This window comes from Zingiber officinale, chromosome 2A, assembly GCF_018446385.1.
Source record: "Zingiber officinale cultivar Zhangliang chromosome 2A, Zo_v1.1, whole genome shotgun sequence".
Lineage (NCBI taxonomy): Eukaryota > Viridiplantae > Streptophyta > Magnoliopsida > Zingiberales > Zingiberaceae > Zingiber > Zingiber officinale.
In genome coordinates this window covers 17555215-17627303 of record NC_055988.1, presented here as the reverse complement: position 1 = coordinate 17627303, position 72089 = coordinate 17555215, and the positions used below count along the sequence as shown (strand labels likewise).

The window sequence follows — 72089 nt, the reverse complement described above, 5'->3', positions numbered from 1 at the left end:
AAAATATATTGCTCATTGAGTCACAACATCATAATGTGTCTAAAATACATCATAAACGTGCAATTTACTATTAATTATCAAATATTTTTAAAACATGAACACAACTAGTCAAATATTATCCAAAAGAACATAAGTAGTGAAATGCGCATTACATAATGTTGCAAAATAAAAAACTACATAGTTGATGATGGAGGTGGGGGAGGTGGTGGAGGAGGTTGAATTGAAGAGCATGTTGGTGGAGGCTAGAATGAGAAGCCAGGAATGACCTGTTGAAGTTGGTGCAATAATGCATCAAATTTTTGATGCTGCTCACGTATAGTCAGATTCTGTTCATTGATTGTTTTTTGCATAGTTCTAAATTTTCCATAATCATCATGATGTTTTGAACTGACGTTTGTGGCTCTAGAACCACCCACTACAGATAGTTTAGGTAATGGACCTAAACCCTTCACGTAACGAGATCGTGAGCCTAAGACTTGCGTCAAGATATTGACATCCTTTGGCTGCTGCACATTATCAACAGTAGAGGTGAACACTTCACTTTTTGATTGAGTCAATCGAAGATCTACCATTTCAGCTTAAAAAAAATATTAGAATAAAAAATTATAGATTAATGAATTTAAATTTTACGAATAAATACATCAACAATATGTAAAAAAATTATAAACAAATGAATCACAAAATATACAAATAAATAACCAAATGCTATTTCATTTTACATTAATTCGATGAAGCGGAAGGAATTATGTGAAGTACGTATCAATTATATATGCAGACAACACAATCAAAATACAATTGGATCAAGTAGCAACTATGTGTACAGATATTCATTAAACATTATTCTTAAAACAAAAATATTAAGAAACATGCAACTATTATGTCACTCAACATCCTGCCATCTCATATTTTTTGTCGTATGCCTAGAACTATACAAAAGCTTTAATCTAGGAGTTAGGGGAAAGTATCGCATCACCTTTTTTGGTACCTTTTTCCGTTTTGTATATTTGTCAACCCATCTACTTGAGCCACATATAGAACAATTCTCAAACCCAACATTTTCTATCTAGAAAAGAGCACAATCATGTTCACAGACATGGATTGACTCATACCCTATTCACGGAGCTTTCTCTTTACCTCATAGTGTCAGTCGGGTAATATTGCTTGAGGATATGCTTGCTTCATTAACTTAAGTAACATATCAAAAGACTTGTTACTCCACTTGTTGAGTACTTTCAGATGCATTAATTTTACCAAGAAATTAAGTGCCGAGAAATTTACACATCCTGAATATAGTTCTTTTTCAATTTCCTCCAACATATCATCGAAATTCTCAGTTTGGAAACCTTCTTGTTGAATAGGCTCACTTGATTCTCCAATCTCTACTGGTCCCGTCAAATCAGCTAGAACATTTGTCATTTCATCTGGGGCATCAATATCAGAAAAAACTTCATGCTCTATTGGTGGATGTTCATATTGCTCACCATGGTAATCCCACACTTTGTATGACTGTTGTATGCCATATCGTACTAGGTGTATCTCTACTAAGTCCGGTGGATGTAGCCGATGATTCAAACAATTATTACATGGACATCTTATTTTCCCCTCTTCATTGGTGTACTCGACAGCACGTGCTGCAAACATCCAAACACCATTTTTATATTGACGAGAGATTCGATTCGTCAAACTCATCCAACTTTTGTCAATCACCATTTTGTGAAACTGGAGCCAATTCAAAATATATAAAACAATTGAAAAATGTTAAGATGCAGGTAACATCTAATCTGTACACAAACGGAAGAGCATTCAATACAAATTTTAGTAGAAAAATCAATATGCGCGACTAAGCAAGGCGGGTAATTGTAGAGAACACCATAAATATCATCCAACTTAAAATACAAATTGCCAAGAGAAAAGAGAGAGTGACACAATTTTAGTATGATGACATGACATAGATTTAGTTAACTAATTTTAAATTACTTTCTTAGTTGTTTCATAAATATCTACTTAAGTATATCACTAATTTGTCAAACATGGATCAAATGATAAAGTATGACTTATGTTACACGAACAATCGCATTGCATAAAATGCATTCATAGTTCTATTTTTGTAAATTAATTTAGTAGAAAAACCAATATATGAGATTAAGCAAGGCTGGTAATTGTAGCAACCGCAGGTACTATTTAAGCAAATGGTTGTTCATACTAAACCGTAATGGTTTGATTGGTTCAATTTGAATCATTAAGCCATAAGTTGGTGGCATCCTATTTAATAATTAGAATTGAGCTCGGGGAGGGCTACTATGCCCGCATACATTGCTAAAGAAAGAATTGAAAAATTGCTAGAACATTTGTTTTCAATACTTTTTCAAATTTTTAAAACTTGTTTTGACTGTATAAGAGCTAAGCTAACAAATCCCAAGTCCAAAGGTGCATAATTTATGACCTCCTAGAAATTAACTTTACTATGCCGTCACTTGCCACATGTGAAAATCACTATCTTGTTGCATTCTTGATGTTTTCTTGATTCAAATAGAAGAAGAAATTTTCATTAAAGAATTTTAATGTTTTCAAAACAAAGGTAGAGAGATAATTAAGGAAAGTCATTTTGATTGTATGAGTTAATCTTAGTTGTAATTATTATGCAAAACATGATGTAGTTAGGCAACAAATTATTTTTTTTTTGTAAGTTCTTTCAAAATTGTGGCAATGTTCCTCACGGTGGCAAAAGCTTACGGTGGCAGCAGCTGTGGTCAAAGAGGCGGTAGCAAGTCGCTGCGATTTGGTCGCACACCGCCAAAGAGACCACAGGTCGCTCGCCGCTAAAGAGGCCAATGGTCGCGCGCATCTACGGCCAAGGAGGCGGCAACAGGTCGTTGCGATTTGATCGTGTGCCGCCAAAGATGCTATTGGTCGTGTGCATCTACGACCGACAACAAGGGCATGCAACAATACAGTATAAGGATAAACCAAGGATTACCTGTTGAGAGAGAGCAGGAGATGCTCGGCGAGCAAGATGCACAGGAGAGAAGAAATTAGCAATGGTGAGAGTGTTAGAACGAAGAAATGGAAATTCAATTCATAAGCGCCCTATTAGCTCCAAATTTACTTTTTTTCCTAACAATGATTTGGAGGCAACGGCGAGAAGGCTTTTTAGTGAAAACGGGATTGTGTGAACGAACAAGAGAATAGGGTTGGGTTTTAATATATTAAAATAAAATAAAATAAGAATTATTTAATAATTGTTTGATTTGTTTTAAAATGATATTTAATTTGATTTGTAATTTTATTAAAAGAGAATACGAGTAGTTAATAAATTAAAATATTAATTATTTAATAATTTATTTAATTTGTTTTTAAATGATATTTATTTTGATTTATAATTTTGTTAAAAGAGAATACGAGCAGTTAATTTATTAAAATAAATTAAAATATTAATTATTTAATAAATTTCTTTCTAATACGTTTTCAAATGATATTTATTTTAATTTATAATTTATAAAAAAATTTAAAAATTTTTAATCTTGAATTTAATTTTATCGACGCTTAATGTATCTACGTCGCCAAATGACCACAATTTGAGTACGGAAAAATTTCCACTACTATTAGTGACGTTGAGTGCAGAATGCGTCGCAATAGTGTCACATTTGGCGACGCGTTATCTATGTCGTGTCGCCAAATGATCCAAGAAAAATTTGCTGCCTTTTAGCGACGTGGAGTGATGTGCGTTTCGCCAAAGGCCTTCATTTGACAACGTGTATTGTTTAATGCGTCGCTAAATGATACAAAATAAATGTGGGAAAATTCTCTCCTAATGTTTTCCTAATGTTCTATCTTTTAGCGACGCGAAACATTCCACGCATCGCCAAAAAGTCATATTTTGTGACGTTGACCGTGTTATGCGTTGCTAAAGTCAGAATTCTTGGATTCCTCCACTTCCAATTTCACCGCCAAGGAGGCGGAGCCGAGTGCTGGGTGGAATCAGCTCGACGCTTGCCGGAATCCGAAGACCAGACCATTCTGCCCACTGTATTTTGTTGGAGTAGGCAGTAAAGGGAATTGCCCCTCGAGATGATGGATTGTTTATTAGAAGCAGCAGAAGATTGAGAATCATTGTCAAAGAATTGTGGTATAAAGTCCGTTATCTCTTTGTCGAATAGAGCGTCACAAGACAATGATGTGTTTCCTGAAGCCAGCTCCTCAACTGAGCATGGTGAAGGAGTGTCTTGTGAATCAAAATCTAGTGTCCTCCCGAAAGAATCTTGTGTTTCCGTCTTATTGGAGATTGATGATGTTGCATAAGGGGGCCAGGTTCATAAAAGCCGGAGAAAGTGGTTCTAGAATCATCCATAATAACATCATTAATATGACTTTTAGAATCACGTTGATCTTCCAAAATTGAGTACTGAGGATTAAACCAAGGCGATTCTAATATAATATCGGGTTACTGACTAAGCAGCTTCAAATGAGAATCATAGTCGATCAATTTCTCAAAATTCTTGCTCAACAAGGTCTGGGGGCATTGAAGTAGATGCCTCTCGTGTATACATGCTTGGCCGTAGGTAAAATCTCGAGTTGCTTGTCATGGTGTATGCTTCCTTGGTTGGGGATCAGTAGCTCGGAAGAAAAGTGATGGTCTTACCAACACAATATCCAAAATCTCATGGGCACCTTCAAAAAATACTTCCTTAATTGAAATAATGAATAGTGAAACTCAATCTTGCACTTCAACCCACCTTCGAGAACTTCCCATACAAGTTTATGTTTGGCGAAGTAACATTTTGCCACTAAATCACCTTCATATCTAGACACACACTTCCGTGTCCCAATCCTCAATATTGAGGTAGGAAAATTTGAAGCTTTGATCTTGCTCAATAAGCTCGAAGAAGCTGAGAAGTTGGATTGTTCGCCAACTTCCGAGTCCTTCGAGCTAGTGAAACATAAAGTTTTACCTGCATTTGCCTGAGAAAGCATCATCTGACTCATATCAGCTAAAGACCGACTCTTCCTGGGGCGAAGACCCAACAGTCTAGGTTCCCCAAGCACATTGTTGTACAGAGCCTGCTCACACGAAGTGCTCGCATCCCTGATCCTCTTGTGGAGACGTACGTGCTTCTCGTCCAAGGGTTCCTCCACTTCCAACTTCACCACCGGAGGTGGCGATGTCGAGTGCTGGGTGGAATCAGCTCGGCGCTTGCCAGAATCCAAAGACCAAACCATTCCGCCCACTGTATTTTGCTGGAGTAGGCAGCAAAGGGAATTGCCCCTCGAGATAATGGATTGTTCATCAGAAGCAGCAGAAGACTGAGAATCATTGTCAAAGAATTGCGGTATAAAGTTCGTTATCTCTTTGTCGAATAGAGCGTCGCAAGACAATGATGGGTTTCCTGAAGCCAGCTCCTCAACTGAGCATGGTGAAGGAGTGTCTTGTGAATAAAAATCAAGTGTCCTGCCGAAAGAATCCCGTGTTTCCATCTTATTGGAGATTGATGATGTTGCACAAGGGTGACCAGGTTCATAAAAGCCGGAGAAAGTGGTTCTAGAATCATCCTTAATAAAATCATTAATATGACTTTTAGAATCACTTTGTTCCTCTAAAACTGAGTACTGAGGATTAAAGTAAGGCGATTCTAATATAATATCAGGTTGTTGACTAAGTAGCATCAACTGAGGATCACAGTCGATCAATTTCTCAAAATTTTTGCTCAACAAGGTCTGGGGCATTGAAGTAGATGCCTCTTGTGCATGTATGCTTGGCCGTTGGTAAAATCTCGAGTTGCTTGTCACGATGTATGCTTCCTTGGTTGAGGATCAGTCGCTCGGAAGAAAAGAGGTGGTGTTGCCAACACAATATCCAAAGTCCCATGGCCACCTTCAAAAAATACTGCCTTAATTACAGTAATGATCAGTGAAACTCAATCTTGCTCTCCTAGCCGCTTTCGAGAACTTCCCATACAAGTTTAAGTTTGGTGAAGTAACATTTTGCGACTAAATCATCTTCATATCTAGACACACACTCCCATGTCCCAATCCTCAATAATGAGGGAGGAAAATTTGAAGCTTTGATCTTGCTCAATGAGCTCGAAGAAGTTGAGAAGTCTGATTGTTCACCAACTTCCGAGCCCTTCGAGCTAGTGAAGCATAAAATATTACCTGCCTTTGCCTGAGAAAACATCATCTGACTCATATCAGCTAGAGACCGACTCTTCCTGGGGCGAAGACCCAATGGTCCAGGTTCCCCAAGCACATTGTTGTACAGAGCCTGCAAACACGAAGTGCTCACGTCCCTGGCCCTCTTGTGGAGACGTACGCGCTTCTCGTCCAAGGGTATGCCACTACATGAATTCAAACTTTTAACGATGCATTTTAGCGTCGCCATATATACGTAAAATGCGTCGCAGAACATTTTGCGACGCAAACACGCATCGCCGGCATGCGTCGCAACTGGTTCGTATGCAAATGTCAATATGATCTTTGGCGACGCATTAAGGTACGCGTTGCTGAAGGTTAAAACATTTTGCGACGTAAGTATTGGCGACACCTTCTTTTATTACGTCGCCAAATGACGTCGCCAAAGGTGATGTCATTTCGCAACACTAATATTGGCGACACCTTCTTTTATGTGTCGCGAAAAGGTTCTATCATGTCACGACGCATGAAATGCGTCGCGAAATGTATTTTTTCTATATTTTTTCTTTAATTATTTGCCACGCAGTCTATGCATTATAAAATATATTGCTCATTCAGTTACAACATCATAATGTGTCTAAAATACATCATAAAAGTGCTATTTACTATTAATTAGTCAAATATTTTTAAAATATGAACACAACTAGTCAAATATTATCCAAAAGAACATAAGTAGTGAATTGCGCATTACATAATATTGCAAAATAAAAAACTACATAGTCGATGATGGAGGCGGGGGAGGTGGTGGAGGAGGTTGAATTGAAGAGCATGTTGGTGGAGGCTAGAATGAGAAGCCAGGAATGACTTGTTGAAGTTGGTGCAATAATGCTTCAAACTTTTGATGCTGCTCACGTATAGTCAGATTCTGTTCATCGATTATTTTTTGCATAGTTGCAAATTTTTCATAATCATCATGATGTTTTAAACTGATGTTTGTGGCTCTAGAACCACCCACTATAGATAGTTTAGGTAATCGACCTAAACCCTTCACGTAACGAGACCGTGAGCCTAAGACTTGCGTCAAGATATTGACATCCTTTGGCTGCTGCACATTATCAAAAGTAGAGGTGAACACTTCACTTTTTGATTGAGTCAATCAAAGATCTACCATTTCAGCTTTAAAAAAATATTAGACTGAAAAAGAATAGATTAATGAAATTAAATTTTACGAATAAATACATCAATAATTTGTAAAAAAAATTATAAACAAATTAATCTCCAAATATACAAATATATAACCAAATACTATTTTATTTTACATTAATTCGATGAAGTGGAAGGAATTATGTGAAGTACGTGTCAATTATATATACAGACAACACAATCAAAATACAATTGGATTAAGTAGCAACTATATGTATAGATATTCATTAAACAGAATTCTTAAAACAAAATATTAAGAAACATGCAACTATTATGTCAGTCAACATCATGCCATCTCATATCTTTTGTGGTATGCCTAGAACTATACAAACACTTTAATCTAGGAGTTACGGGAAAGTATCGCATCACCTTTTTGGGTAACTTTTTTCTGTTTTGTATTTTTATCAACCCATCTACTTGAGCCACATATAGAACAATTCTCAAACCCAACATTTTCTTTCTAGAAAAGAGCACAATCATGTTCATACACATGGATTAACTCGTACCCTATTCACGGAGCTTTCTCTTTGCCTCATAGTGTGAGTCGGGTAATATTGCTTGAGGATATGCTTGCTTCATTAACTTAAGTAACATATCAAAAGACTTGTTACTCCACTTGTTGAGTACTTTCAGATGCATTAATTTTACCAAGAAATTAAGTGCCGAGAAATTTACACATTCCGGATATAGTTCTTTTTCAGTTTCCACCAACATATCATCGAAATTCTCAATTTGGAAACCTTCTTGTTGAATAGGCTCACTAGATTCTCCAATCTCTACTGGTCCCGTCAAATCAACTAGAACATTTGTCATTTCATCTAGGGCATTAGTATCAGATAAAACTTCATGCTCTATTGGTGGATGTTCATATTGCTTACCATGGTAATCCCACACTTTGTATGACTATTGTATATCATATCGTACTAGGTGTATCTATACTAAGCCCGGTGGATGTAGCCGATGATTTAAATAATTATTACATGGACATCTTATTTTCCCCTCTTCATTGGTGTACTCGACAGCACGTGCTACATGTTAGAGTGTATACTAAAAGCCTAGCTTTTGGTATAAACATTTATCTAGAAATAAGAATCACATTGGTAAAATGTCTACATTTATGATAAATGTAGTTGTTCAATTAATTTATATTGTAGATAACATGGTGTGTGGTGTCACACACAGAAGATTATGTTATCGGTTTCCTTATAAATTATAAATAGTAGCTCACGACTAAGATGGAAAGGAACAAACCATTGGAAAGTCGTAGTGTAATTAGGTATTAGTTTATCTTAACTATATAATTACACTAATACACTTAGAGTGTATTGAGTAGGACCATCTGAGGTCGTTTCTTTTATACAGACTTTATAAAGAAACAAAGACCTCGGTTATTATGGAAGTGTGTGCTCTTAATCCTGATATAATAATAAGCATATATATTTGATATTTATTTCTTTAATTTATCAATGGGTGAGATTTAGTTCGATGAATCAATAAGCCCGATAAGTTGGGAAATGGTATCACTTATAGTGTGTGTTGTTGATTATAAAAGGAAACTGTGTCCTAGAGATACTAGGTTGATAATGTCCTCAAGAGGAGCTCATAAGGATTGTCATGTTAAACCCTGCAGGTGGACTTAGTCCGACATGATAATAAGGTTGAGTGGTACTACTCTTGGACTAAGATATTAATTAAATGAGTTGTCAGTAACTCACTTAATTAGTGGACATTCGATATCTTAAACACAGGGAGACTAACACACTCATAATAAGAAGGAGCCCAAAAATGTAATTTGGGATTGGTGCGGTAGTTCAATAATAGTTCTCTAGTGGAATGAATTATTATTGATAAAATTAAGTTGTGTGTTAGGGGCGAGCACGGAATGCTTAATTTTATCGGGAGACCAAAACCAATTCCTCCTCTCGGTCCCTATCGTAGCCTCTTAATTATAGAGTACTATACCCACCTATACCCACCTTCTTACCCATCCTATAGGGACCGGCCAAGCTAGCTTGGAGACCAAGCTAGGGCCGGCCATGGGTATGTTCATGGGTGAATTCATGTGGCCGACCCTATTAAATAAAAAGGAATTTTAATTTTAAAATTTTTCTTATGTGGATAATATAATTTAAAAGAGAGTTTAAAAATTTAAATCCTTCCTTTTATAAGATTCTACAAAAGATTAAGAGTAGAGTTAAAATCTCTTTCCTTATTTGTAGATTAAAAGGTTGATTTTAATTTTGGTAAAAACTTTCCTTTTAATTATATTCATGATTTAAAAGAAAGTTTAAAAATTAAAAATTCTCTTTTATTAGTTTCTACGAAAGATTAAGAAAAGATTTAATATCTTTCCTTATTTGTAGATTGAAAGGAGATTTTAATTTTTAGAGATAACTTTCCTTTTTGGAAATTATCCACATGTTTAAAAGAAAGATTTTAATTTATAAAATTTCTTTTTATTAACCAATCATGAAGGGATTAAAATTATTGGAGAAATTTTTATAAATTTCTATAAACAAATTAGGAAGTTTTAATTTTTGTTTTAATTAAAACTCTCCTTGTTTTGTGGAGAAGAGTGGCCGACCATTATAATTTGAAAAGAGAAAATTATTTTAATTAAATAAATTTTCCTTTTCAATGGAAAAAGAATTAAGGAAGTTTTTATTAAATTTTCCTTATTTACCAAGACCAAGGATTATAAAAGAGGGGGTAGAGAAGGCTTCAAGGCTAACGACTCTATTCTATTTTTCCTCTCTTTTCTCCTTGAGGTGTGGCCGGCCCTTTCTTTCCTCTCCTCTCCTTTGTGTGGCCGAAACCTTCTCATGGTGGAGATAGCTTTGGTGGCCGGATCTAAGAAGGAGAAGAAAGAGAGAAAAGAAGCCTCTTTTCTAGCATCCCTTGGAGCATGGTGGTGGTGGCCGAACCTCTTCATCCTAGGAGAAGTTTTGATGGCCGAAACTTGTAAGGAAGAAGCAGGTGCTTGGTGGTTCTCATCTCGGAAGATCGTTGCCCACACAACGTCCGAGGTTAGAAGAGGAATACGGTAGAAGATTAAGAGGTCTTTCTAAAAGGTATAACTAGTAATTTTTGTTTCCGCATCATACTAGTTATTTTTGGAAATAATACTAAATACAAGAGGCTTACGATTCTAGTATTTCGAATATGTTTTTTGATGTTGTGTTCTTTTGTTTTTTCTTTTCCTTGTGATTTGATTGTTCTTTTCGGTTAACCTAAAGTTATTTTAGGAAATTAAATATTATCTTTCCATAAAAGGTTTTGTCTAGTCGGTGGTGGTTGCTCCCATATCAAAGAAGGCCGTGTGCCTCGCCACGTCAGTACTGGGAACCAATTATGGAAATTAATATTTAATGGAATTAATAACTTAAGGTGATTTGGGTCGAACGTGTTAAGTTCCGCAGGAGACCCAAGTCAAAACCTAAAAGAACAAATAGATTAAGTTTTGGATCAAACGTGTAAAGTTCCGCAGGCGATCCAAAATTTAATTTAAAAGAACACATGGTAGCTAGGAAAAGGTTCAGACCTTTGTACAAAATTTTTGTACAGTGGAACCTCTAGGCTTTCCGAGTAGCAACCAACACTACAAACATCCGAACACCATTTTTATATTCACGAGAGATTTGATTCGTCAAACTCATCCAACTTTTGTCAATCATCATTTTGTGAAACTGGAGCCAATTCAAAATATATAAAACAATTGAAAAATGTTAAGATGCAGGTAACATCTAATCTATACACAAACGGAAGAGCATTCAATACAAATTTTAGTAGAAAAATCAATATGCGCGACTAAGCAAGGCGGGTAATTGTAGAGAACACCATAAATATCATCCAACTTAAAATACAAATTGCCAAGAGAAAAGAGAGAGTGACACAATTTCAGTATGATGACATGACATAGATTTAGTTAACTAATATTAAACTACTTTCTTAGTTGTTTCATAAATACCTACTTAAGTATATCACTAATTTGTCAAACATGGATCAAATGATAAAGTATGACTTATGTTACACGAACAATCGCATTGCACAAAATGCATTCATATTTCTATTTTTGTAAATTAATTTAGTAGAAAAACCAATATGTGAGATTAAGCAAGACTGGTAATTGTAGCAACCGCAGGTACTATTTAAGTAAATGGTTGTTCATACTAAACCATAATGGTTTGATTGGTTCAATTTGAATCATTAAGCCATAAGTTGGTGGCATCCTATTTAATAATTAGAATTGAGCTCGGGGAGGGCTACTATGCCCGCATACATTGCTAAAGAAAGAATTGAAAAATTGCTAGAACATTTGTTTTCAATAATTTTTCAAATTTTTAAAACTTGTTTTGACTGTATAAGAGCTAAGCTAACAAATCCCAAGTCCAAAGGTGCATAATTTATGACCTCCTAGAAATTAACTTTACTATGCCGTCACTTGCCTCATGTGAAAATCACTATCTTGTTGCATTCTTGATGTTTTCTTGATTCAAATAGAAGAAGAAATTTTCATTAAAGAATTTTAAAGTTTTCAAAACAAAGGTAGAGAGATAATTAAGGAAAGTCATTGAGATTGTATGGGTTAATCTTAGTTGTAATTATTATGCAAAACATGATGTAGTTAGGCAACAAATTATTTTTTTTGTAAGTTCTTTCAAAATTGTGGCAATGTTCCTCACGGTGGCAAAAGCTAACGGTGGTAGCAGCTGTGGCCAAAGAGACGGTAGCAAGTCGCTGCAATTTCGTCGCACGCCGCCAAAGAGACCACAGGTCTCTCGCCGCTAAAGAGGCCAATGGTCGCGCGCATCTACGGCCAAGGAGGCGGCAACAGGTCGTTGCGATTTGGTCATGTGCCACCAAAGATGCTATTGGTCGCACGCATCTACGACCCACAACAAGGGCATGCAACAATATAGTATAAGGATAAACCAAGGATTACTTGTTGAGAAAGAGCAGGAGATCCTCGTCGAAACATTCCACACATAGCCAAAAAGTCATATTTTGCGACGTTAACCGTGCTATGCGTCGCTAAAAGTCAGAATTCTTGTATTCCTCCACTTCCAACTTCACCGCCGAGGAGACGGAGCCGTGTGCTGGAGTCAGCTCGGTGCTTGCCGAAATTCGAAGACCAAACCATTCTTCCCACTGTATTTTGACGTTAACCGTGAGCAGGAGATCCTCGGCGAAACATTCCACACATCGCCAAAAAGTCATTTTTTGTGATGTTAACCGTGCTATGCGTCGCTAAAAGTCAGAATTCTTGTATTCCTCCACTTCCAACTTCACCGCCGAGGAGGCGGAGCCGTGTGCTGGGTGGAATCAGCTCGGTGCTTGCCGAAATTTGAAGACCAAACCATTCTGCCCACTGTATTTTGTTAGAGTTGGCAACAAAGTGAATTGCCCCTCGAGATGATGGATTGTTCATCAGAAGCAGCAGAAGATTTAGAATCATTGTCAAAGAATTGTGGTATAAAGTTCGTTATGTCTTTGTCGAATAGAGCGTTGCAAGACAATGATGTGTTTCTTGAAGCCAGCTCCTCAACTGAGCATGGTGAAGGAGTGTCTTGTGAATCAAAATCAAGTGTCCTCCCTAAAGAATCTTGTGTTTCCGTCTTATTGGAGATTGATGATGTTGCACAAGGGGGCCATGTTCACAAAAGCCGGAGAAAGTGGTTCTAGAATCATCCATAGTAACATCATTAATATGACTTTTAGAATCACATTGATCTTCCAAAACTGAGTACTGAGGATTAAAGCAATGCGATTCTAATATAATATCAGATTACTGACTAAGCAGCTTCAAATGAGAATCACAGTCGATCAATTTCTCAAAATTCTTGCTCAACAAGGTCTGGGGACATTGAAGTAGATGCCTCTTGTGTATACATGCTTGGCCATTGGTAAAATCTCGAATTGCTTGTCACGGTGTATGCTTCCTTGGTTGGGGATCAGTCGCTCGGAAGAAAAGTGGTGGTCTTGCCAACACAATATCCAAAATCTCATGGGCACCTTCAAAAAATACTTCCTTAATTGCAATAATGAACAGTGAAACTCAATCTTGCACTTCAACCCACCTTCGAGAACTTCCCATACAAGTTTATGTTTGGCGAAGTAACATTTTGCCACTAAATCACCTTCATATCTAGACACACACTTCCGTGTCCCAATCCTCAATAATGAGGTAGGAAAATTCGAAGCTTTGATCTTGCTCAATGAGCTCGAAGAAGCTGAGAAGTCGGATTGTTCACCAACTTCCGAGCCCTTCGAGCTAGCGAAACATAAAGTTTTACCTGCATTTGCCTGAGAAAGCATCATCTGACTCATATCAGCTAAAGACCGACTCTTCCTGGGGTGAAGACCCAACAGTCTAGGTTCCCCAAGCACATTGTTGTACAGAGCCTGCTCACACGAAGTGATTGCATCCCTGATCCTCTTGTGGAGACGTACGCGCTTCTCGTCCAAGGGTTCCTCCACTTCCAACTTCACCGCCGGAGGTGGCGGTGTCGAGTGCTGGGTGGAATCAGCTCGGCGCTTGCCGGAATCCGAAGACCAAACCATTCCGCCCCCTGTATTTTGCTAGAGTAGGCAGCAAAGGGAATTGCCCCTCGAGATAATGGATTGTTCATCAGAAGCAGCAAAAGACTGAGAATCATTGTCAAAGAATTGCGGTATAAAATCCGTTATCTCTTTGTCGAATAGAGCGTCACAAGACAATGATGTGTTTCCTGAAGCCAGCTCCTCAACTGAGCATGGTGAAGGAGTGTCTTGTGAATCAAAATCAAGTGTCCTCTCGAAAGAATCCCGTGTTTCCGTCTTATTGGAGATTGATGATGTTGCACAAGGGGGACCAGGTTCATAAAAGCCGGAGATAGTGGTTCTAGAATCATCCTTAATAAAATCATTTATATGGCTTTTAAAATCACTTTGATCTTTCAAAACTGAGTACTGCAGATTAAAGTATGGCGATTCTAATATAATATCAGGTTGCTGACTTAGTTGCTTCAAATGAGAATCATAGTCGATCAATTTCTCAAAATTCTTGCTCAACAAGGTCTGGGGACATTGAAGTAGATGCCTCTTGTGTATGTATGCTTGGCCGTTGATAAAATCTCGAGTTTCTTGTCACGGTGTATGCTTCCTTGGTTGAGGATCAGCCGCTCGGAAGAAAAGAGATGGTCTTGCCAACACAATATCCAAAGTCCCATGGCCACCTTCAAAAAATACTGCCTTAATTACTGTAATGACCAGTGAAACTCAATCTTGCTCTCCAAGCTACCTTCGAGAACTTCCCATATTAGTTTATGTTTGGCGAAGTAACATTTTGCCACTAAATCACCTTCATATCTAGACACATGCTCCCATATCCCAATCCTCAATAATGAGGCAGGAAAATTCGAAGCTTTGATCTTGCTCAATGAGCTCGAAGAAGTCGAGAAGTCTGATTGTTCACCAACTTCCGAGCCATTCGAGCTAGTGAAGCATAAAGTTTTACCTGCCTATGCCTGAGAAAGCATCATCTGAATCATATCAGCTATAGACCGACTCTTCCTGGGGCGAAGACCTAATGGTCCAGGTTTCCCAAGCACATTGTTGTATAGAGTCTGCTCACACGAAGTGCTCGCGTCCCTGGCCCTCTTGTGGAGATGTACGCGCTTCTCGTCTAAGGGTTCCTCCACTTCCAACTTCACCGCCGGAGGAGGCGGAGCCAAGTGCTGGGTGGAATCAGCTCGGCGCTTGTCGGAATTCGAAGACCAATCCATTCCGCCCACTGTATTTTGTTGGAGTAGGCAGTAAAGGGAATTGCCCCTCGGGATGATGGATTGTTCATCAGAAGCAGCAAAAGACTGGGAATCATTGTCAAAGAATTGTGGTATAAAGTCTATTATCTCTTTGTCGAATAGAGCGTCGCAAGACAATGATGTGTTTCTTGAAGCCAGCTCCTCAACTGAGCATGGTGAAGGAGTGTCTTGTGAATCAAAATCAAGTGTCCTCCTGAAAGAATCCCGTGTTTCCGTCTTATTGGAGATTGATGATATTGCACAAGGGGGACCAGGTTCAAAAAAGCCGGAGAAAGTGGTTCAAGAATTATCCTTAATAAAATCATTAATATGTCTTTTAGAATCACTTTGATCTTTCAAAACTAAGTACTGCGGATTAAAGTAAGGTGATTCTAATATAATATCATGTTGCTGACTAAGTAGCTTCAAATGAGGATCACGGTCGATTAATTTCTCAAAATTCTTGCTCAACAAGGTCTGGGGACATTGAAGTAGATGCCTCTTGTGTATGTATGCTTGGCCGTTGGTAAAATCTCAAGTTTCTTGTCACGGTGTATGCTTCCTTGGTTGAGGATTAGCCGCTCGGAAGAAAAGAGGTGGTCTTGCCAACACAATATCCAAAGTCCCATGGCCACCTTCAAAAAATACTGCCTTAATTGCAATAATGACTAGTGAAACTCAATCTTGCTCTTCAAGCCACCTTCGAGAACTTCCCATACTAGTTTATGTTTGGCGAAGTAACATCATGCCACTAAATCACCTTCATATCTAGACACACACTCCCATGCCCCAATTCTCTATAATGTGGCAGGAAAATTTGAAGCTTTGATCTTACTCAATGAGCTCGAAGAAGCTGAGACGTCTGATTGTTCACCAACTTCCGAGCCCTTTGAGCTAGTGAAGCATAAAGTTTTACCTGTCGTTGCCCTAGAAAACATCATCTAAATCATTTCAGCTAGAGACTGACTCTTCCTGGGGCGAAGATCCAATGGTCCAGTTTCCCCAAGCATATTATTGTACAGATCCTGCTCCAACGAAGTGCTCGCATCCCTGGCCCTCTTGTGGAGACATACGCGCTTCTCGTCGAAGGGTTCCTCCACTTCCAACTTCATCACCGGAGGAGGCGAAGCCGAGTGCTGGGTGGAATCAGCTCGGCGCTTGCCAGAATCCGAAGACCAAACCATTCCGCCGGAAGATATCCAAAGTAGGAACCCTAGAACGCCCAGTTCCGCTGCTTCTCCATAGCTTTTACGCTTTGATCGTGTAGAAGTATTTCACAAAAACAAAGGTGAAGGGATCTGTTCGTGAGGAAGGTGGACAATAGTTTAAACTCAAGGAGAATGACAGTTTCGGTGGTGGTTGGCGGTAGGAGTAGAGTCAACTGGCGATGATGATGTGTTAGTAGAATGGAAAGGATAATGACTAGGAGCCACTAAATGTTGAATTGAATATATATATATATATATATATATATACCCCTTTCTAAGCTGGTCCCTGAGGTAGCTATTTGCCTAGCCTCATAAAAGGTTCATCCTAAGTTTGATCGGCTTAGACACATGAATTATTAAAAAAATAGACAGATAAATAATAATCTTGAATGAAATTTTTTAGTATTTTGACATTAAGGTGGCGTTTAGTTCTCTCATAGGAATCGAAATGAGAATGAGTATCATAGTATTATGGAATGAGAATGGGTATGAGCTTGGGTATCATTCTTAAAAATAATGTTTGGTTAGTTGAATATTTTCAATCAGAATGAACCTAAAATTTATTTTTTACCCTTAGAGGAAAACAAGAGAAAAAAATTAAATGGGAGGAAAAGTTGAATGTGAGAGAAATATATGATGAGAGAGAAAGTGTGATGGAAAAAAAATGAAGAGAGGGAAAGTATGATGAGAGAAAATGAGGAGAGAGTGCATAATAGGAGAGATTGAAAAAAGAAAAAGTATGATGAGAGAGAAAGTGTGTTGAGAGAGAAAGAGTGATGGAAAAAAATGAAAAGAGAGAAATTATGATGAGAGAGAAAGTGGGTTGAAAGAGAAAGAGTAATGGGGAAAATAAAGAGAGAGAAAGTGATGAGAGAAAATGAGAGATTGAGGAGAGAGAAAATATGATGAGAGAGAAAGTGTGTTGAGAGAGAAAGTGTGATTAGATAAAATGAGGAGATAGAATGTGATGGAAGATAATGAACAGAGAGAAAGTGTGATGAGAGAATGTGGAACCGCCACATCAGCGAACCCCTAGAGTCGGTCCCACGGATATGGAGGGAGGTAAATGTAGGTACATAGCTGAAAGTGTTGGTTGCTACTCGGAAAACTTAGAGGTTCCACTGTACAAAAATTTTGTACAAAGGTCTGAAACTTTTCCTAGCTACCATGTGTTCTTTTAAATTAAATTTTGGATCGCCTGCGGAACTTAACACGTTTGATCCAAAACTTAATCTATTCGTTCTTTTAGGTTTTGACTTGGGCCTCCTGCGGAACTTAACACGTTCGACCTAAATCACCTTAAGTTATTAATTCCATTAAATATTAATTTCCATAATTGGTTCCCAGTACTGACGTGGCGAGGCACATGACCTTCTTGGATATGAGAGCAACCACCACCGACTAGACAAAACCTTTTATGGAAAGCTAATATTTAATTTCCTAAAATAACTTTAGGTTAACCGAAAAGAACAATCAAATCACAAGAAAAAAAATAAAAGAACACAACATCGAAAAACATATTCGAAATACTAGAATCGCATGCCTCTTGTATTTGGTATTATTTCCAAAAATAACTAGTATGATGCGGAAAGAAAAATTACTAGTTATACCTTTTAGAAAGACCTCTTGATCTTCTACCGTATTCCTCTTCTAACCTCGGACGTTGTGTGGGCAACGATCTTCCGAGATGAGAACCACCAAGCACCTTCTTCTTCCTTACAAGTTTCGGCCATCAAAACTTCTCCTAGGATGAAGAGGTTCGGCCACCACCACCATGCTCCAAGGGATGCTAGAAAAGAGGCTTCTCCTTCTTCTCCTTCTTAGATCCGGCCACCAAAGCTATCTCCACCATGAGAAGGTTTCGGCCACACAAAGGAGAGGAGAGGAAAGAAAGGGCCGGCCACACCCAAGGAGAAAAGAGAGGAAAAATAGAAAAGAGTCGTTAGTATTGAAGCCTCCTCTACCCCCTCTTTTATAATCCTTGATCTTGGCAAATAAGGAAAATTTAATAAAAACTTCCTTAATTCTTTTGCCATTTAAAAGGAAAATTTATTTAATTAAAATAATTTTCTCTTTTCAAATCATAATGGTCGGCCACTCTTCTCCCCAAAACAAGGAGAGTTTTAATTAAAACAAAAATTAAAACTTCCTAATTTATTTCTAGAAATTTATAAAAATTTCTCCAATAATTTTAATCCCTTCATGATTGGTTAATAAAAAGAAATTTTATAAATTAAAATCTTTCTTTTAAACATGTGGATAATTTCCAAAAAGGAAAGTTATCTCTAAAAATTAAAATCTCCTTTCAATCTACAAATAAGGAAAGATATTAAATCTTTTCTTAATCTTTTGTAGAAACTAATAAAAGAGAATTTTTAATTTTTAAACTTTCTTTTAAATCATGAATATAATTAAAAGGAAAGTTTTTACCAAAAATAAAATCAACATTTTAATCTACAAATAAGGAAAGAGATTTTAACTCTTCTCTTAATCTTTTGTAGAATCTTATAAAAGGAAGGATTTAAATTTTTAAACTCTCTTTTAAATTATATTATCCACATAAGAAAATTTTAAAATTAAAATTCTTTTTTATTTTAATAGGGCGGCCACATGAATTCACCCATGAACATACCCATGGCCGCCCTAGCTTGGTCTCCAAGCTAGCTTGGCCCCTATAGGATGGGTAAGAAGGTGGGTATAGGTGGGTATAGTACTCATAATTAAGAGACTACGATAGGGACCGAGTGGAGGAATTGGTTTTGGTCTCCGATGAAATTAAGCATCCTTTGCCCCGCACACACAACTTAATTTCATCAATAATAATTCATTCCACTAAAGAACTATTATTGAACTACCGCACCAATCCCAAATTACATTTTGGGCTCCTTCTTATTATGAGTGTGTTAGTCTCCCTGTGTTTAAGATAACAAATGTCCACTAATTAAGTAAGTTACTGACAACTCACTTAATTAATATCTAGCTCCAAGAGTAGTACCACTCAACTTCATCGTCATGTCGGACTAAGTCCACCTGCATGGTTTAACATGATAATCCTTATGAGCTCCTCTTGGGGACATTCTCAACCTAGATCACTAGGACACAGTTTCCTTCTATAATCAACAACACACACTATAAGTGATATCATTTCCCAACTTATCGGGCTTATTGATTCATCGAACTAAATCTCACCCATTGATAAATTAAAGAAATAAATATCAAATATATGTGCTTGTTATTATATTAGGATTAAGAGCACACACTTCCATAATAACTGAGGTCTTTGTTCCTTCATAAAGTCAGTATAAAAGGAACGACCTCAAATGGTCCTACTCAATACACACTAAGCGTACTAGTGTAATTATATAGTTAAGATAAACTAATACCTAATTACACTACGACCTTCCAATGGTTTGTTCCTTTCCATCTTGGTCGTGAGCTACTGTTTATAATTTATAAGGAACCGATAACATGATCTTCTGTGTGTGACACCACACACCATGTTATCTATAATATAAATTAATTGAACAACTACATTTATCATAAATATAGACATTTGACCAATGTGATTCTTATTTCTAGATAAATGTTTATACCAAAAGCTAGGCTTTTAGTATACATCCTAACAGAAAGCGCATAGCCGGGACGCTAGCCCCAGATAATGACACCCCGAGGATCGAACCCTGGACCTCTCGGCACGAAACCATATGCCCCCAACTATGCTACGTCTTGGGGACGAAAGTGTGATGAGAGAATGGCAAGGGAGATTGAGGAGAGAGAAAGTATGATAAAAAAATGAGGAGAGAGTGTGTAATGGGAGAGAAAGTGTGATGTAAGAGAATGATGAGAGAGAAAATGAGGAGAGAGAGTGTGATGGGAGAGAATATAGAGAGAAAATAGTAGAGAATGTGTGATGAGAGAGAATGAAGAGAGAGAAAGTATGTTGAGAGAGAAAGTGCGATGATAGAATAAGGAGATAGAAAATATGATGAGAGAGAATAAGGAGAGAGAGTGTGAAATGAAAGAAAAATTGAACAAATATACTAAGGGTATTTTTGTTCAAAACTTAATTCACATTCCTATTTCATCAAAACCCAAGGGAAGGAGTGGATTTCTCCATACTCAAATTTTTGGATTTCATTCCAAAATTTTGATTCCATTCCCATCAATCAAATATAAAAGTTTGAGAATAAATCTATTCTTTTATTCCTAAACTCCTAAATCAAACGTCACCTAAAATATTTTAGGTGATTTAGTTGATTTAGGGTTAATTTAGTCTTCCTAAATTTAAGATGGTTTGGTAAAGGAAATTAAAGCGGGGGCATTTTTTATTTTTTTTATTTCAAAGAAGGCATTCTTGTAAACAAATAATAAAAGAATCGTCCTTTTAATTTCAAATATTTAATTACAGGATAAACTGCGTATTTGATGGCTGTTGTAATATATACACGCTTGACACTTGATGGCCAATGGATTATTTGCAAAGTGAATAAATTACTATTTTACTTTAATTAATTGAAATTTATTGGTTTAATTGAAAATGCTGATTAATTATACATTTTCTCATATGAGAATATTTGAAAATAAAAAAACAGTAAAAGAGAATTCATTTATAAAAAATATTTGGGATGAATGATTTAATCCTATAAATCATCAAGATAAATTAGATTATGCCCCTTATTTTAAAAAAAAATCCTATAAATATATCTCTAATATGGCATAGAGATTGTACTTTCTGATTTATAATCTGAAAAATTAATCAGATTATACGAAGACGCCGTCCCAATCGTCTCCTTCGTCCGACCATCGTCCGTTGTAGGCGACGATCATACGAAGACGCTCGCCGCGCCGCGCCCTCGTTATCCTTTGAAGTGAAGCACAACTGCGCTCTCCCTATGCAGCAAGCTCTTTTTGTATCGACTGCGTCGCAGGTGACATCAACCATTGTTGTCTCTCCTGCCTACGCCCCCTTCATATTCGCCGGAACTTCATCCTAGCTATCGTAAAGGTACTTAGTGATTCATATGAAGGTTGGTGTATCCATCAGATCGGTTTCTTCTTTCCTATCAAGTGTCAAATTAGGGTTTTGTGAGCCAGGCCTTATGGTTAGATTTAAGGATGACCATTTGCTATTATCACCTTGGATTTTATTTGATGGACTGTGAACTGTGAAAATGCGATCATTAATCTTCTCTTGTTCTTCCCACTTATCTCGCCGGTGCAAAATTGAGTTGGCATTGATAGAAATAGGAATGCTTTGATTAGCGTCCGCATAGGAGGTTTTGCCAAATGGCCATTTTGTTTAGTTGCTAGGCAACCCTTGTTAGGCGGCCCTTTTGAAAAGCAATCGATGTGGATTGCTAGATGACCTTGGTAGTAGGGGTGACAATTTGCTTTGCCCCTTTAAGTCCCACTATGCCCCAACCAATGCATGCTAGCCAACCTGTAAGCCTGACAGGGATGTCAAAAAAAACACAATAGTGTGTGGTGAGTATGAGGTAGTTTCCTTTTACCTTGCCCCCTTACTCCTTATCACATCCTGAATATGTATTTTACTTTTTATTTTATCGTTTCACCTTGAACTCGCTTTGCCTGAGAAGCAGGGTGGGGACGGGGAAGATTTTTTTTCACTTCCTTGACTCACTTTGCTTCCTATATGGGGAAGGGATGAGAACTTAAAAAACCTACATTGTCTTGCCTATTGCCATCCCTCTCCTAGGCAATCCAAGTGGGTATAAGGAAAATAAATATTTTTATAAGTTGTTGGTTCATTTGACATTAGGTATTTTATCTATATTTTGATATTGTATCATAAATTTAATTATAAGTCTTGCCTATTGCCATCCCTCTCCTAGGCAATCCAAGTGGGTATAAGGAAAATAAATATTTTTATAAGTTGTTGGTTCATTTGACATTAGGTATTTTATCTATATTTTGATATTGTATCATAAATTTAATTATAAGTCAGTTACATGTTTTCTTGTCATTTGGATTTAGACTATGAAGTCCTTTTTTTTGTGGTTTTATTGTCTTGGTTGCAAAATGAAATGTGAAATTGTTTATTGATTTTAATTGTTAGTATTTGCTTATAAATTATAAATTTGTTTTGATTGATTAGGGATGCAATTGGTATACACACACACTTTAATATTAGTCATTTTTATTTACTTTTCTTATTATTATTTTTTTTTACATTTTAATGCTTACCTGTAAGATTGTCAGCATAGGTACCCATGTAATGCCTAGGTGCATGGTTATTAGCTAACCGCCTATCGCTTTCCATCTTTTATACATTGGAAACATTTTATATAACTTTATGATATTGACTACTAAGAATTATGTTTTTTTTACACCATATGCATATCATAAACATAAATGCCAACCAAAACTTTTGAGTGGAATTGTGAGAAGAAGTTTTCAAAATTCTATTATTTAATTTTTGCTAAGCTTAGCTTTCTGACCTTCTTCAGAAGGTATTATTTAGATCTGAAAGTGGAACCTTTATATTTGTTTGTCTTCAAAAAGATACATGTGGATGCAAAACTTATGATGTTTTTTTCTCTTTTATGTTTCTTTAATAACATTTATTTCTTCATGCTCTTTGGCATCATATCTTTTGAGTGGCTAATGTGAGATATAGAATGGGAAAGTTATGGTGAGATCATGCATGCTCCAAGTGACATATACATCATTGCAATCATAGGCACTTGACATTGCATAATGACTTGTTAGAACTTCATGTGTGTTATTGGATGGATAAGTGGCGCAAGCAGTCCAGATTGTATTTCTTGAATCTTCAAATGTATGATATATAAATATATAGCTGAAATGAAAAATAGTGGGAAATGTTGGCATGTATTTTTCTTCCATAATCCCACTCAAGTAATTGAGATATTAAGATGTTTTAGTTGTTGTTGGGTATTCTGCAGTAAAATTTGCTTCGAATCTATGTATTCTGAAATTAAAGTTTCAATCATTTTCATGGAAATGGTTAATAATTCTTTGTTTCGTACCAAACCATTTTTTTTTATCCTCACATGCAAGTCATGGTTGGTCTCTTTAGTAATCGCTTAAACTTTTGAAGTAAGTGGCCATCCTATCAATGTTAACTGTGTACCTGAGGAGGAGGTTCGTTCTTGTTAGAAATATTAGTTAAGAAAATATTCTTCCCCAGAGTTATGTCCACATGCTCTTTTAAGACTGTCTAGACAATCCCAGTTTTTTTCCTGTTCTTAGATTGTGATTTATCTATTAACAGAATATTTTTTGACTGATTTCTCCTAAATCCTAATATCTTAGGCTTCTTGGATAAGTTCTTATATATGAATTGCTGAGGTGAAATAACTAATGATTTGTGGTAGTATATCTTGTTGAAGGTTGCAAAGCCAGCTGGATGATAATTTATTATTGTAATCATAGGAAAGTGCTTCTTTTCAGTACTATTAAAATTGTATGATTCTCTGTTCGGATCATACAATTCAATTCAGCTTCCCAGAGATCCAAATCACTGGTGTGAATTGGACTTGCATCCGAATCGGTCCAGTTTCTATCAGATCAGTTTTCTTCTGATTCTGTTTCTCTGTTGAAACGTGTGCAAAAGAATAAAAAAAATTGCAATAATTAACTAGGGTCGATTCACTTCCCTTTGTTTTCTGTTGTCTGTGCCATTTGAAACATCTTCACCACTGTGAGAAACTCCTCCACACCAGTAGGCTGTGATCTTCAAAGCATCGACAACTTTCAACCTTCATGTAGGAACCAGAGAAATCATCTCCACCTTTGCATCTTCCTCCTGCTGTCCTCGTTGTCTCAGCCAGCAAAGCATTGTACTCACACTGGTAGGCCACTGACCTCCATTGTTGGCCAATGATACATTGTCTTCCAGCGCAATGGACCAGCAGAATTAACTGCTTCTCCACAGTGCAGAACACCTCCTCTCCATCTTGATTGGGGAAGTTGATGTCCTCTACACCTTTTGCACCAACTGACACCTCTGCTTTACACCTCTTTAAATTAATGACATCCTCTTCAAAGTACCAACGTCCACTTCAACCTGTAGTCTTCTCAGCTTCTGCACCAAACAAACCTCCCTACAATATGCAGCCAACAACCTTCAAAGCACTGACCTCCCTGTTTCGTCTATCTCTCCGTAAACTCTGCGGTTTTTCAATTCTTTTTCTGTCTGAAGCATCATTGGTAGAGCTCTTCAACAAACATCTATAGTAGGTTTCTTCTTTGCTTCTTGCTTCTATGGCACAATTACACATTCACACTGTATGATTACACTGTTATAGATACCAATGTATGAAACTAGTGGGCGGTGAGTATGATCCATATAGATATATGGTAGTAAAATTGTAGTTTACATTATTTTCATTGCATTTGAAGCTAGATGTTATCCCTTCCAAGATAAAAATAGTTTTTGAACATATTTTATAGAACTGAACCTTGCAATTCATGATTCAGTATAATTCACAATTCTGTTGAAGATCAAAGTGAGTTATGATTGGAACCTTGATTTGCCAACCTTGCTTCATGGGGCCCAATATGTTATCTTATTTTTGTAGAAACAAGAAACTATTCCTGGTACTTGGTAATCTATAGAAAGTATTCTTTGGGAAAGGTATTTCCCTTCCATTGGATGTTATCACAAGCAAAAAAGAATTGGTTACCACGCCTATGCAACCATCAAGGCCAGACATGTCAGTCAGATTCTTTGAGAGCAATTTTGACTTTTCTGTTGAATCAGCTTCAATCTAAATAAAGTAATTACTTTGCAAGGATGGCAGCATGATTCTGATTTTGAGAAACTGTCCAGTTGTTTACTGGATCAATGTTACTCAGTTTTAGGCAGGAGAGGTATCTGTGAACCATGCTCTTGAATTTGTTTCTAACAAGTAGCTAAGAGAGTATTATGCAATATGCCAAATCCCCCACTTTTTATACATTACTTTGTTTAAACTGTAAGTTCGTATGTTTGAGCATTTTGGTTTACCAAATTAGCATTTTGCAGATAAGCTGAGTTCATTTATTCACATTTTAGACTGGCATGTGTGAGCATTTTTGTTTAACCAAATTATTGTTACTTGGAAGTGGAACATTCAACTTGTCATGGATATGGACCATATTTGAGTCTGTCTAGTGATGTACAAGGGATTTATTCATTTATTCCTGCAAAGGATGTCAGTCTGTATGCTGTTTATGATCGTTTTGTCATACTGATCGTGTACATTTACCAGCAAACCCAATTCACATAGTTGCTGGAAAAATTTGTCATGCACACTTCTGTTTTGATGATGTAAGGATAGAAGAGGTTGATCAAGTGGCTTATTTGATGCATGAAATATGGAAAGGCAAAAAGACAACTTTCACTTGTTCACTTATTAAGTTTTTACTATACATGAATGAAACTACATGCAGGCTTGGAATATTATTTGTACTCCCCTCATTTCTCTTTAATTTATTCTCTTTTCAAAGAGTGAAAATTTGATACTTGTGTTGGTAATTCACAATTTATTGGCATCTTCTTATGGGGACTATTATGTGTTGCTTAATGACGCCCTTATTTTAATTTTAGCATGGTTGAGTTCAGCCTGTTTTTTTGGTCTCTAGAAGGTCAACAGCGTACTAAACCACCTGAAAAAAACTGACAATAATTACTAGTATACAGGAAATAATTTTCTATTTGTTTTCCTTTTTTAAATTTACCTTTTTACCTTCTTTTCATGTTAAATGCCTTCTTTCAAAGTGTGCTGGTTTCCTTATGCTTCGTATGTATATTTCATTTGCAGTGTGTTTTACATTTCCTTACTCTTGGTGTTTACAGAGTTTAGAAGAGCATGTCGTTTCCATTTTTACCTTCCAAGCATTCTTATGAAAGAAATCCCTTTGAGTTGAATGGGAGGGGAAAATGGCAAAAGACAGGACCTCATTCAAAAAAGCAGAAACAGCTAAAAGCTCCTCCTGGGGCTACCATGTTCCGTATTCTTTGTCTTGCATCAAAATCTGGCAGTTTTGTTGGTGACAGTGGAGAAATTGTTGCAAGGATACAGAAAGAGACTGGTGCCAAAATTAGACTTGAAGAAATTGTTTCTGGCTGTGATGAGAGAGTTATTCTTATCACTGGATCAGAGAAATATGCAGCACTTGGCAATGAACCTAAAAAAGAAGATGAAGTTTCTGAAGGTAGTGATAATCTCAAGGAAAGTGCTGAGAATGTTGGTGAGTCCGAGGATTCTTCTGCTCCAGAAAGCACAAAGGTAGATGAAGGACCACCATTATTAGTTAATGCTCTCTTACTTATTTTTGAGAGAATTATTGAAAATAAACCGGACAATGAGGTGGATGAAGAAGAAAATAAGAAGCAAACTATAGTTTCCATTATTAGTTAATGCTATCTTACTTATTTTTGAGAGAATTATTGAAAATGAACCGGACAATGAGGTAGATGAAGAAGAAAATAAGAAGCAAACTACAGTTTCTGCAAGATTGTTAATTCTGCCTAACCAGGTAGGTTGTCTACATGGGAAGGGTGGGAGTGTTATTAAGCAAATATCAGCAGACAGTGGGGCCCAGATTCGTATACTTCCAAAAGACAAACTTCCTTTGTGCGGCACACAGCTGGATGAAATTGTCCAGGTAAGAGTGTTTGGAGATATTTTAACATGTTTCTATGAGTTGCATTGTTATTTATTTTTTTTATTCATCGAGAAGCAAATATCATTCCTCGGACAATGCATTAGTTGTAGGTTCCACTTACATTAATCTTTCTTTCCCATTGTTATACTTATTTGATGCTTCTGCTGCAAATTATATTGTAATTTTCTTTTTTTATTTTTTAAAAAATTCATTTTTAGATTCAAGATCTAGGAGATACAATGTCGAACCCTATATAGTTGGGACAAACATGGCTTAACGATGATGATTATCCTTTGGTTCAATAGTTAAATACTTGAAACCTTGTCATATGACGTTGCAGATAACTGGAGGAGTTGATTCAGTGAAGAAAGCTCTGCATTTAGTTGGTCAGCAACTCCTAGATAACCCAACACGTGAACGTGATTCTTTTCCTCTGGCAAATTCTTCTGGTCCCTTGTCACATCCATTCGCTTCTATTCCTCAGTCAGAAGATTTCCTCCACCAAATTTTCATTATCCTCCTCAAGGACCCCCTTTCTCCAACAGGCCCCATGACATGCCTGACTTCCATCCAGGCATGGGCCCACCTTTTCCTAAATTTCATGAAAGTGGACCACCCATACATCCTCAAATCTCTCCAGAGCCCATCACTTTCAGGTTACTCTGCCCTGCTGAGAAGGTCGGGAGTGTGATAGGGAAGGGAGGGAACATTGTGAAAACTCTTCAAAGTGAAACTGGTTGTGAAGTTAAAGTTACAAAGACAAATCCTGAATCAGAGAATCGTATTATAATCATATCTGGTGTTTCAGTTAGCTCCTTTGTCCCTACTCTTTTTAATAGCACACTGGTTATTAAGTTAGTGAATAAAGACTGATATTCTCTTTTCACGTTTAAATATTAAATTGATCCAATCCTTCTTGTTGTAACTTGTATGATGTTTCACAAGTGTTTAGATACACAGTGTCTTATTGTGAATTACGTTGTTATTGTGCAATTTGAGGGTATAGGTAAAGCTAAGCACTTAGATTCATTACAATTGTGTTGTCACTGTAAATTTAGCTACCTTAACTTTTGTCTAAGAAAGTTTGAGGCGTAGTTTATTTTGTTACCTAGAAAGTTAAATGTGATGCTAACTTTGACAGTTTATTACCTAGTCATTTCCATTAATTTTCCCTACGTTGCTAAATTCTTTTTATGATTGTTAGCTTGCATATGAGTTTTGGTTAGGAATATTAAAATTTAGTTGGTGGATTAACCAACAAAATTGTACAAGATAAGGATGTTCAAGTTAATCGAATGGATTTTTAAGTGCAAAACTTTCAGTAAATCCAAAGGCCATATGCCATTGGTATGCAGTTGGCCCGTCTCATATTTATATAACAAGTATGTGAAATACTAAGACATGGATTGATAATATATAATAAACTATATTAATTGACACATGTAATACATATTTTTTCCATATAGAAAAAACTATACCTACGATACAATGCAGCATACATAAAGCATAACAATCAATATTAATTAACAATTAAAATAAATTATAAATATAAAAGCACATCACATATAATTAATTACTTGCAAAAAACAAGTTTTTAAGTTAACACTTATAAGCTATAAATTCAGGTAGTTTAGGTATTTACTTTAGTTGAAACAAGTTCAAATTAGAAGTAGTCTTTTCTCCCCATTGCATAGGCAGGCAACATGTGCCATTTTGAGCATGTGTGCTTATGTCGTTCCTGTTAAAATCCACCTAGAGGGGCCACTTTTTAGAAGCATAACATACTGATTGGTGTAGAGCGTTATAGATTTACGTTTTCAAGGCCTTACACTAAGCTTATGCTGTGAGGGACTCCATTGTATCCACTTGTGGCTGCGTATGGATTATGTGGACTTAATCAATTCCTGAATTGTTAAAGTCCAAGTCATGTTGAAATAAATGTTCATGATTGGCATGATTAAATGAGCAGTGTCAAATAAATATATGAGAAGCATATTCTTATTCTTTTATTCCTTAGGTTCACATAAAATTTTTCTTTGATCTGTATTTTATCTGTTGGTTAACATCCACTTATCTATATTATTATATATTGTGCATTAGTAGTTTTGTTTTGGTTATGCAAAATATTTTTTAATGAAATTATTGATTGCTTAGGATGATTGATTAATTTTTAAGTGAACATTTGCTTATGGTAATTTTTTTGACCTACAATATTCAATTTGCAAATACAAGTAACACTTTTTTACTTTTTTTTTTTTTTAAAAAACAGAAATATGTTTCTGCATATATGTTAACATAGACTATTTGTAATTTTGCTTTGTGCATTAGCTTGGCATGATATCACCTATGAACATTTTTCCTACATAGAGTGCCACACCTTATCAATTATATGCATTTTTCATATATTTACAATATGATTAATTTTTTGTTATGTGCCACAATACTAGAATGATGCAATTAAAAATGTCCAAGAAAGTTGATACATTTGATGTCATAAATGCCAAATATATTTTCTTAACAATAATTTTGCAAGTTGGGATATGTTGCTATCTTGCTTATTAGCATTTATCCTTCTTGTCCAGGTACTTTTTGCTTCACGGCTATGTTCTTTCTTTTACAGTATGTTAAATTGATCTACATTAAATATTTAGTTTATGATGGGAATTTGGAAGGTTCTTCTGGTATACCTTATTTCAAAATGTTTTACTGTCAGCATTAAGATGTGGCTTTAGAAATTCAGGGCATAATTGTTGCTTTTATTGGTGCTTGTGTGCAAGATTTATTATATTTTCTTTAGTTACATTCTAAGAAGAGTTGAAAAAGAAAATAAATTTGAATGTATATTTTTTATAGTGGCAGGGTATCCAAGTTGTCACTCAAGCATTTGTAGTTCGAGTCCTAGTTATGGCGAATTTATAGGAATTTTTTTTCCAAATGGGACACGTAACTAAAAGATGCTGGGCTTTTGGGTTGCCCGTTGCGTGCGCTTCCTGATTTATTTTGGTGGTTGATGAAAAATTTTCGTGGGGTCAATTACCCTAGGCTCTACGTTACTTAGCTTAATTAATCAATAATGACAACAAGATTTGGCTTTTAAACCTTGATTTAGCTCTTCTCTAGGCCACTTTTTTCTTAGTTTTCACGTATTGATTGCAGATCTTCCGTCTTATTTGTTTGCTTATTTGCTGCAATACATAGTGTGTAGTTCCTTCTACTAATTTAAACACATTTGTTACCATCTCCTTTTGATTTCTCTATAAAATAAATTTTTTTTTTTTTTTTGTTTCATGAAAGATGATCGATGTTTGCTAAAAACCTTTTATTGTTACTGAAAAAAATGGAAAAGTTGGAAAAGCTTCCGTACAAAAGCATCCTTATGACCTTCTATCAAGAAGAAATCATGTATATAGAATGATTGCTTTCAAGGCATTTTATTTTGTCACTTCTGGTTATAGCAAAATATACTTTCAAGAATGATTGCTTTTAAGTCATAATTTCTTTCTCGACTATCTATAATATTATTGATCTAAAATAATTTTAATTAATTTTAACTTTGAGTTTTTTTTTCAATGCATCTGTTACAATATAATTAATAAAATTTTATAGATAATATAAATTTTAAGAATAAATGATTCAATTTTACTCACCTTATAGCATATCAATAATTTATAATGAATTTAATTTAAAGTTTCTTATTTAACCATATATAGCTCTACATATTAAAAAAAAAATAGCTATCTCGTTATTTAAATCACAAACTGTGTGTAATTTTTTTAAAAAATAATTCGTATGTATGAATTCATCTCACTAGAGTAAGAATTAAATAATTAAATATTTTTTTCTAGATTATAAAACATAAGTTGACTGGACTAGCATGTACTTTCATTTTCAATAATTTATTTTTTTATATCTTTTGTGATTTTCCACGTGAATCCTATACACAGAGAATAAAAATGGAAAAGTTAATTAGCAAGATAATTAGCATTTGATAAAAATAAAAAATTGAATAAATAAATTCTTCAAATTTAAATATTTTTAATTAAGAGATGATGATTACTTATTCATCTTCAATCTCAATTTTAAAAAATTAGGACTTTATCTAAATTTAAGGGTTTCCATATCTTTACCGAAAATTCTCAAAATTCCAGCTCTTATCCAAAATCTATAAAATTCTTCAATATCTAATTCAAAAATTGAATTAAAATCAAACAACAATTGGATTAGATTTTAGGCTTAAATACTTTTAACCTCCCTGTATTTTTAATTAAATAACGTTTTACCCCCTATGTTTAAAAAATAACATTTAACCCCTTTAATCAAAGTCAAACATTAAAAAATTTATAAAAAGACAATTATACCCTTATCTTTTTATAATATATATTTTTAATAATTTTGAAAAGAAGTCAGCTTTGACTAGCAATTAAATAGCAGGGACTAATGAAAATCTTCGAGTATGTTTCTTATTCACATTTACTTAGCAATTTGATTATTTAGTTTTTTGGATCTATGAGCATCATATTATATCTATTCACAGTTTATACACTTTAATTTTTATAGCTTCAAGTACATATGTCTGCACGTGATGAATACTTCTTGTCCACTCAACAATTATCAAGTGGAATGCATTTTGTCAGGGATGCTGATCCAGAAAGTGGAGAAAATATGTGATCTATTGTTTCTTTGAGTTATTTTACATGCAAGTTTCATAATTTTGAACAGTAGTATATGTGCTTATGGATTATACTTTTATGAAGGTTGTACCTTCTAGATGTTAGATTCAATACATTAACTTTTGGTTTGTCTTTTCGTATCAAGGTAAATACTTGTAGCAGTTTGCCTTCTTTTGTGAGGTACAACTAACATAATATGGGTAAAATAGTACTAAAGTTCCTATATGAACTTTTTCTATTTAGATGCATTTGTTTCAGTTTTCGTTCTTTTACCAATTTTCTCACATCGGGTCAATTTAATGTGTTAATTTTTTTTTTACCTCGTCAAAGCTCTTTTATAAATTTTCTCACATCGGGTCAATTTAATGTGTTAATTTTTTTTTTACCTCGTCCAAGCTCTTTTATAAATTTTTTTCACATCCGGTCAATTTAATGTGTTAATTTTTTTTACCAAGGACATAATCGTCAATTTAATATGTTTTTTCTCTTAAAATTATCATATCACAAAGAGAAGGGCACAATTGTCTATTAATTTTTTTTTTAACATTTTACTTTTAAAAAAGGGTGTTAAATGTCATTTTTTTAAATAAGGGGGGTTAAATGCTACTTGAGAGAGAATAAAGGGGGGTTTAAGGTATTTAAGCCTAGATTTTACTCACTTCGAATTCGATTGAATGGACCAATAATTCAAGTAATAAATATTGATGATATAATTCACATATTATTAATGATAATATATAATATATAAATATTATTACAAGTGAAAATAGGAATATACATAAATTAGGAAAACAATAAATATTTATTAATAATAGTTATTATCTAATAACTATTTTCTAATAATAATTATTTTCTAATAACTAAGAAACAAATAACTATTTACTTATAATAATTATTTCATAATACTCCCTCTCAAGATGATGTTTCAGAAATGACATCAATCTTGTTGCAAATAGCAAACAACCGAGGTCGAGAAAGCGACTTTATAAGTACATCAGCCAACTGTTTCTCAGCAGAAATATGAGTAACTCATAGTTGGGAGGTCTGCACCAGATCACGAATAAAGTGATAGTCAATAGCCAGATGCTTTATCCGAGAGTGAAAATCAGGATTAGCTGAAAGATATGTGACACCCAAATTATTAGTAAAAAGCACAGCAAACGTAGTAACCGGAAGAAGCAGATCTGTCAAAAGTGACTTAATCCATTAGATCTCAGTTGCTGTAGAGACAATGACACGATATTCAGTCTCAGTCGAAGAGCGTGCAGCCGTGCGCTGTTTTATAGATTTCCAAGAAATCGGATTAGTACCTAGAAAAATAATAAATGCGTCCGTAGAACACCGATCATCTGGATCTCCTGCTCAGTCTGCATCGAAAAAACCATGAAGAGTAAAAGGTGTATCCGCAAAAAGACGAATGCCAAGATCCCTAGTACTATTGAGATACCGAAGTAGACGTTTCACAGCACCCCAATGCGTCTCTGAAGGAGCATGTATAAACTGTGAAAGATTATTGACCGCAAAGGAAATATCAGGACGAGTCATACGGAGGAAGACCCATCATGCAAAGTAAGACGAGAGCCAACAGCAGTAGGAGAGGAGACCAGCCAAACATGTTGTGTTTGGAGAGAAGATCAGTGACATACTTTTGCTGAGATAAGAGAAGACCATTTGAGGTTGGGCGAACTTTAATACCGCAGAAGAAGGAAAGAGCCCCAAGATCCTTAATCGCAAAATTTGTATAAAGTTTACATACTATGACGTCAACAGAAGAAGCATCACTCCCTGTAATGATTAGATCATCAACATATAAAAGGAAATAGATAATAGTATCATCATGAGAATAAACAAATAAGGAGGTGTCAGCTCGGGATGCGATAAAGCTAAGAGAGAACAAGAAAGCACGAAGCTCCAATTACTAGGCGTGCGGAGCCTGCTTCAGGCCATAAAGTGTCTTATGCAAATAGCTCACATGATCCGGAAACTCAGTACTACGCATACTTGAAGGTTGCGTAATATAAATCTCCTCTGCAAGATGACCATTAAGAAACACATTGTTTACATCAAGTTGGCGAAGACACCACCTTCGAGTATGCGTAGTACTGAGTTTTTTATGCGAGACACATTTATTACCCACAAGTTTTTGATCTGGCGATGGTGGGATAAGAGTCCAAGTCTGATTACGGAGAAGAACATTATACTCTTCATGCATGGCTAGTACCCAATTCGGATCTTTAAGCGCCTGTGTTACAGAGGAGGGTTCACAAGGTTGTGGAAGACTAGTATGAAGAAGATACTTTGGATTAGGTTTGTAGATGATATTTTTGGAGTGAGTTTGCATGAGATGTTGGTTTAGAGAAGCGAGAGAGGGAGAAAGAGTCGGTGAGCTAGAGGGTCGGTTGCCACCAGGCAGCGTGGACGACCCAACAACAAGAGGTGATGATGGCGGAGATGATGGCGACGATGATGACAGCGGTGAAGAAGTCACTTGCGGGCGGCTACAGTTAGTGGCAGGTTGCAGCATCGGTACTGGAGGGTCCCATGAGAGAACTGGTGCAGCAGAAAACTTAGAGTCAGTGTTTATTACTGTGGAATCCAAGAAGGAGGTGATGGCAAATGGAAAAACATGCTTCACAAACTTAACATGACGAGATGTAAAGACTCTTTTGAGAGCTACATCATAGCACAGGAAGGCACTCTGGGTGAGAGAATAGCCAAGGAAGACACAAAAGGTTGACTTGGGATCAAGCTTTTGGTGAGAGTAGGGGTGCAACCTTGGAAAGCAGACACCTGAAAACTCGAAACTTAAAAAGATCAGAAACGGTGGTGAATAATTTTTCAAAAGAGGACATATGGGAGAGACCGACCTTAGGCATGCGGTTAATCAAATAGACTGTCGTAGCAAAGGCATAAGGCCAGAAAATGAGTGGAATAGATGTTTTGTGCATCAAAGTGAGACCAGTTTCGACTATATGGCAATGACGATGTTTAGAGTATCCATTGTGTTCAGGAGTGTGTAGAGGAGTGGTAAGATGACTAATACCATGAGTAGCAAGAAAGGAACGAAGGGCTAAAAATTCACCTCGATTATCAGTGAATAGTATTTTAATAGTCATCGTGAATCAATTTTCAACAAGAGTTTTAAATGCAATAAAGGTAGTGTATATATCCGATTTATTGCATAAAAGATAAAGTCATATATACTTTGTAAAATGATCAACAAAGATAACGTAATACTTGAGACCATCAAATAATGATATAGGAGATGTCCAAATATCAGAAAAGAGCCATATTTTAATAATCATATCAGCTAGAGACCGACTCTTCCTGGGGTAAAGACCTAACGGTCCAGGTTCCACAAGCACATTGTTGTACAGAGCCTGCTCACACGAAGTGCTCGCGTCCTTGGCCCTCTTGTGGAGACATATGCGCTTCTCGTCCAAGGGTTCCTCCACTTCCAACTTCACCGCCGGAGGAGGCGGAGCCGAGTGCTGGGTGGAATCAGCTTAGCGCTTGCCGAAATCCGAAGACCGAACCATTCCGCCGGAAGATATCCAAAATAGGATCCCTAGAACGCCCAGCTCTGCTGTTTCTCTGTAACTTTTACGCTTCGATCTCATAGAGGTATTTCACATAAACAGAGGTGGAGGGATCTGTTTGCGAGGAAGGTGTGTTCGACTAATATTTAGAAATTTTTTGAACAATTTCAGTGAAGTTTTAGCAAAATGAATAAATTTTGCAAGCTAAGTTTTTCAAACAAGTTTTCAAATAATGATTTTAAGTTCTTAAATTTTGAAACAATCATTGCAAATAGAAAATGTTATCTTTTAAAATAATTTTTGTAAGTAATATTTTCAAGTAAACAAAGTGAAATTTTTGTTTAGGAAAAAACTCAGGTTTATTATAGGAAGGAATGGATAAAAAATTAAAATAGTTTAAACCAATCTTCTTAAAATTTTTGAAAGATTTTTAAATTATGAAAATTGAGTTTTGTAAAATATTTTGCAAAGCTAGATTTTGTAAAGCATTTCCAAATATTTTACAAGTCAATTTTACAAGTAAGTTAAAGATTTTCAAATAATGTTCAAAGACGAAGGAGATTCAAATGCTTTTCAAGAGGGTTTTGAGATATTTTCAAGGAGTTTTCAATAAGTGTAAAAAATAAGTGTGAATTCATAATTTTTTAAAAGCATTTGCTAAGTAATATTTTGGTAAAATTATTTTCCAAGTAAGACTTTGAAAAAAAACCTTCAAGGAAATTTCTTCATAATTGTTGAGAAATCTCTTTTCATAGAAATTTTCTAAGTCAAATTTTCAAAGTAGGGGAAAAAAAATTCTTAAGTGAACTTTTTCAAAAATATCGAAATAAACTATTTTATAAACTTCTAAATAAACCTTTGAAAAAAAAATCTTAGTAAATATTTACAAAAATAATTCTAAAAAAATATTTTCAAAATAATTTTAACAAAAGATTTTCTAAGAAAGATTTTCAATATAAGTTTGAAAAAAATTAAAGTAATTTTATAGAAAAATTTTAAGAAAAATTTTCAAAATGGAAGAAATTTTTTCTTAAAAATTACTTTAAAAAAAGTTTTTAGGTAAGAAATAATTTTTCAAGTTAAAAATGATTTGATTTTTTAAAAGCATTCTAAAAGCAAATAATTTTTTCAAGATATGTTGAATGTAATTTACAAATTTTTAAAAAAAATTCAAATCAATGTTTTAGAGAAATTCAAACTAGTTGAACTCTTTTTCTCCCTTAAGTTAACACTCTCTCTTAAGCCATATTAAGGTTTGGGTATATTTAATTTTGTAACATATTTTGAAAGTGATAAAATCTGATCCATAGGATTTTTCTACCCGAGCTCTTTTGTTCTGTCTAAGCTCAACCTTGGCTGGTTTTTTATCATCATCTTCACCTTGTGTTTCATATGCCCGTTTTGAGGAGCTAGCTTCTTCTCGGATCTTATAAGAAAATAAATGCTCGAAGAATGAGACATTTCTTGATTCTATTATCGAGTTCTTGTGTATATCTGGTACTTGTGACTCATACATAAAAAATTGATACACACTGATGTTATGTGCAAATTCAATAAATATGCAATCAACTTCCTTCGGTCCTATCTTAATCCTTCTCGAATCAGGCACAAAAACTTTGGTAAGATACCCCAACATTCATAAATATTTGTAGGATGATTGTCTTCCATTCCATAACTCATAAGGGCTCTTATCTATTTTCTTTCGAGACACTTTATTTAAAAGGTAATTACCTGTTAACACAACTTCCCCCATATGAACTCTCGCAGTCCTGAGTTTAATATAAGAGTGTTCATCATCTCCTTTATAGTGTGATTATTCTATTTTGAGTTTTGACCGTTCTCGATCACATTAGCTTTCACAATAATCTGAGAGAATAGCTTTATCTCTGAACTCTTGTTGTCTTCTTCGATGCGAAGTCTAGCAATAAGTTCCTCCACATTCATCTCCTTCCGCTTGTGCTTCAGATAGTTCTTGAAGTCCTTCCAGCCGGGAGACAACTTCTCAATGATAGTAGCCACCTGGAAGATTACACTTAGAACCATCCCTTCTGAGTGGATCTCGTGTAAGATCACCTGAAGCTCTTGGACTTGGCTGATCACTATCTTGGAGTCAACCATCTTGTAATTTAGGAATTGACCCACGATGAATCTCTTGACCCTTGCATCCCCCGTCTTGTACTTCTTGTCCATGGACTCTCATAGCTCCTTAGTCATTCTCTTTGTGCTATACATAACTTATAGCAAGTTTGCAAGGCAGTTGAGGATGTAGTTTCGGCAAAAGAACTCAGAGTGAGTTCATGCCTCCACTGTGCATCAGCATCCTTAGCACGCTTGGGAGGATCCTCTGTCAAGAGCCGAGTTAGATTGAGCATGGTCAAGTAGAAGATCATCTTCTTTTACCATCTCTTAAAGTTCAATCTAGTGAACTTCTTTGGCCTTTCCCTATGGCTGATTGGCACAATTCCAATCGAGGTGGAGGGGCCTTAATGTGTTGAGTATGTTGCACCTCAATACTTTGTTTTGTGGTCATCTCAACATAATCGAAATCTGTTTCAAGATTGTTGGACAATCTGTTATCGGAGATATTAGAAAAAATTACACAATTAAAATTACACAAAATTAATTATAACTTATCTGTTGAGATGACCTGAGCAGATAATCTCAGGCTGCCAGCGGGTTGGTTATGCCAAGTTTCTGGTAGTCCGAGTTGCGGAGTTGATGTGGTGCGTAGCAGAATGGGAGTCGATCGCCGAATCGGGAAGAGAATTCGCTGACTAAGATACGAGGCCTGTGTTCAACACAATTTCCTTGAATTAGATTTATCCCTCCTCCGACTGTGCTTTGAGGTTTTCTCAGGTCATCTGTTTCCCAGGATACAACGACAAAACTATGCACGCAACCAAACACTGGTTGTTCGTAGTGAACTGAGAATGCACTCGAGTGCTATCACGAGTAGTTCAGCCGAACGGATGCACGGCTAAGAGAAAAAGAATCGGGGAATGAAGGTGGAGGAATTCTTTTGCTTTCGCTTTCACTTTGCTCAAGATCCAGCTTCTTTATATAAGAGCCTTCACCTTGTCTGCAATGAATATGGTCATTTAATGTTAAGTTTAATATTATTATTAATTGATTTAATGTCTTTATTTATGCTGAGACATTACGGAATCATTATTAATGAGTTTAATGTCGTCATTAATGTTGAAACGTTACGAAATCACCATTAATGAGTTTAATGTCGCCATTAATGTTGAAACATTATGGAATTACCATTAATTTCAGATTAATGTTTCCGTTACACTCTTAAGCAGGTAGCAAAAAGAGATTTAGGTGGCAAAATATTGGTCTATTCACTTGGACAAATCTTGCCTTGACTGGTCCAACATTCAACATGTGCAAGTCGTGTTTGCACACGAGTCAACCTTAGTTCAGTACAATTGGGGCCCTAGATTTGCACCCATTCCTGCGCATCCACGCGTGAGAGAGTCTCTCCCCATGCATATATTTACAATATCAATGCATGTATCATAATTTAAACCAACAATAAAGTCAAGAGACTTTTAATACGGGACTAACAACCCATGCACAATAGAATCTCTTCATCTCCACCTTTTTATTCCATTTACATTTCCAACAGCTAATTTCATTCCTATAAATTTCAACAAATGTTTCCTGATTTATCCTGTGGCCGATGAAAAACTTGCATGAGACAAAACGTCATCTCTAGAATTAATCGGTTCGAAAAATTAGATACCTAGATTAAAAGGTATTAGAAAAATCATAGATTTAACTATGTGCAAAGAATATTAGAAAAAACTGAGTATTATGCTAACTTACGCACCCAAGAGATATATGAATTTTATTTGTGAAAATGTAAAAAAAATAGCCCTCAAACCTAAGGTGTGATAGCAATAAATGGGTCAGACTTTATAAGTAACAAGTGTTCAAATCTCCACCCAAAACATACTGCATCTTGACAATTTAAAAAATTTATGACGTTAGGTCGTCCATTAAGAGCCATCTGTTTGCATTATAAGTTATTATGATGATCAATAAAAAATTTTCATAAGATCAGTTTGGTGGCCGGCAAAAAAATTTTATGGGTTGGGATAATCACTTTTAAAATTAATTAGAGAGAACTCAATAATTGAATTATAAAAAAACAAAAATTATAAAGATACTGAAAATAGAAAAACTTTAAAATGGAAAACTAAACATCTAAAAAAACAATAAAACACCCATATAACAACATACGAGAGATGATAGAAAAAACAAAGGAAAAGAAGGTTCTCTAGCAACTTACCGAGAATGGAGGTTTAAAGACGGATAGATAATATAATATAAATAATATCATTTAGATAGATAAATAACTTGGAGAAGTCATTCGCACTTTTAAATTTATTTAATGGCCAATATGTGAAGGTAGACCATCAACCTCGAACTATTATGTTTGATGATGTGATGTGAATAATAAAAAATAATCTCTATTAGTCCGTTAAAATTCAATTTACAAATAATAAATACACTAAATATATAAATAAATCAAAAAATATATTATATCAATGAAAAGTTAATACATACTTAAAATAATTACATAAATACTACTTATTTAACTATCTTCGAAAAAAAATATTTATTAAATTTGTATAGTTTAATTATGGGATTATTTCTTTCTCAGCTAACCTACAATATTATTGATCTAAGATAATTTTTAATTAATTTTAATTTCGAGAAACTTCAATTTTTTTCAATGCAACTGTTACAATATAATTAATACAATTTTATAGACAATGTAAATTTTAAGAATAAATGATTCAAGTTTACTCGACCTTATAGGATATCAATAATTTATAATGAATTTAATTTAAAGTTTCTTATTTAACTATATATAACTCTACATATTTAAAAAAAAAATATCAATCTCGTTATTTAATGCACAATCTCTTTATATAAGGGCACTCACCTTGTCTGCAATGAATGACCAAATTATGATCATTTAATGTTGGGTTTAATATTGTCATTAATGGATTTAATGTCATTATTTATGCTGAGACATTACGAAATCATTATTAATGAGTTTAATGTCGTCATTAATGCTGAAACATTACGAAATCACCATTAATGAGTTTATGGAATCACCATTAATTTCATATTATTGCTTCCGTTATACTCTTAAGCAAGTAGCAAAAAAATATTCAGGTGGCAAAATGTTAATCTATTCACTTGGACAAATCTTGCCTTGATCGGTCTAACATTCAACATGTGCAGGCCGTGCTCGCACACGAGTCAACCTTAGTTCAGTACAATTGGGGCCCTAGATTTAAACCCACTCCTACGCATCCACGCGTAAGAGAGTCCCTCCCCATGCATATATTTACAACATCAATGCATGTGTCATAATTTAAACCAACAATAAAGTCAAGAGACTTCTAATACAGGACTAACAACCCATGCACAATAGAATCTCTTCGTCTCCACCTTTTTATTCCATTTACATTTCCAATAGTAAATTCCATCCCTATAAATTCCAACAAATATTTCTTGATTTATCCTGTGGTCGATGAAAAACTTCTATGAGACAAAACGTCATCTCTAGAATTAATCGGTTCGAAAAATTAGATACCTATATTAAAAGGTATTAGAAAAATCATAGATTTAACTATGTGCAAAGAATATCATAAAAAACTAAGTATTATGCTAACTTACGCACCCAAGAGATATATGAATTTTATTTGTGAAAATGTAAAAAAAATAGCCCTCAAACCTAAGGTGTGATAGCAATAAATGGGTCAGACTTTATAAGTAACAAGTGTTCAAATCTCCACCCAAAACATACTGCATCTTGACAATTTAAAAAATTTATGACGTTAGCCACTGCCATCCTGATCATTCACTTGGCCATTTATCGTCGTATTAGCCACTGTATCTTGTTGGAGCAGGCAGCAAAAGGAATTGCCCCTCGAGATGATAGATTGTTCATCAGAAGCAGTAGAAGACTGGAATCATTGTCAAAGAATTGTGGTATAAAGTTCGTTATCTCTTTGTCGAACAGAGCGTTGCAAGACAATGATGTGTTTCCTGAAGCCAGCTCCTCAACTGAGCATGGGGAAGGAGTGTCTTGTGAATCAAAATCAAGTGTCCTCCCGAAAGAATCTTGTGTTTCCGTCTTATTGGAGATTGATGATGTTGCACAATGGGGACCTGGTTCATAAAAGCCGGAGAAAGTGGTTCTGGAATCATCCTTAATAATATCATTAATATGGCTTTTAGAATCACTTTGATCTTCCAAAACTGAGTACTAAGGATTAAAGTAAGGTGATCCTAATATAATATCAGGTTGCTGACTATGTTGCTTCAAATGAAGATTACAGTCGATCAATTTCTCAAAATTCTTGCTCAACAAGGTCTGGGTCCATTGAAGTAGATGCCTCCTGTGTATGTATGCTTGGTCGTTGGTAAAATCTCGAGTTGCTTGCCACAGTGTATGCTTCCTTGGTTGAGGATTAGTCTCTCGGAAGAAAAGAGGTGGTCTTGCCAACACAATATCCAAAGTCCCATGGCCACCTTCAAAAAATACTGCCTTAATTACAGTAATGTCGGACCAGTAAAACTCAATCTTGCTCTTCAAGCCACCTTCGAGAACTTCCCCTACAAGTTTATGTTTGGCGAAGTAATATTTTGCCACTAAATCAGCTTCATATCTAGACACACACTCCCATGTCCCAATCCTCAACAATGAGGCTTGATCTTGCTCAATGAGCTCGAAGAAGCTGAGAAATCTGATTGTTCACCAACTTCCGAGCCCTTCAAGCTAGTGAAGAATAAAGTTTTACCTGCCTTTGCATAAGAAAGCATCATCTGAATCATATCAACTAGAGACCGACTCTTCCTGGGGTAAAGACCCAATGGTCCAGGTTCCACAAGCACATTATTGTACAGAGCCTGCTCATACGAAGTGCTCGCGTCCCTGGCCCTCTTGTGGAGACGTATGCGCTTCTCGTCCAAGTGTTCCTCCACTTCCAACTTCACCGCCGGAGGAGGCGGAGCGAGTGCTGGGTGGAATCAGTTCGACGCTTGTCGAAAACCGAAGACCAAACCATCCCGTCGGAAGATATCCAAAATAGGAACCCTAGAACGCCAGTTCGGCTGCTTCTCCACAGCTTTTACGCTTTGATCCCGTAGAGGTATTTCACAGAAACAGAGGTGGAGGGATCTATTCGCGAGGAAGGTGTGTTTGACTAATATTTAGAAATTTTTTGAACAATTTCAGTGAAGTTTTAGCAAAATGAATAAATTTTGCAAACTAAGTTTTACAAACAAGTTTTCAAATAATGATTTTAAGTTCTTAAATTTTGAAACAACCATTGCAAATAGAAAATGTTATCTTTTTAAAATAATTTTTGCAAGTAATATTTTCAAGTAAACAAAGTGAAGTTTTTGTTTAGGAAAAAACTCAGGTTTATTATAGGAAGGAATGGATAAAAAATTAAAATAGTTTTAAAGCGATCTTCTTAAAAATTTTGAAAGATTTTTAAATTATGAAAATTGAGTTTTGTAAAATATTTTGCAAAGCTAAATTTTGTAAAGCATTTCCAAATATTTTGCAACTCAATTTTAAAGTAAGTCAAAGATTTTCAAATAATGTTTAAAGAACGAAGGAAATTCAAATGTTTTTCAAGAGAGTTTTGAGATATTTTCAAGGAGTTTTCAATAAGTGTAAAAAATAAGTGTGGATGCATAATTTTTTAAAAGCATTTGCTAAGTAAAATTTTGGTAAAGTTATTTTCCAAGTAAGACTTTGAAAAAAAACTTTCAAGGAAATTTCTTCATAATTGTTGAGGAATCTCTTTTCATAGGAATTTTTTAAGTCAATTTTTCAAAGTAGGGGGAAAAAATTCTTAAGTGAACTTTTTCAAAAATATCGAAATAAACTATTTCATAAACTTCTAAATAAACCTATGAAAAAAAATCTAAGTAAATATTTGTAAAAAAAAATCAAAAAAATAGTTTCAAAATAATTTTAACAAAAGATTTTCTAAGAAAGATTTTCAATATAAGTTTGAAAGAAATTAAAGTAATTTTATAGAAAAGTTTTAAGAAAAGTTTCAAAGTGGAAGAAAATTTTTCTTAAAAAATGCTTTAAGAAAAGTTTGTAGGTAAGAAATAATTTTTCAAGTTAAAAATGATTTGATTTTTTAAAAACATTCTAAAAGCAAATAATTTTTTCAAGATATGTTGAAGGTAAGTTACAAATTTTTTAAAAAATTCAAATCAATGTTTCAAAGAAATTCAATATAGTTGAACTCTTTTTTCCCTTAAGTTAACACTCCCTCTTAAGTCATACTAAGGTTTGGGTATATTAAAATTTGTAACATATTTTGAAAGTGATAAAATCTGATCCATAGGATTTTTCTATCCGAGATCTTTTGTTCCGTCTAAGCTCAACCTTGGCTGGTTTCTTATCATCATCTTCAACTTGTGTTTCATATGCCCGTTTTGAGGAACTAGCTTCTTCTCGGGTCTTATAAGAAAATACATGCTCAAAGAATGAGACATTTCTTGATTCTATTATCGAGTTCTTACGTATATCCGGTACTTGTGACTCATACACAAAAAATCGATATGCAGTGCTGTTATGTGCATATTCAATAAATATGCAATCAACTGCCTTCGGTCCTATCTTAATCCTTCTCGAATCAGACACAAAAACTTTGGTAAGATACCCCAACATTCATAAATATTTGTAGGATGATTGTCTTCCATTCCATAACTCATAAGGGCTCTTATTTATTTTTCTTTCGAGACACTTTATTTAAAAGGTAATTACCTGTTAACACAACTTCCCCCATATGAACTCTCGTAGTCCTGAGTTTAATATAAGAGTGTTCATCATCTCCTTTATAGTGTGGTTATTCTATTTTGAGTTTTGACCGTGCTCGATCACATTGGCTTTCACAATAATCTGAGAGAATAGCTTTATCTCTGAACTCTTGTTGTCTTCTTCAATGCGAAGTCTAGCAATAAGTTCCTCCACATTCATCTCCTTCCGCTTGTGCTTCAGATAGTTCTTGAAGTCCTTCTAGTCGGGAGACAACTTCTCAATGATAGTAGCCACCTGGAAGATTACACTTAGAACCATCCCTTCTGAGTGGATCTCGTGTAAGATCACCTGAAGCTCTTGGACTTGGCTGATCACTATCTTGGAGTCAACCATCTTGTAATTTAGGAATTGACCCACGATGAATCTCTTGACCCTTGCATCCTCCGTCTTGTACTTCTTGTCCAGGGACTCTCATAGCTCCTTAGTCATTCTCTTTGTGCTATACATAACTTATAGCAAGTTTGCAAGGCAGTTGAGGATGTAGTTTCGGCAAAGGAACTCAGAGTGAGTTTATGCCTCCACTGTGCATCAACATCCTTAGCACGCTTGGGAGTATCCTTAGTTAAGAACCGAGTTAGATTGAGCATGGTCAAGTAGAAGATCATCTTCTTTTACCACCTCTTGAAGTTCAATCTAGTGAACTTCTTTGGCCTTTCCTTATGGTTGATTGGCACAATTCCAATCGAGGTGGAGGGGCCTTAATGTGTTAAGTCTGTTGCACCTCAATACTTTGTTCTGTGGCCATCTCAACAGAATCGAAATTTGTTTCAAAATTGTTGGACAATCTATTGCCGGAGATATTAGAAAAAATTACACAATTATAATTACACAAAATTAATTCTAACTTATCTGTTGAGACGATCTGAGTAGATAATCTCAGGTTGCCAGCGGGGTTGGTTCTGCCAAGCTTCTGGTAGTCCGAGTTGCGGAGTTGATGCGGTGCGTAGCAGAATGGGAGTCGATCACCGAATCGGGAAGAGAATTCGCTAACTAAGATACCGAGGCCTGTGTTCCACGCAGTTTCCATGAAGCAGATTCATCCCACCTCCGGCTGTGCTTTGAGGTTCTCTCAGGTCATCTGTTTCCCAGAATACAACGACAAATCCATGCACGCAACCAAATACTAGTTGTTTGTGGTGAACTGAGAATGCACTCGAGTGCTATCACGAGTAGTTCAGCCGAACGAATGCACGACTAGGAGAAAAGAATCGGGGAATGAAGGTGGAGGAATTCTTTTGCCTTCGCTTTCACTTTGCTCAAGATCCAACCTCTTTATATAAAAGTCCTCACCTTGTCTGCAATGAATATGGTCATTTAATGTTGGGTTTAATATTGTTATTAATGGATTTAATGTCTTTATTTATGCTGAGACGTTACGGAATCATTATTAATGAGTTTAATGTCGTCATTAATGTCGAAACGTTACGAAATCACCACTAATGAGTTTAATGTCGCCAATAATGTTAAAACGTTATGAAATCACCATTAATTTCATATTAATATTTCCATTACACTCTTAAGTAGGTAGCAAAAAGAGATTCAAGTGGTAAAATGTTGGTCTATTCACTTGGGCAAATCTTGCCTTGACTGATCCAACATTTAACGCGCAAGTTGTACTCACACACGAGTCAACCTTAGTTCAGTAGAATTGGGGTCCTAGATTTACACCCACTCTTGTGCATCCACGCGTGAAAGAGTCTCTCCCTATGCATATATTTACAATATCAATGCATGTGTCATAATTTAAACCAACAATAAAGTCAAGAGACTTTTAATATGAGACTAACAGCCCATGCAAAATAGAATCTCTTCGTCTCCATCTTTTTATTCCATTTACATTTCCAACAGCCAATTCCATCCCTATAAATTTCAACAAATGTTTCCTGATTTATCCTATGACCGATGAAAAACTTCCATGAGACTAAATGTCATCTCTATAATTAATCAGTTCGAAAAATTAGATATCTAGATTAAAAGGTATAAGAAAATTCATAGATTTAACTATGTGCAAATAATATTAGAAAAAACTAAGTATTAAGCTAACTTATGCACCTAAGAGACATATGAATTTTATTTGTGAAAATGTAAAAAAAAAAAAATAGCCCTCAAACCTAAGGTGCGATAGCAATAAATGGGACAAACTTCATAAGTAACAAGTGTTCAAATCTAGACCAAAAACATACTACATCTTGACAATTTAAAAAATTTATGACGCTAGGTCGTCCATTAAGAGTCATCTGTTTACTTTATGAGTTACTATGATAATCAATAAAATTTTTTTATAGGATCAGTTAGGTGACCGGCAAAAAAATTTTATGGGTTGGGATAATCACTTTTAAAATTAATTAGAGGGAACTCAATAATTGAATTATAAAAAAACAAAAATTATGAAGATACTGAAAATAGAAAAACTATAAAATGGAAAACCATATATTAAAAAACAATAAAATACCCATATAAGAACATACGAGAGATGATAGAAAAAACAAAGGAAAAGAAGATTCTCTAGCAACTTACACAAAAGGGAGGTTTAAAGACGGATAGATAATATAATATAAATAATATCATTTAGATAGATAAATAATTTGGAGAAGTTATTCGCACTTTTAAATTTATTTAATGGCCGATATGTGAAGGTAGATCATCAAACTCGAACTAGTATGATTGATGGTGTGATGTGAATAATAGAAAGTAATCTCTATTAGTACGATAAAATTCAATTTACAAATAATAAATACACTAAATATATAAATAAATTAGAAAATATATTATATCAATGAAAATTTAATACATACATAAAATAATTACATAAATACTACTTATCTAACTATTTTAGAGAAAAAATATTTATTAAATTTGTATAATTTAATTATGGGATTATTTGTTTCTTGACTATCTATAATATTATTGATCAAAGATAATTTTTAATTAATTTTAACTTCGAGAATTTTTTTTTCAATGCAACTGTTACAATATAATCAATAAAATTGTATAGACAATATAAATTTTAAGAATAAATGATTCAATTTTACTCGACCTTATAGCATATCAATAATTTATAATGAATTTAATTTAAATTTCTTATTTAACCATATATAGCTCTACATATTAAAAAAAAAATATCTATCTCGTTATTTAAATCACAATCTGTGTGTAATTTTAAAAAAATAGTCCGTATGTATGAATTCATCTCAATAGAGTAATAATTAAATAATTAAACATTCTTTTCTAGATTATAAAACATGAGTCGACTTGACCAAAGGAATTAATATATTATCATGGAGTATGTACTCTCATTTTTAACAATTTGTGTTTTATATCTTTTGTGATTTTCCTAGTGAAGCCCATACACACAGAAAAAAAAAATGGAAAAGTTAATTAGCTAGATAATTAGCATTTGATAAAAATAAAAAATTGAATAAATAAATTCTTCAAATTTAAATATTTTTAATTAAGAGATGATAATTACTTACTCATCTTCAATCTCAATTTTAAAAAATTAGGACTTTATCTAAATTTAGGGGTTTTCAAATTTTTACTGCAAATTCTCAAAATTCCAACTCTTACCCAAAATCTACAAAATTCATCAATATCTAATTCGAAAATTGAATTAAAATCAAAGATTAGATTTTACTCACTTCGAATTCAATTGAACGAACCAATAATTCAAGTAATAAATATTGACGATAGAATTCACATATTATTAATGATAGCATATGGTATATATAAATACTATTACAAGTGAAAATAGAAAAATACATAAATTAGAAAAACAATAAGTATTTCCTAATAATAATTATTCTCTAATAATTATGAAACAAATAACTATTTTCTAATAATAATTATTCTCTAATAATTATGAAACAAATAACTATTTTCTAATAATAATTATTCCCTAATAACTAGGAAACAAATAACTATTACTTATAATAATTGTTTCCTAATACGCCCTTTCAAGATGGTGCCCCAGAAATGACATCAATCTTACTACAAATAACAAACAACCGAAGTTGAGAAAGCGATTTTGTAAGTGCATCAATCAACTAATCCACAGCAGGAATATGAGTAACTCGTAGTTCGGAGACCTACACCAGATCACGAACAAAGTGATGGTCAATAGCCAGATGCTTTATCCAAGAGTGAAAAACATGATTAGCTGAAAGATACATGACATCTAAATTATCAGTAAAAAACACAGCAGGTGTAATAACCAGAAGAAGTAGATCTGTCAAAAGTGACTTAATCCATTGGATCTCAGTTGCTGTAGAGGCAATGACATGATATTCAGCCTCAGTCGAAGAGCGTGCAACCGTGTGCTGTTTGGTAGATTTCCAGGAAATCAGATTAGCACCTAGAAAAATAATAAATGCACTCGTACAACGCCGATCATCTGGATCTCCTGCCCAGTCTGCATCGGAGAAACCATGAAGAGTAAAAGGTGTATCCGCAAGAAGATGAATGCCAAGATCCCGAAGTAAACGCTTCACAGCACCCCCAATGTGTCTTTGAAGAAGCATGCATAAACTGTAAAAGCTTATTGACCGCAAAGAAAATATTAGGACGAGTCATACAGAGATGTTGTAAGCCTCCAACCACTTGTCAGAACTTAATTGTATCAAAAGATGAAGACCCATCATGCAAAGTAAGATGAGAGCCAGCAACAATAGGAGTGGAGACTGACTTGGAGTCAAGCATATTGTGTTTGGAGAGAATATCAGTGACATACTTTTGTTGAGACAAGAGAAGACCATTTGAGGTTGGACGAACTTCAATACCGCAGGAGAGGTAAAGAGCCTCAAGATCCTTAATCGTAAATTTTGTATAAAGTTTACATACTATGACGTCAACAGAAGAAGCATCACTCCCTGTAATGATTAGATCATCAACATATACAAGGAAATAGATAACATTATCATCCAAAGAATAAACAAGGAGGTGTCAGCTCGGGATGTGATAAAGTCAAGAGAGACCAAGAAAGCACGAAGCTCCAAATACCAAGCGCGCGGAGCTTGCTTCAGGCCATAAAGCATCTTATGCAAACGACACGCATGATCCCGAAACTCAACACTGCGCATACCCGAATGTTGAGCCATATAACCTCCTCTGCAAGATGACCATTAAGACATGCATTGTTTACATCAAGTTGGCGAAGACACCACCTCCGATTCATAGTCAAACTAAGAACAATGTGCATTGTTACTAGATTAATAATAGGGTTGAATGTATCATGAAAGTCAACACCAGAGCGTTGATGAAAACCCTTGGCAACAAGGCAAGCCTTATACCGATTAATTGAGCCATCAGAATTACGGTTAATGCGAAACACCCACTTATTACCCACAAGATTTTAGTCTGGCGAAAGTGGGACAAGAGTCCAAGTTTGATTACGGAGAAGAGCATCATACTCTTCATGCATGGCTTGTACCCAATTCAGATCTTTGAGCGCTTGTGTAACAGAGGAGGGTTCACAAGGTTGTGGAAGACTAGTATGAAGAAGATACTTTGGATTGGGTTTTTAGATGATATTTTTGGAGCGAGTTTGCATAAGATGTTGGTTTAGGGAAGCGAGAGAGGGAGAAAGTGTCAGTGGGCTAGAGGGTCGGTTGCCACCAAGCAACGTGGATGACCCAACAACAAGAGATGATGATGGCGGCGATGATGACAGCGGTGAAGAAGTCACTTACGGACGACTACGATTAGTGGCAGGTTGCAACATCAGTGCTGGAGGGTTCCACGAGAGAACCGGTGCAGCAGAGAGATCAAAGTCAGTGTCTATTACTGTGGAATCCAAGGAGGAGGTGATGGCAAATGGAAAAATATGCTCCACAAACTTAACATGACGAGATACAAAGACTCCTTTGAGAGCTACATCATAACACAGGAAGACACAAGAGGTTGACTTGAGATCAAGCTTGTGGTGAGAGTAGGGGCGCAACCACGGAAAGCATAGACACTTGAAAACTCGAAGCTTAGAAAGATCAGGAACAGTGGTGAATAATTTTTCAAAAGAGGACATATGGGAGAGACCGACCTTAGGCATGCGGTTAATCAAATAGACTGCCGCGGCAAAAGCATAAGGCCAGAAAGTGAGTGGAATAGATGCTTTGTGCAACAAAGTGAGACCAGTTTCGACTATATGACGATGATGACGTTTAGAGTATCCATTGTGTTCAGGAGTGTGTGGAGAAGTGGTAAGATGACTAATACCATGAGTAGTAAGAAAGGAGCGAAGGGCTAAGAATTCACCTACATTATCAATGAATAGTATTTTGATAGTCATCGAGAACCGATTTCCAACAAGAGTTTTGAATGCAATAAAGGTAGACTATACATCCGATTTATTTCGTAAAGGATAAAGGCATATATACTTTGTAAAATGATCAACAAAGATAACATAATATTTGAGGCCATCAAATGATGATATAGGAGATATCCAAACATCAGAAAAGATAATATCCAACGGAGCATGAGACGAAATACTAAATTTATAAGGGCAATTTATGACTCATTAATATTGCACGAAGCACATGAAAAATTAGATAAAGTATTCGCAGGAAACGAAAGACCCAAGGATAAAAAAAAACGTTGCAAAACATCTAATGACGGATGACCTAAACAACTATGCCATAATGAAATAGATGATGAGACAGACATAGAAAAGGCGGAAGGCATTGATTGCGTAGACATAAATTTTGGACAGTAATAGACACCATCTCTATGGACCCTGCTGACCAGTGTCGCTCCCATACGACGATCCAACATCTGAAAATAGGAATCAAAGAAAAGAAATGTAACAGGATTAGTAGCACAAAGTGCTACAATAGAAATTAAATTTTTTTGACATAGATGACACAAATAAAATGTTGGAGAAAACTAACAGGAAAGATGGAGTAGAGAAAGAGAAAGAGAAAGAATCAGTGTGTGTAATAGGTAGTCTAGAACCATCACCAATGACGACGCTATCATTCCCAGAGTAAGGCCTATGCAACGAGAGAGTAGCAAGATTAGTGGTGATAAGATGAGAGGCGCTAGAGTCAACAACCCATTCCCGAGAATCAGATGAAGGTGTATAATGAACGACAGTGTGCACAAACGACACACTATACGTGGGGCGCGGAGCACGCGGAGGAGCCGACGGAAGCAGAGCAAGTATCGAGGCAGTCAAATGACTGCACTGGCGAGCAGAGTGACCTTGGACACCACAAATCTGACAGCGCCCAAGATAACGACTGGGACTGGACACAACTAGATGTGCAGGAGGATGCGCAGATAGCGCAGGAGTAGACATGCGTGCCTGATAGGATATAGGCGGAACCTGCTGGCGACCACAATGATAGTTTGAATACCGATTACGAGAATTCCCTGTTGGAGCCACAAGAGTAGTCATTGGCATCGAAGATGGAGATGGTGTTGAGACTTTTAACTGGGCTTTATAGCTGAGAAGCTGCTCGAATAACTCATCAAAGGTAATAGGAACGTCATGAACTTGCAGAGCATGTGAGATATTGCAGTAATCTTGGCTAAGACCATTCAGGACACGAATAGAGAGCTTATCAAAGTCAACTTTTACATTCATAAAGTTGGCGATATCAGCTCTGATACCATATTGACGATAGAATTTACTGATAAAAAGTTGAAGCTCTCAGAGCCTACAGAAAGCAAAACAATAGTTTTCCTTCAAATATGTATAAGAAGTTAAGGGCAAGAGATTTATCTGGTTATTTTTCTACATCAAGTAGGATTGAGAAAGAACTCGTGGCAATGAGGAACTATTAGAAATTCCACGAATGATAGCTTGGCCTCTAGTGTTGAATAAGGTTCATCGTCGGATCCAGCACCAGCTTGTGCATTGTCGACACTGTCGTCCTGATCATTAACTTGGCCATTTGCCGTCGTACTAGCCACTATATTTTGCTGGAGTAGGCAGCAAAGGAAATTTCCCCTCGAGATGATGGATTGCTCATCAGAAGCAGCAGAAGACTGGGAATCATTGTCAAAGAATTATGGTATAAAGTCCGTTATCTCTTTGTCGAATAGAGTGTCGCAAGATAATGATGTGTTTCCTGAAGCCAGCTCCTCAACTGAGCATGGTGAAGGAGTGTCTTGTGAATCAAAATCAAGTGTCCTTCTGAAAGAATCCTATGTTTTCGTCTTATTGGAGATTGATGATGTTGCACAAGGGGGACCAGGTCCATAAAATCCGGAGAAAGTGGTTCTAGAATCATCCTTAATAAAATCATTAATATGACTTTTAGAACCACTTTGATGTTCCAAAACTGAATACTGAGAATTGAAGGAAGGCGTTTCTAATATAATATCAAGTTGCTGACTAAGTAGCTTCAAATGAGAATCACAGTCAATCAATTTATCAAAATTCTTGCTCAATAAGGTCTAAGGACATAAGTAGAATCCTCTTGTGTATGTATGCTTGGCCATTGTTAAAATCTCGAGTTGCTTGTCACGGTGTATGCTTCCCTGGTGGAGGATCAGTAGCTCGGAAGAAAAGAGGTGGTCTTGCCAACACAATATTCATAGTCCCATGGCCACCTTCAAAAAATACTACCTTAATTGCAGTAATGACCAGTGAAACTCAATCTTTCTCTTCAAGCCACCTTCGAGAACTTCCCATAAAAGTTTATGTTTGGCGAAGTAACATTTTGCCACTAAATCACCTTCATATCTGGACACACACTTCCATGTCTCAATCCTCAATAATGAGGGAGGAAAATTCAAAGCTTTGATCTTGCTCAATGAGCTCGAAGAAGCTGAGAAGTCTGATTGTACACCAACTTTCGAGCCCTTCGAGCTAGTGAAGCAAAAAGTTTTACCTGCCTTTGTCTGAGAAAACATCATCCGACTCATATCAGCTATAGACCGACTCTTCCTGGGCGAAGACCCAATGGTCCAGGTTCCCCAAGCACATTGTTGTACAGAGCCTACTAACACGAAGTGCTCGCGTCCCTGGCCCTCTTGTGGAGACGTACGTGCTTCTCGTCCTAGAGTACGCCACAACAAGAATTCAAACTTTTAACGACGCATTTTAGCGTCGCCATATGTACATAAAATGCGTCGCAGAACATTTTGCGACGCAAACACGCGTCGCCGGCATGCGTCGCAACTGGTTCGTATGCAAATGTCAATATGATCTTTGGCGACGCATTAAGGTACGCGTTGCTGAAGGTTACAACATTTTGCGACGTAAGTATTGGCGACACCTTTTATTACGTCGCCAAATGACATCGCCAAACGTGATGTCATTTCGCAACACTAATATTGGCTACACCTTCTTTTATGCATCGCGAAAAGGTTCTATCATGTCACGACGCATGAAATGCGTCGCGAAATGTATTTTTTCTATATTTTTTCTTTAATTATTTGTGACGCAGTCTATGCATTACAAAATATATTGCTCATTCAGTCACAACATCATAATGTGTCTAAAATACATAATAAAAGTGCAACTTACTATTAATTAGTCAAATATTTTTAAAACATGAACACAACTGGTCAAATATTATCCAAAAGAACATAAGTAGTGAAATGCGCATTACATAATGTTGCAAAATAAAAAACTACATAGTCGATGATGGAGGCGGGAGAGGTGGCGGAGGAGGTTGAATTGAAGAGCATGTTGGTGGAGGCTAGAATGAGAAGCTAGGAATGACCCGTTGAAGTTGGTGCAATAATGATTCAAATTTTTGATGCTGCTCACGTATAGTCAGATTATGTTCATCGATTGTTTTTTTCATAGTTGCAAATTTTCCATAATCATCATGATGTTTTGAACTGAATTTTGTGGCTCTAGAACCACCCACTACAGATAGTTTAGGTAATGGGCTTAAACCCTTCACGTAACGAGACCGTGAGCCTAAGACTTGCGTCATGATATTGACATCCTTTGGCTGGCGCACATTATCAAGCTTGTCTCGGCGAGCAAGATGCACAGGAGAGAAGAAATCAACAATGGTGAGAGTGCTAGAACGAAGAAATGGAAATTCTATTCATAAGCGCCCTATTAGCTCCAGATTTACTTTTTTTTCTAACAACGATTTGGAGGCAACGGCGAGAGGACATTTTGGTGAAAACAGGATTGTGTGAACGAACAAGAGAATAGGGTAGGGTTTTAATGTATAAAAATAAAATAAAATAAGAATTATTTAATAATTGTTTTATTTGTTTTAAAATGATATTTATTTTAATTTGTAATTTTGTTAAAAGAGAATACGAGTAGTTAATAAATTAAATATTAATTATTTAATAATTTGTTTGATTTGTTTTTAAATGATATTTATTTTGATTTATAATTTTGTTAAAAGAGAATACGAGCAGTTAATTTATTAAAATAAATTAAAATATAAATTATTAAATAATTTTTTTCTAATATGTTTTCAAATGATATTTATTTTAATTTATAATTTATAATTTTTTTAAAAAAAATTTAATCTCGAATTTTATTTTAGAGACGCTTAATGTATTTACGTCGCCAAATAACCACAATTTGAGTACGGAAAAATTTCCACTACTATTAGTGACGTTGAGTGCAGAATGTGTCACTATAATGTCACATTTGGCGACGCGTTTTCTATGTCGTGTCGCCAAATGATCCAGGGAAAATTTTGCTGCCTTTTAGCGACGTGGAGTGACGTGCGTGTCGCCAAAGGCCTTCATTTGACGACGCGTATTGTTTAATGCGTCGCTAAATGATACAAAATAAATGTGGGAAAATTCCCTCCTAATGTTCTCTCTTTTAGCGAAGCGAAACATTCCACGCAACGCCAAAAAGTCATATTTTGTGACGTTGACCGTGCTATGCGTCGCTAAAGTCAGAATTCTTGTATTCCTCCACTTCCAACTTCACCGCCGAGGAGGCAGAGCCGAGTGCTGGGTGGAATCAGCTCGGCGCTTGCCGGAATTCGAAGACCAAACCATTCTGCCCACTGTAATTTTCTAGAGTAGGCAGCAAAGGGAATTGCCCCTCGAGATGATGGATTGTTCATCAGAAATAGCAGAAGATTGGGAATCATTGTCAAAGAATTGCGGTATAAAGTCCGTTATCTCTTTGTCGAATAGAGTGTCGCAAGACAATGATGTGTCCTCAACTGAGCATGGTGAAGGAGTGTCATGTGAATCAAAATCTAGTGTCCTCTCGAAAGAATCTTGTGTTTCCGTCTTATTGGATATTGATGATGTTGCACAATGGGGCCAGCTTCATAAAGGCCACAGAAAGTGGTTCTAGAATCATCCATAATAACATCATTAATATGACTTTTAGAATTACATTGATCTTCCAAAATTGAGTACTGAGGATTAAAGTAAGGTGATTCTAATATAATATCAGTTGCTGACTAAGTAGTTTCAAATGAGGATTACAGTCGATCAATTTCTCAAAATTCTTGCTCAACAAGGTCTGGGGACATTGAAGTACATGCCTCTTGTATATGCATGCTTGGCCGTTGGTAAAATCTCGAGTTGCTTGTCACGGTGTATGCTTCCTTGTTTGGGGATCAGTCGCTCGGAAGAAAAGAGGTGGTCTTGCCAACACAATATCCAAAGTCTCATGGGCGCCTTCAAAAAATACTTCCTTAATTGCAATAATGAACAGTGAAACTCAATCTTGCACTTCAACCCACCTTCGAGAACTTCCCATACAAGTTTATGTTTGGCGTAGTAACATTTTGCCACTAAATCACCTTCATATCTAGACACACACTTCCGTGTCCCAATCCTCAATAATGAGGTAGGAAAATTCGAAGCTTTGACCTTGCTCAATGAGCTCGGAGAAGCTGAGAAGTCGGATTGTTCATCAACTTCCGAGCCCTTCAAGCTAGTGAAGCATAAAGTTTTACCTGCATTCGCCTGAGAAAGCATCATCTGACTCATATCAGCTAAAGACCGACTCTTCCTGGGGAGAAGACCCAACGTTCCAAGTTCCCCAAGCACATTGTTGTACAGAGCCTGCTCACACGAAGTGTTCGCATCCCTGATCCTCTTGTGGATGTTGGTTGCTACTCGGAAAACCTATAGGTTCCACTGTACAAAAATTTTGTACAAAGGTCTGAACCTTTTCCTAGCTACCATGTGTTCTTTTTTATTAAATTTTGGATCACCTGCGGAACTTAACACGTTTGATCCAAAACTTAATCTATTTGTTCTTTTAGGTTTTGACTTGGATCTCCTGCGGAACTTTACACGTTCGACCCAAGACTCCTTAAGTTATTAATTCCATTAAATATTAATTTCCATAATTGGTTCCCAGTACTGACGTGGCGAGGCACATGACCTTCTTGGATATGGGAGCAACCACCACTGACTAGACAAAACCTTTTATAGAAAGCTAATATTTAATTTCCTAAAATAACTTTAGGTTAACCAAATAGAACAATCAAATCACAAGGAAAAGAAAAACCAAAAGAACACAGCATCGAAAAAACATATTCGAAATTCTAGAACGTAAGCTTCTTGTATTTGATATTATTTCCATAAATAACTAGTATGATGCGGAAATAAAAATTACTAATTATACCTTGTAGAAAAACCTCTTGATCTTCTATCGTATTCCTCTTCTAACCTCGGACGTTGTGTGGGCAACGATCTACCGAGATGAGAAACCACCAACCACCTTCTTCTCCTCCAAGCAAGGTTCGCCCACAAAGGAAGAACTTCACCAAAGAAAAAAACCAAAATACTAACCAAGCTCCAAGAGATGCTAACTTTCTCTCCTTCTTCTTCTTCTTCTTCTCCAAGTAGTATCCGGCCACCACAAGAACTCCAAGAGAGATGAAGTATTCGGCCACCACAAGAGGAAGAGAGGGAGAGGATGATGGCCGGCCACAACACCAAGGAAAAGAGGGAGAGAAAACAATAGAGGTTGTGTCTCATGAAGGCACCCTCACCCCTTCTTTTATATTCCTTGGCCTAGGCAAATTAGGAAATTTAATTACAATAAAATTTCCTTAATTTTCCTTGACATGAATTAATTGAGAAAAATAAAATAAAATTTCCCAATCAACTTGTGATGGCCGGCCACAATCAAAAGAGCAAATTAGGAGAGTTTCAATCAACAAATTAAAACTTCCTAATTTGTTTCCGGAATTTTTAAAAAATAAAATTTCTCTTTAAAAATCTCTTCATGGTTAATAAAAGGAAATTTCTATAATTTTAATTTTATTATTATGTGAATAATTTTAAAGAGAAAATAAAATATCTCACCAATCTACAAATAAGGAAAGAGATCTAATCTCTTTCTTTAATCTTTTGTAGATCTTTTATAAGAGAGATATTTTTAATTTAAATTCTCTTTAATAAATTATTTCTTCCACATAATAAAAATTAAAATTAAAATTCCTTTTTAATTTAATTTGGCCGGCCCCCACTAGCTTGGGTTCAAGCTAGGGCCGGCCACCCAAATTCATACCTAGGCCGGCCCTAGCTTGTTCCCAAGCTAGCTTGGCCGGCCCCAATTGGGTGGGCATAGAAGGTGGGTATAGGTGGGTATAGAACTCTATAAATAAGAGGCTACGATAGGGACCGAGAGGAGGAATTGGTTTTGGTCTCCCGATAAAATTAAGCATCCCGTGTTCGCCCCGAACACACAACTTAATTTTATCAATAATAATTCATTCCACTAGATAACTATTATTGAACTACCGCACCAATCCCAAATTATATTTTTGGGCTCCTTCTTATTATGAGCATGTTAGTCTCCCTGTGTTTAAGATATCGAATGTCCACTAATTAAGTAAGTTACTGACAACTCATTTAATTAATATCTAAGTCCAAGAGTAGTACCACTCAACCTTATCGTCATGTCGGACTAAGTCCACCTGCAGGGTTTAACATGACAATCCTTATGAGCTCCTCTTGGGGACATTATCAACCTAGTATCTCTAGGACACAGTTTCCTTCTATAATCAACAACACACACTATAAGTGATACCATTTTCCAACTTATCGGGCTTATTGATTCATCGAACTAAACCTCACCCATTGATAAATTAAAAAAATAAATATCAAATATATGTGCTTGTTATTATATCAGGATTAAGAGCACACACTTCCATAATAACCGAGGTCTTTGTTTCTTTATAAAGTCAGTATAAAAGAAACGACCTCAAATGGTCCTACTCAATACACACTAAGTGTACTAGTGTAATTATACAGTCAAGATAAACTGATACCTAATTACACTACGACATTCTAATGGTTTGTTCCTTTCCATTTTGGTCGTGAGCTACTGTTTATAATTTATAAGGTACTGATAATATCATCTTCTGTATGTGACACCACATACTATATTATCTTCAATATAAATTAATTGAACAACTACAACTAAATGTAGAAAATTTGACCAAATGTGATTCTTTATTCATAATGAATGTTTACAAAGCTTAGGCTTTCAGTATACACTCCAACAATTCTATTCACATGACTAAGCTGCCATATCTTCTACCATACATCTGATTCCCATTCCCTCCACATGCCGATCGAAAGCTTTCGCCGGAAGGGCCTTAGTAAAAGGATCTGCCAGGTTATCTGCTGATGCAATCTTAGCGATGACAACTTCTCCTCGCTTCACGATATCTCGTATCAGGTGGTACTTGCGCTCTATATGTTTACTTGCCTTATGAGCTCGTGGTTCCTTCGAGTTTGCAACTGCACCGCTATTATCACAATAAATTGTGATGATTTTGGGCAAACCAGGAATCACATCTAAGTCCATTAGAAAGTTCCTGAGCCATACTGCTTCTTTAGCTGCCTCAGAGGCTGCTACATACTCAGCTTCCATGGTTGAGTCCGAAACGCATTTCTGCTTAACACTCCTCCATGAAATGGCTCCACCTCCTAAAGTAAACACATAGCCTGATGTAGACTTACTGTTATCCCTATCTGATTGGAAATCTGAATCCGTGTAACCCACAGGGAGCAGATCGTCTGCTTGGTAAACTAGCATATAATCTCTAGTCCTTCTCAGGTACTTCAATATATGCTTTACCGCAGTCCAATGTCCTTGTCCAGGGTTACTCTGATATCTACTGACCATGCCCACGAAACAGATATCAGGTCTCGTACATAGCATTGCATACATTAGGCTTCCTACAGCCGAAGCATAAGGAACTGCTTTCATGTCCTCTATCTCTTTTGATGTCTTTGGAGACATCTCTTTAGATAGAGCTACTCCATGTCTAAAAGGTAAGAAACCTTTCTTGGAATCCTGCATGCTAAAACGAGCAAGGATTGTATCTATATATGAAGCTTGGGATAGACACAACATTCTTTTCTTACGATCCCTTATAACTTTGATCCCAAGAATGTGTGCACAATCTCCTAAGTCCTTCATATCAAATTGTTTGGACAACCATACCTTACATCCGATAATACCTTGACATTGTTGCCAATTAACAAAATATCATCTACGTATAGTACAAGAAATACCACCACGTTTCCGTTACACTTCTTATATACACAAGACTCATCCGGACTTTGAATAAATCCATATGACTGGATTACTTCATTAAACCGGATGTTCCAAGACCTTGAAGCTTGCTTCAGTCCATAAATGGACCGATTGAGCTTGCACACTAGATGCTCTTTGCCTTTTTCAATGAACCCTTCTGGTTGCTTCATATGGATGTTCTCTTCAAGACTTCCATTAAGGAAAGCTGTCTTGACATCCATTTGCCAAATCTCATAATCCATATGAGCAGCAATGGATAAGAGTATCCGGATAGACTTAAGCATGGCTACCGGTGAAAAGGTTTCCTCATAATCGATTCCCTCTTTCTGAGTGTACCCTTTCGCAACAAGCCTAGCTTTGAAGGTTTCTACCTTCCCGTCTGTCCCTCTTTTCCTTTTGTAGATCCACTTACATCCAACGGCTTTTACACCATCAGGTGGTTCTACAAGCTCCCAGACCTTATTAGAGTACATAGACTCTATTTCAGAATTCATCGCCTTTTGCCAAGATGCTGCATCTATATCTTGGAGTGCTTCGTCATATGTCCGGGGATCAGGTTCATGTTTACCTGGGATCAAATCCGAAGACTCTCCCAAAAACATGAATCTTTCAGGTTGCCTTACAACCCTCCCACTACGACGAGGCACTGTCTGTGGTTGTGTATCATGTGTGACACGTGTTGCCTCTTGTGGTACTTCATCTTGCATTGTTGGTACTGAAGTAGACGTGTCCTCTCCGAGTTCTTCTAAAACAACTTTACATCGGGCTTGTGATCCATTATATAGTCTTCTTCTAAAACGGGCATTGGTGCTAACAATGACCTTCGTCTTTAGGACTATAAAATAAACCACCTTCGCTCCTTTGGGATATCCTACAAACACGCGAACTTCAGTACGGATTCTAACTTATCAAGATCTGGTTTCAGATGTGCCGGACTACCCCAAACCGAATATGTCTTAGATGGCTTTCTCCCATTCCACAATTCTATGGGAGTAGAAGAAACTGATTTAGAAGGTACTAAGTTCAAAACGTATACTTATGTTTCCAGAGCATATCCCCAAAACGATTGGTAATTCTGAATAACTCATCATTGATCTAACCATCTCCATAAGAGTCCTATTCCTTCGCTCGCTACACCATTCTGCTGGTGTTCCGGTGCATAATTGGGATTGAATCCCCTCGATAAGTAATTCCTAAACTCTCCTAAGAGGTATTCGCCACCACGATCGGATCAGTAGTGTCTTGATACTTTACCTAGTCGTTTCTCCACATCACCTTATATTCTTTGAACTTATCAAAGCACTGACTTATGGCGCATTAGGTAAATGTATCCATATCTTGAATAATCATCTATGAAAGAGACAAAATATTCAAAACCTCCTCTTGCCTGGACAGACATAGGACCACACAAATCAGAGTGAACCAATTCTAACACTTCTTTGGCTCTATACCCCTTGGCCTTGAACGGCCTCTTGGTCATTTTACCTTCCAAGCAAGATTCACAAGTTGGAAAATTTTCCAACTCAAATGAACTCAAAAGTCCATCGGCTATAAGCCTCTGAATCCTACTTAAGTTAGATGCCAAAGATATGCTTGGTTCATCTCCGAAGGTTCTTTTCTCTTATTAGAGTTAGAAGATGAGTTATAAATTTCCATGTTTTGCTTTGTGGAAGAAATTGGATTTAAAGTATACAAATTGCCAACTAATGCACCAGAACAGATAATCACTTTATTTCTTTTAATAACTACATCGTTACTGAAAGAAACTGAATATCCATCTAAAAATAGTTTAGAAACTGAAATTAAATTCTTTCTAAAACTGGGTACATAAAGACAATTTCTTAAAATCAAATTTCTATTTCTACTAAAAGATAAGTAGACGTCTCCCACTGCAACAGCTGCCACCTTAGTAGCATTGCCCATGTAGACGGTAATTTCTCCTTCAGATAGTCGGTTCCTGGAACCCCGCAAGGAATTGCAGACATGATCGATGGCTCTGTATCTACACACCAGGTGCTTGTAGATAACACCGCTAAACATGTTTCAACAACTAGAGTATGAGATATACCTTTGTTTTGGTTCCTACGAGGATAGTCTGCCTTTGCTCTCAGATGAAGCACTTGCCCTTCTTCTTCTTCACTTTAAATCCGTACACTGAGATTTATTCACTTTCTTTCTACCAAATTGTTTCTTCTTCTTCTTTCCTTTCGTTTAGAAGTAGAACCATTTTCAAAGATAGTGAATTTGAGCATTGTGACGAAATAATCCTTCTGCTTGAAGTTCATCAGTAGTTCCGCTAATGAATAAACCTCTTATTCATATTATAGTTCAGCGAAACTACTCAAAACTTCTAGGTAGCGTTTGGAGGATCATATCGATCCGGGTTTCCCATCAATTTCTCCTCCAAGGATTTGTATCTCGTTCGGATAAGCCATCATCTTTAGGATATGATCCTCACAGGAGTACCCTCTTGCATGGTGGCCATTATCTTTCTCATGGCTTCTTGCCTAGAAGCCCTATCCCGATGACCAAAGAGTTCCTTGAGATTGTTCATAATATCATAGTCGTTGGTAAATCTTGATCTCGATGTTGCAATACATTTGACATTGAAGCCAAAATGTAACACCGCGCCATCTCATCTGCTTTTACCCATTTCCTATGATATTCAATCTCCTCTTGGGTAGATTCACCAGTAGGTGCATCAGGGCACTGCTCAGTCAGTACAAATTTATAGCTTTCAGCAGTAAGAACAATGTCCAGGTTTCTTTTCCAATCTATGTAGTTTGGTCCAGTAAGTCTATTCTGTTGAAGTATGATGGACAGTGGGTTGAAAGACATCCTAAGAATCACAAATAACTTTTGGTCAGAACTCTAAATTTAGAATAATATTGATTCCTCAAACAATACTATTTTTAATTAACCAACACCTCAAAACACCGTGAATTTTGTATGCCACATTAGTGTGGACGTATACAAATTCAACATTTGTAAAAGGAGGGTTTTAACCCATTAATTTTATTATCTTGTCAACCTAACTTTTTGACAAATAAAATTAATAGTTGGTATCTTTTGATCACACAAATAATAGAAGTGACTCCGATGGGGAGGATACTATTAGGTGTGTCTAAGTGTATACCATTACTTGACACTAAGTCCATTAATAAGATTATGCCTCTTCCGTTGGGGAAGATCACACGCTCTTGATTAACTTCCTATAGTCATCCAAAAATGGAAGTCTGTTCTAGTGATCCACAAACAAGCTCATCCGTTATGGAGGAAGGCACTCAGAGCCAACGCGCAAGCTTGTTTGCATCACTTACAAACCAGTAATGGAGACCATGGGATTTATTTAAAAATCCCTCTCCCACTTAGTTATTTATGAATGAGGAATTTTAACTATGCTAGCCTACTAAGCATGTAAACTAACACATACACACAGCACAATATAAAAGCAATAAATAGAAAATCTAATTTTCAACTATTATGACTTTTATCTCTAGTTGTCCTCCGTGTGTTGTCATCCCAAGCTGCTGCCATATTTGGCCACCGCCACCGGGTCTCGCTGTCGCATCCATCTTGCTCCTAGTTCCGCTGCGCCTCTGGTCCTTAGAAGGTTCCACGCTTTGCAAGATTCGATCCGCGACATAAATAGAATTTTACATTTTGATCCTATATTCCATAAAAGGAATGTACATGTATCTAGATCAAAAATAAAATCCTAATAAAACTAAATACAGCTCCTGCTGTATTTTAATACAATCATGCACACACATATAAATGCCCTTGACATGTCCAAGGGTCCAATCACACACATAATAACTAAAAGTCATAATAGTTGGATCCTACATCCACAAAGTTAGCACATCCTACTATTAACCCGCCTAAATTATGTATGACATGTGCATAATTAAACTAAATACCAAATACACAGAGGCAAAACCCTAGCTCGATACCAATTGTTGGTTGCTACTCGAAAACCTATAGGTTCCTCCACTATACAAAATTTTGTACAAAGGTCTGAACCTTTTCCTAGCTACCATGTGTTCTTTTAAATTAAATTTTGGATCGCCTGCGGAACTTAACACGTTTGATCCAAAACTTAATCTATTTGTTCTTTTAGGTTTTGACTTGGATCTCCTGCGGAACTTTACACGTTCGACCCAAGTCTCCTTAAGTTATTAATTCCATTAAATATTAATTTCCATAATTGGTTCCCAGTACTGACGTGGCGAGGCACATGGCCTTCTTGGATATGGGAGCAACCACCACTGACTAGACAAAACCTTTTATAGAAAGCTAATATTTAATTTCCTAAAATAACTTTAGGTTAACCAAATAGAACAATCAAATCACAAGGAAAAGAAAAATCAAAAGAACACAGCATCGAAAAAACATATTTGAAATTCTAGAACGTAAGCTTCTTATATTTGGTATTATTTCCATAAATAACTAAGTATGATGCGGAAATAAAAATTACTAATTATACCTTGTAGAAAAACCTCTTGATCTTCTATCGTATTCCTCTTCTAACCTCGGACGTTGTGTGGGCAACGATCTACCGAGATGAGAAACCACCAACCACCTTCTTCTCCTCCAAGCAAGGTTCGGCCACAAAGGAAGAACTTCACCAAAGAAAAAAACCAAAATACTAACCAAGCTCCAAGAGATGCTAGCTTTCTCTCCTTCTTCTTCTTCTTCTCCAAGTAGTATCCGGCCACCACAAGAACTCCAAGAGAGATGAAGTATTCGGCCACCACAAGAGGAAGAGAGGGAGAGGATGATGGCCGGCCACAACACCAAGGAAAAGAGGGAGAGAAAACAATAGAGGTTTTGTCTCATGAAGGCACCCTCACCCCTTCTTTTATATTCCTTGGCCTAGGCAAATTAGGAAATTTAATTACAATAAAATTTCCTTAATTTTCCTTGACATGAATTAATTGAGAAAAATAAAATAAAATTTCCCAATCAACTTGTGATGGCCGGCCACAATCAAAAGAGCAAATTAGGAGAGTTTCAATCAACAAATTAAAACTTCCTAATTTGTTTCCGGAAAATAAAATTTCTCTTTAACAATCTCTTCATTGTTAATAAAAGGAAATTTCTATAATTTTAATTTTATTATTATGTGAATAATTTTAAAGAGAAAATAAAATATCTCACCAATCTACAAATAAGGAAAGAGATCTAATCTCTTTCTTTAATCTTTTGTAGATCTTTTATAAGAGAGATATTTTTAATTTAAATTCTCTTTAATAAATTATTTCTTCCACATAATAAAAATTAAAATTAAAATTCCTTTTTAATTTAATTTGGCCGGCCCCCACTAGCTTGGGCCGGCCACCCAAATTCATACCTAGGCCGACCCTAGCTTGTTCCCAAGCTAGCTTGGCCGGCCCCAATTGGGTGGGTATAGAAGGTGGGTATAGGTGGGTATAGAACTCTATAAATAAGAGGCTACGATAGGGACCGAGAGGAGGAATTGGTTTTGGTCTCCCGATAAAATTAAGCATCCCGTGTTCGCCCCGAACACACAACTTAATTTTATCAATAATAATTCATTCCACTAGATAACTATTATTGAACTACCGCACCAATCCCAAATTACATTTTTGGGCTCCTTCTTATTATGAGCATGTTAGTCTCCCTGTGTTTAAGATATCGAATGTCCACTAATTAAGTAAGTTACTGACAACTCATTTAATTAATATCTAAGTCCAAGAGTAGTACCACTCAACCTTATCGTCATGTCGGACTAAGTCCACCTGCAGGGTTTAACATGACAATCCTTATGAGCTCCTCTTGGGTACATTATCAACCTAGTATCTCTAGGACACAGTTTCCTTCTATAATCAACAACACACACTATAAGTGATACCATTTTCCAACTTATCGGGCTTATTGATTCATCGAACTAAACCTCACCCATTGATAAATTAAAAAAATAAATATCAAATATATGTGCTTGTTATTATATCAGGATTAAGAGCACACACTTCCATAATAACCGAGGTCTTTGTTTCTTTATAAAGTCAGTATAAAAGAAACGACCTCAAATGGTCCTACTCAATACACACTAAGTGTACTAGTGTAATTATACAGTCAAGATAAACTGATACCTAATTACACTACGACCTTCTAATGGTTTGTTCCTTTCCATTTTGGTCGTGAGCTACTGTTTATAATTTATAAGGTACTGATAATATCATCTTCTGTATGTGACACCACATACTATATTATCTTCAATATAAATTAATTGAACAACTACAACTAAATGTAGAAAATTTGACCAAATGTGATTCTTTATTCATAATGAATGTTTACAAAGCTTAGGCTTTCAAGATACACTCCAACAATCTCCCACTTATACTAATGACTAAGTCGCCATATCTTCTACCATACATCTGATTCCCATTCCTCCACATGCCGATCGAAAGCTTCCGGAAGGGCCTTAGTAAAAGGATCCGCCAGGTTCCGCTGATGCAACCTTGGCGATGACAACTTCTCCTCGCTCACGATATCTCGTATCGGGTACTTAGCCTATATGTTTACTTGCCTTATGAGCTCGTGGTTCCTTCGAGTTTGCAATCGCATCGCTATTATCACAATAAATTGTGATGATTTTGGGCAAACCAGAATCACATCTAAGTCCATTAGAAAGTTCCTGAGCCATATCGCTTCTTTAGCCGCCTCTGAGGCTGCTACATACTCGCCTTCCATGGTTGAGTCACTTCGCTTAACACTCCTCCATGAAATGGCTCCACCTCCCAAAGTAAACACATAGCCCGATGTAGACTTACTGTTATCCCTATCTCAGAATCCGTGTAACCCACAGGAAGCGGATCGTTCGCTTGGTAAACTAGCATATAATCTCTAGTCCTTCTCGGGTGCTTCAATATATGCTTTACCGCAGTCCAATGTCCTTGTCCAGGTTACTCGATATCTGCTAAGACCAAACAGATATCGTGTCTCGTATATAGCATTGCATACATTAGGCTTCCTACACCAAGCATAAGGAACTGCTTTCATGTCCTCTATCTCTTTCGACGTCTTTGGAGACATCTCTTTAGATAGAGCTACTCCATGTCTAAAAGGTAAGAAACCTTTCTTGGAATCCTGCATGCTAAAACGAGCAAGAATTGTGTCTATATATGAAGCTTGGGATAGACACAACATTCTTTTCTTACGATCCCTTATAACTTTGATCCCAAGAATGTGTGCACAATCTCCTAAGTCCTTCATATCAAATTGTTTGGACAACCATACCCTTACATCTGATAATACCTTGACATTGTTGCCAATTAACAAAATATCATCTACGTATAGTACAAGAAATACCACCACGTTTCCGTTACACTTCTTATATACACAAGACTCATCCGGACTTTGAATAAATCCATATGACTGGATTACTTCATTAAACCGGATGTTCCAAGACCTTGAAGCTTGCTTCAGTCCATAAATGGACCGATTGAGCTTGCACACTAGATGCTCTTTGCCTTTTTCAATGAACCCTTCTGGTTGCTTCATATGGATGTTCTCTTCAAGACTTCCATTAAGGAAAGCTGTCTTGACATCCATTTGCCAAATCTCATAATCCATATGAGCAGCAATGGATAAGAGTATCCGGATAGACTTAAGCATGGCTACCGGTGAAAAAGTTTCCTCATAATCGATTCCCTCTTTCTGAGTGTACCCTTTCGCAACAAGCCTAGCTTTGAAGGTTTCTACCTTCCCGTCTGTCCCTCTTTTCCTTTTGTAGATCCACTTACATCCAACGGCTTTTATACCATCAGGTGGTTCTACAAGCTCCCAGACCTTATTAGAGTACATAGACTCTATTTCAGAATTCATCGCCTTTTGCCAAGATGCTGCATCTATATCTTGGAGTGCTTCGTCATATGTCCGGGGATCAGGTTCATGTTTACCTGAGATCAAATCCGACGACTCTCCCAAAAACATGAATCTTTCAGGTTGCCTTACAACCCTCCCACTACGACGAGACACTGTCTGTGGTTGTGTATCATGTGTGACACGTGTTGTAGTCTCTTGTGGTACTTCATCTTGTACTGTTGGTACTGAAGTAGACGTGTCCTCTCTGAGTTCTTCTAAAACAACTTTGCTACTGGGCTTGTGATCCATTATATAGTCTTCTTCTAAAAACTGGGCATTGGTGCTAACAATGACCTTCTGGTCTTTAGGACTATAAAATAAACCACCTTTCGTTCCTTTGGGATATCCTACAAACACGCGAACTTCTGTACGGGATTCTAACTTATTTAATAATTTGTTTGATTTGTTTTTAAATGATATTTATTTTGATTTATAATTTTGTCAAAAGAGAATACGAGCACTTAATTTATTAAAATAAATTAAAATATTAATTATTAAATAAATTTTTTCTAATACGTTTTTAAATGATGTTTATTTTAATTTATAATTGATAAAAAATTTTAAAAATTTTTAATCTCGAATTTTATTTTAGCGACTCTTAATGTATTTACGTCGCCAAATGACCACAATTTGAGTACGGAAAAATTTCCACTACTATTAGTAACGTTGAGTGCAGAATGCGTCGCCATAATGTCACATTTGGCGACGCGTTTTATATGTCGTGTCGCCAAATGATCCAGTGAAAATTTTGCTGCCTTTTAGCGACGTGGAGTGACGTTCATGTCACCAAAGGCCTTCATTTGACGACGCGTATTGTTTAATGCGTCGCTAAATGATACAAAATAAATGTGGGAAAATTCCCTCCTAATGTTCTGTCTTTTAGCGACGTGAAACTTTCCACGCATCGCCAAAAAGTCATATTTTGTGACGTTGACCGTGCTATGCGTCGCTAAAGTCAGAATTCTTATATTCCTCCTCTTCCAACTTCACCGCCGAGGAGGTAGAGCCGAGTGCTGGGTGGAATCAGCTCGGCGCTTGCCGGAATTCGAAGACCAAACCATTCTGCCCACTGTATTTTGCTAGAGTAGGCAGCAAAGGTAATTGCCCCTCGAGATGATGGATTGTTCATCAGAAAGAACAGAAGATTGGGAATCATTGTCAAAGAATTGCGGTATAAAGTCCGTTATCTCTTTGTCGAATAGAGCGTCGCAAGACAATGATGTGTCCTGAACTGAGCATGGTGAAGGAGTGTCATGTGAATCTAAATCAAGTGTCCTCTCGAAAGAATCTTGTGTTTCCGTCTTATTGGAGATTGATGATGTTGCACAATGGGGCCAGGTTCATAAAGGCCGCAGAAAGTGGTTCTAGAATCATCCATAATAACATCATTAATATGACTTTTAGAATCACATTGATCTTCTAAAACTGAGTACTGAGGATTAAAGTAAGGTGATTCTAATATAATATCAGTTTGCTGACTAAGTAGTTTCAAATGAGGATTACAGTTGATCAATTTCTCAAAATTCTTGCTCAACAAGGTCTGGGGACATTGAAGTAGATGCCTATTGTGTATGCATGCTTGGCCGTTGGTAAAATCTCGAGTTGCTTGTCACGGTGTATGCTTCCTTGGTTGGGGATCAGTCGCTCGGAAGAAAAGAGGTGGTCTTGCCAACACAATATCCAAAGTCCCATGGGCACCTTCAAAAAATACTTCCTTAATTGCAATAATAAACAGTGAAAATCAATCTTGCACTTCAACCCACCTTCAAGAACTTCCCATACAAGTTTATGTTTGGCGAAGTAACATTTTGCCACTATATCACCTTCATATCTAGACACACACTTCCGTGTCCCAATCCTCAATAATGAGGTAGGAAAATTCGAAGCTTGATCTTGCTCAATGAGCTCGGAGAAGTTGAGAAGTCGGATTGTTCACCAACTTCCGAGCCCTTCAAGCTAGTGAAGCATAAAGTTTTACCTGCATTTGCCTGAGAAAGCATCATCTGACTCATATCAGCTAAAGACCGACTCTTCCTGGGGCGAAGACCCAACGTTCCAAGTTCCCCAAGCACATTGTTGTACAGAGCCTGCTCACACGAAGTGCTCGCATCCCTGATCCTCTTGTAGAGACGTACGCGCCTCTTGTCCTAGGGTTCTCCACTTCCAACTTCACCGCCGGAGGTGGCGGAGTCGAGTGCTGGGAGGAATCAGCTCGGCGCTTGCCGGAATCCGAAGACCAAACCATTCCGCCCACTGTATTTTGCTGGACTAGGCAGCAAAGGGAATTGCCCCTCGAGTTAATGGATTGTTCATCAGAAGCAGCAGAAGACTGAGAATCATTGTCAAAGAATTGCGGTATAAAGTCCGTTATCTCTTTGTCGAATAGAGCGTCGCAAGACAATGATGTGTTTCCTGAAGCCAGCTCCTCAACTGATCTTGGTGAAGTAGTTTCTTGTGAATCAAAATCAAGTGTCCTCCCGAAAGAATCTCGTGTTTCCGTCTTTTTGGAGATCGATGATGTTGCACAAGGGGGACCAGGTTCATAAAAGTCGGAGAAAGTGGTTCTAGAATCATCTTTAATAAAATCATTAATATGACTTTTAGAATCACTTTGATTCTCTAAAACTGAGTACTGAGGATTAAAGTAAGGCGATTCTAATATAATATCAGGTTGTTGACTAAGTAGCAACAACTGTGGATCACAGTCGATCAATTTCTCAAAATTCTAGCTCAACAAGGTCTGGGGATATTGAAGTAGATGCCTCTTGTGTATGTATGATTGGCCGTTGGTAAAATCTCGAGTTGCTTGTCACGATGTATGCTTCCTTGGTTGAGGATCAGTCGCTCGGAAGAAAAGAGGTGATGTTGCCAACACAATATCCAAAGTCCCATGGCCACCTTCAAAAAATACTACCTTAATTACAGTAATGACCAGTGAAACTCAATCTTGCTCTCCAAGCCGCCTTCGAGAACTTCCCATACAAGTTTATGTTTGGCGAAGTAACATTTTGCCAGTAAATCACCTTCATATCTAGACACACACTTCCATGTCCCAATCCTCTATAATGAGGGAGGAATATTCGAAGCTTTGATCTTGCTCAATGAGCTAGAAGAAGCTAAGAAGTCTGATTGTACACCAACTTCCGAGCCTTTCGAGCTAGTGAAGCAAAAAGTTTTACCTGCCTTTGTCTGAGAAAACATCATCTGACTCATATCAGCTAGAGACCGACTCTTCCTGGGGCGAAGACCCAATGGTCCAGGTTCCCCAAGCACATTGTTGTACAGAGCCTGCTAACACGAAGTGCTCTCATCCCTGGCCCTCTTATGGAGACGTACGCGCTTCTCGTCCAAGGGTACGCCACCACAAGAATTCAAACTTTTAACGACGCATTTTAGCGTCACCATATGTACGTAAAATGCGTCGCAGAAAATTTTGCGACGCAAACACGCGTCGCCGACATGCGTCGCAACTGGTTCGTATGCAAATGTCAATATGATCTTTGGCGACGCATTAAGGTACGCGTTGCTGAAGGTTACAACATTTTGCGACGTAAGTATTGGCGACACATTCTTTTATTACGTCGCCAAATGACGTCGCCAAAGGTGATGTCATTTCGCAACACTAATATTGGCGACACCTTCTTTTATGCGTCCCGAAAAGGTTCTATCATGTCACGACGCATGAAATGCGTCGCGAAATGTATTTTTTCTATATTTTTTCTTTAATTATTTGTGATGCAGTCTATGCATTACAAAATATATTGCTCATTCAGTCACAACATCAAAATGTGTCTAAAATACATCATAAAAGTTAAATTCACTATTAATTAATCAAATATTTTTAAAACATGAACACAACTGGTCAAATATTATCCAAAAGAACATAAGTAGTGAAATGCGCATTACATAATGTTGCAAAATAAAAAACTACATAGTCGATGATGGAGTCGGGGGAGGTGGCGGAGGAGGTTGAATTGAAGAGCATGTTGGTGAAGGCTAGAATGAGAAGCCAGGAATGACCCGTTGAAGTTTGTGCAATAATGCTTCAAATTTTTGATGCTGCTAACGTATAGTCAGATTCTGTTCATTAATTATTTTTTCATAGTTGCAAATTTTCCATAATCATCATGATGTTTTGAACTGATGTTTGTGGCTCTAGAACCACCCACTCTAGATAGTTTAGGTAATGGACATAACCCCTTCACGTAACGAGACCGTGAGCCTTAGACTTGCGTCATGATATTGACATCCTTTGGCTGGCGCACATTATCAAGCTTGCCTCGGCAAGCAAGATGCACAGGAGAGAAGAAATCAACAATGGTGAGAGTGCTAGAACGAAGAAATGGAAATTCTAATCATAAGCGCCCTATTAGCTCCATATAAGCTTTTTTTTCCTAACAACGATTTGGAGGCAACAGCGAGAAGACTTTTTAGTGAAAACAGGATTGCGTGAACGAACAAAAGAATAGGGTAGGGTTTTAATGTATAAAAATAAAATAAAATAAGAATTATTTAATAATTGTTTTATTTGTTTTAAAATGATATTTATTTTGATTTGTAATTTTGTTAAAAGAGAATACGAGTAGTTAATAAATTAAACTATTAATTATTTAATAATTTGTTTGATTTGTTTTTAAATGATATTTATTTTGATTTATAATTTTGTTAAAAGAGAATACAAGCAGTTAATTTATTAAAATAAATT

The 72089-nt window shown here is 36.3% G+C and overlaps 1 protein-coding gene across 3 annotated transcripts; it reads left to right on the top strand.

Annotated features, from left to right (window-relative positions):
* Positions 1-21041: 21041 nt before the first annotated feature.
* LOC122040862 (KH domain-containing protein HEN4-like) lies at positions 21042-29803 on the top strand. 3 transcript variants are annotated; one of them, XM_042600321.1, is made up of 4 exons: positions 21042-21323; positions 26142-26574; positions 26825-26953; positions 29536-29803. In XM_042600321.1, the coding sequence occupies exons 2-4, from the start codon at positions 26155-26157 to the stop codon at positions 29584-29586; spliced, it is 600 nt and encodes a 199-aa protein (XP_042456255.1). In that variant the 5' UTR covers positions 21042-21323; positions 26142-26154; the 3' UTR covers positions 29587-29803. The 3 variants fall into 3 exon arrangements, with proteins under 3 accessions (XP_042456255.1, XP_042456254.1, XP_042456253.1); XM_042600320.1 differs by lacking the exon at positions 29536-29803 and adding an exon at positions 27294-27764 and having other exon boundaries at positions 26846-26953; XM_042600319.1 differs by lacking the exon at positions 29536-29803 and adding an exon at positions 27294-27764.
* Positions 29804-72089: the final 42286 nt, after the last annotated feature.

What these genes read in the sequence shown, in the direction of transcription:
- LOC122040862 (XM_042600319.1), top strand. Translation starts at nt 26,155, where the DNA reads ATGTCGTTTCCATTTTTACCTTCCAAGCATTCTTATGAAAGAAATCCC. An exon ending in CTGCTCCAGAAAGCACAAAG is followed by an intron (nt 26,575 to 26,824) that starts GTAGATGAAGGA and finishes CTGCCTAACCAG; the next exon opens with GTAGGTTGTCTACATGGGAA. An exon ending in AGCTGGATGAAATTGTCCAG is followed by an intron (nt 26,954 to 27,293) that starts GTAAGAGTGTTT and finishes ATGACGTTGCAG; the next exon opens with ATAACTGGAGGAGTTGATTC.